At 41.1% G+C, this 72089-nt stretch overlaps 1 protein-coding gene across 2 annotated transcripts; it reads left to right on the top strand.

Annotated features, from left to right (window-relative positions):
- The first annotated feature begins 28365 nt into the window (after positions 1-28365).
- CRISPLD1 (cysteine rich secretory protein LCCL domain containing 1) lies at positions 28366-69536 on the top strand. 2 transcript variants are annotated; one of them, XM_074146321.1, is made up of 14 exons: positions 28366-28623; positions 49994-50112; positions 50244-50376; positions 51878-51993; positions 52883-52983; positions 54091-54270; positions 54364-54424; positions 54551-54617; positions 55255-55385; positions 56509-56552; positions 56670-56742; positions 58288-58363; positions 67481-67611; positions 69485-69536. In XM_074146321.1, exons 1-14 carry the CDS (start codon positions 28366-28368, stop codon positions 69534-69536), a joined length of 1542 nt encoding a protein of 513 aa, XP_074002422.1. The 2 variants fall into 2 exon arrangements, with proteins under 2 accessions (XP_074002422.1, XP_074002421.1); XM_074146320.1 differs by lacking the exon at positions 69485-69536 and having other exon boundaries at positions 67481-67708.
- Positions 69537-72089: the final 2553 nt, after the last annotated feature.

Below are 72089 nucleotides of genomic sequence, written 5' to 3'. Positions count from 1 at the left end.
TCCTGCTTCGGCAGGGGAGTTGGACTAGATGATCTTTACAGTCCCTTCCAACTCTAAAAATACAGTGAAATTCAGTGAAATTATCTCCTCATTGTCTGTGTAATGACTGTATACCTATCCATTATTTCTTCTTTTCTTTTCCCCAATGAATGTTTCCGCTTGCTGAATAACTTTACTTTTCTTGATAGATATCCTACTATTTTTTCAGTTGCAGCCAATCTTGGTTAAATTGAAAAAAAATAAATATGAATTCTTCCTTTTTGAAACTTCAGTAGTTCTGCATTAATACTATTCCCATATTTTTTAAAATCAGCATTTTAAATTTACTAGAATGACTAAGAGTCCAGCATCCAAATTTCTTTTCGATGGCTGACTCAGACAAGCTCTTAGGTCTAGACTACCTTATGAATTGATGTGACAGTGTTAGAAGGAAGCAACATTATCTTTACTTCCTGAATATTTTCCTCGCCAACTATTTTTTCCCAGATGGTGTTAGTCATTATAATTCCATGTGATACATGCTTTGCTTTCTCCCAGTCATTATTTCATGATGTTTTTCCAACACTATGTGTTCCCTTTTTTGCCTTAATCATAACTGTTAAGCCTTTGGCATCCAAAACACCAGTCTTTCTTTCATTTGAGAAAACACCAATCAAGTAATATATGAATTGTCACAGCAGATCCAGCTGAGAGTCTATTTTTCCAATGTCTTTTCTTTGAATTGAGACAATGCTGAACTTTTCAGAAAAAAACCCCACCACCACAAAACTAAAGAGTTAAAAAATCCCCACAGTGGCTTGCAATAACACGTCTAAACGCTTGTCTTGTCAAATCTTGTTCTTTATATAAAAACCATTCCAAGACTCTATTCATTTGAATTGCCTTCTGCTGGATCTTTTCAATACAAGTGACCAAAAGTAATGCAATATTATAAGTAAATAGGAAAGTTATTATATTTAATTGCAGCATTACCTGTTGCTCACGTTTGTAATGTATCTTGTTTATTATTCTGAACACAACTGCAAAATGGACAGTTATTTTTGGTGCCAGCAAAGGAAAGATTCTTAGAACTTTATTCGAGTGGCTTTATTCAACGTAGAAGCCATCAGCAGCTCTGATTGATTACTTGAAATCTTCCCTTCCACTATTACTGGCCTCGAATTTTCCTTTCTGAGATTAAACTGTCACTTAGGTGCCAAGTTCTCTATGTGTAGCTTAGTTTCTGTAACAATGCTCGTAGTAACCCAAATAATCTGCATTATTCTCTCTTTTGCTTAATAAAGTCTTCACTGAATTTTAGAAATTCTGTAGTCGAATCCAATTAGATAGGAGAGAAATATTAATTATGCGAGAAAATGTGAGATTTAATAAAAAAAAAAGAATTAAAAAAAGAGTTCATAGATGATGTAGTTTGGTTTCTCTCCTTCAGGCTCACGAGTCGCACCGAAAGCTTGGGGCCAATCTTTCCCAATGCAAGACAAGTCCTAAAATGCTGGCGCTGGAAGAGATAGATTAGCTGTATCCATTCAGGCATAATTTCCTTCAGAACTTTTTCAGATACTGAATGGTCCCCTGTGGAAGACAAGTTGGAAACATCATCTATAAAACTGGTATTTTTTCTCGGGGAAAAGAGTGAGAATAACTCAGGTGCTAATTTTATACCAAAGGTTTTTACTTCATGTTATCAGGCTTCTCCACAGCACAAAGGGTCTAATGAGGACCCCAACAATGAAAGGGATATATGTATACCCTTTAACATAAAAATATAATGGCTATTTCACTTCATCTATGAGATCTAATCATCTATTACTGGTAAGTATTTGAGCTGTTCTGCTGTATCTGTGAAATTATCCATAAATTTCAAAAGTTCACAGTGGAAGTGCATTATTATTGGTTTGTGTTCATGTTGAGCATCTGCTTAAAATGTTTGTTATCCATTTAATCAGGAAGCAAAACTCCCTCCTGATCCGTGAATTACTCACTGGTCAAATGCCAAATCATCATCAAGAGCCAACAGTAAATAACCTACATGATTAGCTTTTAGCATTTCAGGGAGTGGGGTTTGATCTCAAACAGCGAGTACCATATGCCTCATTGCCTTGTTGTACGACTCCTGGGGTGCTTTACAGAAATTAGCATTACATTCTGTTTTTATGACACAATTACTTTCTCTGGTTTTTTCTTCCACGTTTTGGGTATCTAATCCTTACTGCATAATAGGCAGAACATAAAGAACAGAGAGATATATCTACTTCATTACTGCATCTCTGTAAATAACCAGCGTGCATGCTTTGGGAGGAACACAAGAGAAAAACAACCATATATACTTCTAGATATAATTTCCCAGTTTTTAGCAATCTGTGGCCCATGGACTTCCTTTGGCATGAGAGATATATTTGTGGTTGATACCTTTTGTTATTTTTTTTCTCTGTGAATTTGTCAACTCACTTTTTGAGCCCATAACAACTCTTGTCATCAAAACTGCCAAGTGATGGCGAGTTTCATAGTTTAAATATGGCCTTATGTTAAGAAAAATCTCCATTTCATCTGGTTTGGGGTTTTTTTTGAACCTGTCGTAGTGTTATGAGAGAACTGCTGAGCCCTCACAGGTATCACTGGGTGCTCACAGGTATCACTGACTTTATTATTTTCAAAAGTGAAAGTGTGTCCTTCCACTTTTTTGAAAGCCTAAGAAATCATGAAAAACAGAAACAAAAAGCCTGAATTGCTGCACGTTGAGTAATAAATTGAGTCAGGTAGAAATTCCAGGATCATACAGAAATGATAGTTGGACTTGCAAGACATATTATATTTTTTGAGGTTCTGCGGAAGATTTCTTTCCAGGCTTGTGGGCTCAACATTTTCGCCACGTGACAGATGACTCAATCAAAGCTCAAAAGAAACAAGGAAATGGAAATTCTATTAATTTAGTAGATGACCAGTATACAATTAAGAGATGTATACAATTATGAAGGCTTCATGCTAGATCTGTGTTACTTTAAATGCATGTTACAGACCCTTGTTTTTTTCTGGAAATTAATAAGGTATCTGACTATTTGCCCAGATGCTGTAACTGCTGCTGGCTATAAAGATCTGGCTTTTTGTTGTTTGTTGCTTTTATTTTCTTTTCCTGGGGGGAGTCAGCCATTTTCTTCTGACTATAAAGAAACTATCTATATATACATAAATTCAGGCTGAGTGGACACTTTAAAGTCTGAGAAAAAAATCTATATAAAATTAGAAAAAAATCTATACAAAATTAGAGAGAAGTATGTTTTTATGAACACAAGAAATTAGTTTGTACTGAGCTTAAAAAATCCTAGCTGCATCAGCGAATGAAGAAATTTGTATAAGGAATAACACTAAATCTACTGTGTGATAGTTCTGCTAAAGGAAGGCTGAAAATATTTTCAAAACTGGTGTTATTTTGTATTTGTACTTGCAGTTTTATTAAGAGATTAATAAATAGGAGTATTATTTTGGCGCAATGCATTTCCCCCTTGCAGAAACACAAATACTGTGCTTTGTGTTTAATCAGTGACAGATGCTGATGTGAACCAGTGAAACGTACCAGCTGTATACATATTTTTACTTCGGTACCCCCCATATCCCCATTATACCTACACGACAGACAGCTCTTAAAATGCAGGTTAAATGCCTTGCAAATTAGCAAATTAAGTAACTGAAACACCAAAATAATGTAGGAAACTATTCTCAGCAAGAGATACTACAAATTAAAAGAATAGAAGAATAGAAATAAGGATCAAAACCTTTACCAAGCTGGTACACTTTTTGTCAAAGCCTCTTTGCTCTTTTCCCTTGCTCAGAAGTTCTCTACATGGATATATATACTAGAGAGGGAAAGAAGTCAGCAAGAAATCTTGTTTGCTTACTGGTGTTCATGATGCCTATGGAAGTTTTGGGCATGAGGAAAGGCTTAAGATGAAAATCAGTGATTGTGCTTAAAAATGTGGCTTCTATCACGTCTTGAAAAGCGTACCACACTGTGCTGATGGGCAAAATCATTAACAACACTGAACAACATCCGTTCATGCAGAGTCCAGTTACCTACTGCAAGGTGCGAGGGAGAAAAAAGTGAGCAAAGGGCAGTCATATGCAATTTGTTACTATTTACCAGTACTGACACGTACTAACACAGATTTTAAAACATTATGAACTTTTGAGTAAAAATAGGAAATTCACAAATTACAGAATCACAGAATTGCAGGGATTGGAAGGGACCTCTGGAGATCATCCAGTCCAACCCCCTGCCAGAGCAGGGTCACCCAGAGCAGGTCCCACAGGAACGTGTCCAAGTGGGGTTTGAATGTCTCCAGAGAAGGAGACTCCACCACCTCTCTGGGCAGCCTCTTCCAGGGCTCTGCCACTGTCACAGGAAAGAAGTTCTTCCTCATGTTTAGATGGAACTTCCTGTGTTCCAGCTTGTGCCCATTGCCCCTGGTCCTGTCACCAGGCACCACTGATAAGAGCCTGACTCCATCCTCTTGACGTCCACCCTTTAGATATTGATAAGCATTGATAAGGTCCCCTCTCAGTCTTCTCTTCTCCAGGCTGAACAGCCCCTAGTCCCTCAGCCTTTCCTCGTCAGAGAGGTGCTCCAGTCCCTTGATCATCTTCAAAGCACTTTGCTGTACCCTCCCCAGTAGTTCCCTGTCCTTTTCGAACTGGGGGGCCCAGAACTGGACACAGGACTCCAGATGGGGCCTCCCCAGGGCAGAGCAGAGGGGGAGGATGACCTCCCTTTATCTGCTGGCCACACTCTTGAGTGCACCCCATGCTGCACTAATGCTGCATTAGACAAAAAGAAAGGCTGAGGAAAAGCTCTTAAGCCACTGCAAGATTTTCTGTGTGTGAAACACTTATCTGATTTTTTTATGTGTGTCTTCTGCAATGTCAGTGCCACATCGGACTGTGTGCCATGCCACTAAGGAATTGCCAGTTCCTCTTGTGCTCCTCAATGCCAGATCCCAGCGTCACTGCCTGGCTGACTCCGTCACCTACCACTAATCCCACCTGAGAAACCGTGCCTCGGTACAAGAGATGATGTGATGCTACACCATGCGTGACACTATACAAGCCAAAGGAGCCAACCGCATCCTGGGCTGCATCAAGAGAAGTGTGGCCGGCAGGTCGCGGGAGGTGATTCTGCTCCTCTACTCTGCGCTCGTGAGACCCCACCTGGAATACGGTGTCCAGCTTTGGAGTCCTCAACACAGGAAGGACATGGACCTGTTGGAACGGGTCCAGCGGAGGGCCACGAAGATGATCAGAGGGATGGAGCACCTCCCCTATGAAAACAGGCTGAGGGAGCTGGGGTTGTTCAGCCTGGAGAAGAGAAGGTTCCGGGGAGACCTCATAGCAGCCTTCCAATATCTGAAGGGAGCCTACAGGAGAGCCGGAGAGGGACTCTTTGTCGGGAAATGTAGCAACAAGACAAGGGGTAATGGTTTTAAATTGGAAGAGGGGAGATTCAGACTAGATATTAGGAAGAAATTCTTTCCTGTGAGGGTGGTGAGACCCTGGCCCAGGTTGCCCGGGGAAGTTGTGGCTGCCCCATCCCTGGAAGTGTTTAAGGCCAGGCTGGATGGGGCTTTGAGCAACCTGGTCTGGTGGGAGGTGTCCCTGCCCATGGCAGGGGGTTGGAACCCGATGATCTTTAAGGTCCTTTCCAACTCTAACCATTCTATGATTCTATGACTTGGGAGACCCTGTGTTCACCTGATTTTCCTGATACATGGCCTGTTGCGTGCAGTCTTGTACGTAGGGCCTGTGGGAAAATGAGAGCACTGCACTAGTGCAGCTGGTTCTCTGGGAAACTTTGTTTTTCTCAGATATAGCAATGAAATGCAAGACGTCTTCTCAATATTCACTTTTCTACATCATTTTTTGAGCTAAAGCCAATAAATTAAAAGGGTTGCCTTATAATGTCATATGCCATAAAATGTCATACCCCCCCAGTATTTTAGCCATTGAGATATCGCTCCTACCTCCTGTGGAATTCTGGTGGAAATGTGCTCACACTTATATTTAACACCTCCAGCATCTGAAAAGTCTGTTTTTTCAGCGTAGGCAGCTGCTTGTATGTAGTTCCTTATTTCATGAATGCCAGTTTTGTGGTTGCGCCACTGTGGGGCTGTGGCCGCAGCGGTGATTACTGTTTGTCTTCACTGCCCAGCGTGTCTTTTTTACCACTTACACAAGCAGCCTGATGTTGTGGTGGGGCCAGCGGCCAGAGGCCAGCGTGTAAAATCCCAGATACAGAAGGCAATTCTGTGTGACTGCTTCTTAACATATTAACCTATAATTAGGCAAGAGCCAGTCAGCTACAGAAGAGGAGAAGCCTGAAACAGAGCATTGAGTCAGATGGAAAGGACAGTTCATAGCTCAAATAACCTCTCTGAAAAAGTTCACCTTTCCCTTCATGCAAGCACTGAAATCTTTTGTTTTGCAAATCATTTCCTCTTCTATACCCACCCACTTGCCTACCTCGACAACACTCAGCAGCTTTTTACTGGTGTAAGCTACTTTTATACTTCACTCTACAGACCTTTTTTTGGTTTGGATTGCGGCGGCAGAGCTGCTGGTGGTACTCGAGCTCAGTCTCTGGGTGTCAAAAGTGCGTACAACCTTTCCACATGTAGCCCCTCAGGGTTATTTTGCAGCTTCTCTGAAAACAAGAGGTTCTTACTTGCAAATTATCTTGTGTGTGCTCTTTCCTTTCCAACTGGTACATCAGCAAGCCATGGTGAGCCTGGAAGCACTGGAATCATAGCTTATCAGTAGCGATGTGACAGATGTCAGACTGCTAAGACCTCCTATAACCTTGATCTATGTGTCCTGGTTTGAGGTAAAACAGAACCAATTTTCTTTTCAGTAATTTGACTTTTCAGTTATGCCTCTTCAAACTCTAAAATTACCAGAATCTTCTTCAGACAGTTTCTGCTACCAGAGTGATAAGGCCTGATGTTTATAGTGAATACCAAGGCATGGTATTCACCATGGTATTGGCCCAGGTGATCAAGAAGGCCAACGGCATCCTGGCCTGTATCAGGAACAGCGTGGCCAGCAGGAGTAGGGCAGTGATGGTGCCTCTGTACTGGGCACTGGTGAGGTCTCACCTCGAGTGCTGTGTTCAGTTCTGGGCCCCTCACGAGAGGAAGGACATGGAGCTGCTGGAGCGTGTCCAGAGGAGAGCCACCAAGCTGGTGAGGGGTCTGGAGAACAAGTCATATGAGAAGAGGCTGAGGGAACTGGGCATGTTTAGTTTGGAGAAGAGGAGGCTGAGGGGGGACCTCATTGCCCTCTACAACTACCTGAAAGGAGGGTGTAGAGAGGTGGGTGTTGGCCTCTTCTCCCAAGGGAATAATGACAAGACCAGGGGAAATGGTCTGAAGTTGCGGCAGGGGAGGTTTAGATTAGATATCAGGAAGAATTACTTTACTGAGAGGGTGGTCAGGCACTGGAACAGCCTGCCCAGGGAGGTGGTAGAGTCATCATCCCTGGAGGTATTTAAGGAACGTGTAGATGTGGCACTTCAGGGCATGCTCCACTGCCCAAGATTGTTCGGTTTGGGTTTTTTTGATGTGTGTGTATAGTTGGACTCGATGATCTCAAAGGTCCCTTCCAACCATGGAGATTCTGTGATTCTGTGATTTTGAGAAGCTCTTGCTTATACTTATTTCTGTAACAACCAGGGTCAGCTCACTTTGTTATATCCACATTGGAGGGTCCGAAGCAGAAAAGCGTAAGGGGGTCCCACCTGCAGTGAGGAGGGGACAGGAGAGGTGACCCCAAACTGACCAACAGGGTCTTCCATCCCATCTGCCCCATGCTCAGTATGAAGCTGAGGGATCAAAGGGGTAGCCTCCTTCTTCAATGGCCAACGTCTGAGGAGGACTCTGTTCATCTGTCTTTGATGACAATCTGTGCATTCCTGAATCCAGATCTGGAATCCAGCTCCTGTGCATCACTAAGTCCAGCCTGGGACTTTCCCTGTGCCTGCTCATGATGCAATCATCATCCTGGGAGCTTGATATGGCTTTGTATATATTGTATACATTTCATTACTTTCTTTTTTTAAAATATTATTATCTTTTCTTTTTATTTTATTATTAAAATTTCATAAAGTACTTTTAGTTATCTTTTCAACCCATAGTGTCTCCCTTATTTTTCTCTCCCTTCTCTTCTGGGAAGCAGGGGGGAGACACAGAGGTAAAGAGAGTAACTGTTGTTCATTCAGTGGCCAGTCCAGCCCAAACCACGACCACAGGCCATATGATTCAAGTCAAAAAAAAAAAAAAAGTAGCAATCCTTTGCCTGCACTATTGTGCATTATGGTGTTATAAAGAATTGGAAGTAAGCTAAGTCTTTGTCAATACTGGAAGAAAATACGTTGCTTAAATTGCTCACTACATACAAGAAGCTGTCGGAAAACTGAAGGAAGTACGTGGGATGAGGTGCTTTCACATTTTATTTGTTCAATATTTTCTGAAGGAAATTGTAGATGTTACGATCCACTGATGATTACAATGGTAGGACTGAAAGTGCTAGAAATCAGTCCACTGATGATGTAAAGAAGATGAGGAACTGCAACAAAGTACAAAAAATGCCGGTGTTCTCTTTAAATCATTAATCAATGAAGGCAGACTTACTGGAAATGTAGCAGTCAGGGTGAAAAGCGGATGAAGGTTTGCAGGTAACAGAAGTTCGGAGACATCACCAGGAAACTGCTCCATGGGAATGCAGCTAAAAGAAGAGTTATAGTTAAACCATCTTTGTGAATACTGCATTTAATGAGATCTGGCTGTTTGCAGAGACATCGAAAAGAGGTTATTCACACTTCCTAACTTCAGGCACCTAAACTAGGAGTGTGAGCTCCTTTCAATGCAGTCTTCTTTAGAGGGTTGGCCAAGATGAGCAGGTCAACTTTGATGTTCAAAACCATCTTCATAATAGACATATTTGTCATAACGGACATATTTGTCATAACTGATGAAATAGCAAGATCATCCCCACTTTGCTACCTATCTCCAGTGTTCCCAGTTGTGAGTAACCTCTATCAGATGCTGTCAGATTAAGAGCACATTGGTTCATGAAGCAGAAGCCATATTCCACCTGCGACCATTTGACATTATGTTAGGGATCTGTGTCCTGAAATTGTCATTTCAATTCACATAATTAACAAGTGGATTATTAGTTTTATTACTGATAACTAAGTTTAAATGAGGTTATTGAAATAAATTGAGTCTCCTTTTGTGAGGTGAGTGAAAACCACACTTCTCCAATGAAAACATTAATAAGTAATGAAAGGACAGAATAAGATTTAATTAAAAAGTCATATAAAAGAAGGCAGAATAAAAAGGCAGAGGAATAGCATTAACTAATAAATGCGAATGAGGTGTCTCACTCAGCACTTCAGGAAGGAAGAGTGACAGACACAAGAGTGTTTCTGCTACTTTAAACTACAGAGAATTACCAACTGCAGTACAACCCTGACCTGGAGGAAAATATTCTTCTAGGTATGAAAAGATGAGGATGCAAAATCAAAGTTCTGTGTTAGATTGTTTAAAAAATGGTAAATTATAAATCCAGATTCTATTCACAGTTTTCTGATAACTACAATTAATTCTCAAAAACAAGTAACTCTCTGAAACTATATGTGCATAGGTCTAAGATAGTCTTTTAAGTAAGGAGGATTGTCTCATTAATGAAATATTATTACAGATTTTCTTTCAATGGGAAAAAAAAAAGCAAGGTGCACTGAAATCAGAGTTTCATCACGAGGAGATCTTGGCTTACAAATAATGTCATTTAATTCATTATGGGTTCTATGCCTCAGCTTTTTCTCGTCAGTTCATTAATTTACCTGTGCCAAATCAACCAAAGAATTATCCGTCTTGTTTTCAGAGGTTAGTAACAAATCTATGGATTTTCTTCAAAGACAAATCACGTTTGAAATGGTTACAATTAAATGGCACACCTGGAACTCAAAGCAATAGAAATATTATAACGAGCATAACAGTGTGTTACTCTGTGTAAGAGCACTGAAGATGCTCCAACAGAATGAACAGAAAATGTCTGAAAAAAACCCAAGGCAGACTACATTTTTCAGTTCCTTAGAGAAATCTGAGATGGTGCTTGCTGTTGCTCTTCACTCACTGATATTCCATAGTATATCTGACATTCAAAACCGAAAACCAACTACATCAAAGCCAGGATCCAGATTATAGTCTGTAGCCGAGTGAGAGACTGAAGAGATGGGTCTCAGTCAAGGAGGCAAAAAGAACTCACGTAACATCATGGAGCGATTGTACTTGAGAGACAGAATTATCTGTGAGAAGTGCCGTACCCTCCCTACATGCTCTGCAGCTCCTGCTTCTGTTTTATTAATTATTTTGTAGCAGTGATATTTAATTGGTATTATACTGAGTTGCATCTTGAAAGGTAAAGGTGAAAGTAGACATCAAAAAAAAAAAAAAAAAGAAAATACAAGCACTTGCCATTTAACCATCAAACTCTTAGTAAAAATCTGATCTGTGTGACTTGACCTCTCCGTCTTCTGCCTTTGCTCTATTTGGCATTTATATCTGGAGAAAACGTGTTTTCCTGAGTCGAATGCAGTGGTATTACCCTGAACGGCCATGTCAGGCTGGTGGAGTAGGAGGGAGAGACGGCGGAGAGTAGATGATAAAATAAAGGTGAGGGAAGTGAAAGCAACTGGTGAGGAGTTGAAGAAAGAGAGACAGTGAAACACATGCCTGCCTTGTTCCAAGAAGGAAAGGAAAAGGACAGAGAACATAAAAAAGGCAGCAGGGAAGAAGGGTTCAAGACAAAACAGAAAAAGGCAAGAAAAGCTGTGAAATGAAAGAGACTGAGAAAATTCATTCTGGCAGGAAAAAAATGGCTGAAACAATAGTGTGGTGAGGAAATAGTGGAAAATATTTTTAAAGGGATAACTGGAGAAAAATCCTGAATTTGATAAAAGATAGTTGTAAGTGCACAAAGTATAAGGTATAGTATTGAATATTGCACAAACAAATTTCAATACATTCCAGTTAAACTTAGTGGATTCCTTACATTCAGTAGATGGTATGTACCTGTTCATGGGTTATTTATACAAGTCTTCTGGAAATGCTTCAAAATGTATAAGTCCTGGTTAGGCATTTTTTTTTAAGTTTTATCAAGAATAGATGGTTGTTCAAGAGATCTGAACTGCCAGCTGGCCCTCTTGAGGGTTCCCTGGGACAACTGGATGCTTTCCAATTAGACAGGAGACGCATGCAGCTTGCCTTGGCTTCTGCTACCAAATGTACCGTGAGATGAGGGAAACGTTAAGTCACCAGAAGTCCAAAACCTGGTTTGTAGAATATGCACAGGCCCAGAAAGAATAAAGGGTTTCCAAACACGTTTGGGAGTAGCATATCATAGAATCATAGAATGGTTTGGGTTGGAAGGGACCTTAAAGATCATCCAGTTCCACCTTCTGCCATGGGCAGGGACACCTCCCACCAGACCACGTTGCTCAAAGCCTCATCCAACCTGGCCTTGAACCCCTCCAGGGATGGGGCAGCCACAGCTTCTCTGGGCAACCTGTTCCAGGCTCTCACCACCCTCACAGCAAAGAATTTCTTCCTAAGATCTCATCTCAATCTCCCCTCTTTCAGTTTAAAACCATTACCCCTCATCCTATGGCTCCCCTCCCTGATCAAGAGTCCCTCCCCATCTCTCCTGTAGCCCCTTTCAGGACTGGAAGGGGCTCTAAGGTCTCCCCGGAGCCTTCTCTTCTCCAGGCTGAACACCCCCAACTCTCTCAGCCTGTCCTCACAGCAGAGGTGCTCCAGCCCTTGGAACATCTTCAAGGCCTCCTCTGGACCTGTTCCAACAGGTCCATGTCCTTCCTGTGCTGAGGACTCCAGATGTGGAAGGGAAAGTCATGGAGACACCTCTAAGAACTGATGAAGGCATTGTGCTGAGAGCAGCAGCCTGTTGAGGTATGGAAGTTGAATAAGCAATTGCATATAGGGATTGTGAAATATAACAGAAATATTTTCACTTGGATATTTTAGATCACTCTTCTACACATGGAAATATATACATTATAATTATAGATTCTTATAAAAAAAAAAGCTTTAAAATTAGAAGGACTTTGACCTTTTGTTTCCCTACAGCAATCTCTATAGACATTACAAATGCCAAAACCGCTTTGCTGGACTTAACACTGTTTCCTTTATGTGCCTTTGTCTCTTAAACTGTCTTAAAAGTTGGAAGAAACTGCTTTCCTAGCAATTTTTAAAGCAGCATGCTATTTATTATACATCTGGAAATAATGCATTATACATCTCCCTCAGAGCATTTTTTCTAATGTGTATTTTGGGAAGCTTAGAAATTTCAGTTATTTTTATCATGATTAGTTAAGTATAGATGTGAGTCTTGCTGACAGATCATTCTTCAAAACCTTATCATATGTCAGGGAAAGGGTGGTCCTGATGTCAGGAAGTGATTCTGAAGGCGAAACCTGGCTGAGGGGAGAAAGCGCGTAGAGTTAAAATTTGCCCAGTGCCAGGTGGGTCACCACATTAATGCCGTGTGGCTTTTTATTATGATAATATTATTTTGAGTATGTGATATGCTATCATTCATATACAGTAATTCAGTTGTAAAGTCACGTGATATGAAATATTTAGGAGGAAAATGCCACAATACATAAAAAATGTCATCCACAAGTTTTCACTGAAACCACAACGATCAGGTTTCACAATCTTCCCAAAAAACTTTCAACCTCTGAAAATTTTCTGGGCAGTATTTACCCCAGGCATGTGCACCTTTTAATAAAACCTCCGTACTATGTACCCTGACAACTCTGCATAGTATTTTATCATTTTACTCTTTTTTAAATTTCTACGGTGATTTTTTTTTTTATCTGCTGTACACTTATCAGATCTATTGCAGAATATATTATAACCCCCCAAATATTCAAATATTAAAGTTTTACTTTCCTAATGCTGGACCAGAGACCAGAAATTATGTGCTATTCCCTTACAACACTAGCAAGCACAGCAGACAACACAACCATTGCAGTATTTTGGTTTGCTAACTGCAAAGGACATACAGACTGTAAGCAATATTTGAAGGATAGGTCCTTTTTACCTCCATTACTGAATCGATACGATTTGCACAGAGGAAATGAAGGAATCAAAATCTCCCCTCCTATCTGTGGACTCGCATGTGGGGAAGTTACAGGTCTGGTTCATTAGTGATAACGGAAGCAGATTCTGATACTTAGAATCACAGAATCATAGAATGGTTTGGATTGGAAGAGACCTTAAAGATCATCCAGTTCCAACCCCCTGCCGTGGGCAGGGACACCTCCCACCAGACCAGGTTGCTCAAAGCCCCATCCAGCCTGGCCTTGAACCCCTCCAGGGATGGGGCAGCCACAACTTCCATACCTTTCCAATGTAGCAGAAGTGTCCGGCTCCCTGACCCCACCAGATCTACGTCTCAATTGCACAATCATACCATGCCAGCCACAGGCTCTTTGGCACCCTCTTTGATGTGTGCCAAAACCCAGAGGAATCATTCCAACTCCCCGTCCCCGCCGCAAGATCCAGCCTGTGATTCCAGCAGCCCTACTGCATTTTGAACATTTCACACCTCCTCTGTAGTCAGGGCATTTCTCGCCTGGTTCAAACTAATTAAAATGAAGCCACATCAAATTTCTTTTCCAAAGGAAGCAAATTTGAGTAAACGCTGTTACTTCCACTTGGCTGCGCTACATTTTACAGCATCCTCGGGAGGACCAGTCAAAAAAGGCCATTTGCCTCACAAAGTTTGTCCTCTTATTGGTCAGGCACTATACTACTGCAAAGATGCCATGATCCCACAGTTTTCATCCACATAGAATCATCATAGAATAGTTAGAGTTGGAAAGGATTTTAAAGGTCATTTAGTTCCAACCCCCTTGCCCTGGCCAGGGGCACCTCCCACTAGACCAGGTTGCTCAAAGCCCCCCCGAGGAAAGAAAGACCTGTCCCTTTTCCCCCTTTTTTCCAAGGCAAGAAGGAACCGTGGTGTGAAAATATTGCAGTCCATACTCTCTGTAACTGTCTTGTTTGCATATATAAATATTGCTTCTTCAAGAAAAACAGACACTGGCACCAGTTTAAGAATGTATGTTTTAATATTTGCGCCCGTACAGATATCGGTCTGTTTAGAGCGAGGAGGCTGAGGAACAGGCACACACAACTGGCACAAAAGGGGAGCTGACCTTTCAGTATTTACCCTGGTGGTGTTTTCCATGGCACCCACCTGGCTGACGTTGGCGACGCCGTTTCGGGAAGCGCCAATAGACTTTGCAAATCTGAAAGCTTCTTTGCAAAGCGTTTACCATGCAGCTTGCTTGAACTTCCTTTTCTGGGGCCCCGCATTCTGTAAGCGATTAATGGTGTTTTATAACATAAGCACTCAGAGAACAGGTCAGTGTTTTGATGTCTATAACCTGCAGTCATTTAAAGGTGCTATTTCTTCAAAGGAGCGGCTCAAATCCTCATGTACCCTCCTTTAGCTGGAGCTGGAGCTGTGTGGGTTTGTCATCCACTGCAGGAGCCGTGGGTCCAGCCCATTCCCCAGCCCTTGGCAGCAGGGCTTTTTTTAAACTGTGGGTCAGAGGAAAGAGAGAGCTGGGATTGCTGGATGCAAACCAGCCGAGTAGGGAAGACTGATGAAATGGGAGGAAAAAAGGAGTTCGCTAATAAACATCCCTTTATATTTTTCAGCCACCTGTATAGCCATGCCCATACTGCTGCCAAATGTAGTATTTTTTCATGCATAACCCATGCTACAGAAGCAAAAGGGTGGTAAATCAATGGTATAGCTACTCAGGAATATGTGCCCGGTTATTCTGAGCGGAGAGGTGGGAAGTTAGGGAATTGTCAAGATTTGCTCCTGAGGAGAAGTCGGAGGTCCTGATGTGAGGCAGGTAAGTAAATGCAGTAACAAAGCTGGAAAGGCAGAAAATAAAGGGCTGGGTCTCGCTGTGAGAGAGAGGGAGTGTGGGGTCTGGCTGCTTGTTGGTGGAAGAACACAGCAAAAGTGTGATGGAAGGAGGTCATGGTTTAGGCTGAATCGACCAATGACCAGCGACAGATGCACTCCCCCCACCTCTCACTCCCAGGAGATGAGGAGGAGAAATAAAGAGATTTAAGAGTTTAGAAGGAATTAAACTACTTTAATGAGATATTATTAATAAAATAAAAAATGAAATAGATACAATATATACAAAAGCGTGTCAAGCTCCCAGAATGACGTCACTAGCAGGCAGTGGGAAGTCCCAGACTGGACTCAGCAACAGATGGGAACCGGAATCCAGTTCTGGAGTCAGGAACACACAGATCGGGATCAAAGGCAGATGAACAGACAGAGTCCTCCTCGGATGTCAGCCATTGGAGAAAAGGGCTGCCCCTTTGATCCCTCAGCCTTTATACTCAGCACAGGACAGGTGGGATGGAATACCCTGTTGGTCAGTTTTGGGTCACCTCTCCTGTCCCCTCCTCCTTTCAGGTTGGACCCCTCTATGCTTTTTCGTTTCTGACCCTCCAATGGGGCAAATAACGAGCTGACCTTGGTTGTCACAGCAATAAGTATAAGCAAGAGCCCCTGCACACGGTTCCTTGGCATTGACTATAAACACAGGTCTTAACACTCTGAGAATGAAGTTTTCTTCACAATATACTGTTAATTTTAGGGATGTAGAAGAGGCCTGGCTAAGAAGCAAAGTTACTGAACAGAAAGTTAATTCTGTTTTACCCCAAACCAGGACATTGGGAGGAAGTGTGTGACTGGGACAGAAAGAAGTAGAGTAGAGAATTTTATGCTTGGCTGTTCTCATTCAGTCAATATCTGACATTGTTAAGTTTAAAGAAGAAACAAGGGAGAACAGTTCTTCCTGCACTGCAGGCGCAGAGTTGGAAGCTGCAGCTGCTACTGGTGAGGGTGGCAGCCCATCCACACCATGGTCTCCTTGCGACAGTCTTACTCTTAGAATCATAGAATCATAGAATCATAGAATCATAGAATCATAGAATGGTTAGAGTTGGAAGGGACCTTAAAGACCATCGAGTTCCAAGCCCCCTGCCATGGGCAGGGACACCTCCCACCAGACCAGGTTGCTCAAAGCCCCATCCAGCCTGGCCTTGAGCCCCTCCAGGGATGGGGCAGCCACAGCTTCTCTGGGCAACCTGTTCCAGGCTCTCGCCACCCTCACAGCAAAGAATTTCTTCCTCAGATCTCATCTCAATCTCCCCTCTTTCAGTTTAAAATCGTTCCCCTCATCCTATGGCTCCCCTCCCTGATCAAGAGTCCCTCCCCATCTCTCCTGGAGCCCCTTTAGGGACTGGAAGGGGCTCTAAGGTCTCCCCGGAGCCTTCTCTTCTCCAGGCTGAACACCCCCAGCTCTCTCAGCCTGTCCTCACAGCAGACGGGCTCCAGCCCTCTGAGCATCTTCGTGGCCTCCTCTGGACCTGCTCCAACAGGTCCATGTCCTTCCTTTGCTGAGGACTCCAGAGCTGGATGCAGTGGTCCAGGTGGGATCTCACCACCTGGTGAGCAGCCCAGGATGCGGTTGATTTTCTCTTCTATCATCATGTCCATCTCTCTGTGATACAACCAAATGTGCCACAGGGATCTATTCCCAAAAGCCATCATCACCTCAACAAAAGATACTGTGTCACAGACCTTTTCCAGATACTGGAAAAAAATTTACCCAGTGTGAGGAATGAATATTTAGAGGTGCTAACAGTCAAGGCTACGCACTGAATTGTAAATGACTGGCAAATAAGCTATTAATTAAAATAGAAATTGATTCCATCTTGTGGGATTTAAGGAGAAATAAGATTCTCACAAGGTCTCTTCTGAGTGCTCTTTTAGTACAGCTAAAGGCAGTATTTTAATTTTCAAATAATACAACCCTATAATTAAAGTTACGTTTTTGCCACAAATTTTAAAATATTAATGAAACTTGAGTAAGTCTGGCTGAAGTGCTCCTGGGCAAAATATAGAAATATGCTAATGAACACCTTCTTCAAAGATCTACTTATGAAAGAGCCATATTCCAACTGACAAAGTTCATTGCTTTCATTGTCCTTTGTAATTCTAATTAAATCTTCCTTTATGAATCAATTTTTAAACCATTCCTGCCTTTCATGTGCTTGTGGAATCATATACTTAATTACATTTATCTGGAAATTTAAAAGAAATATAATAATAATAAAAATTAATAATCTTAAGATCTTTGTTTTAAACATTGTGTTGATTTTTGCCAGCTAAATGAGTTGCTATTGAAAACTGAGGTGTTATGTAGGATGACATAAATTAATTCTTAATAAATGGATCCTAACTGTCCATGCTGGTATAATTTATGAAGACCCTGTTTTGCACAGCAGGGTATGGGCAATTTATATAGAAGAAAAAAGAATTGCTAACAACATATAATAGAAGAATTAGCATGCTTAGTCATGCCAACATAAAATCAGAATCAAATATTCTTGCTGAACCTCGAACAGGGTTGTTTCAGAATGTTCCAATTGTACTATCAGGATGTGGATAAAGGTAATTTCACCTGACCTTTAGGCAGTGGCATCATGAGACACTAAAGACTCCCAGCACCAACTCAGAATTGTAATAGCTAAATAATACAATTTTCCTGTCTAATCTGTACACCTGCAATAGTTCAGATTTGTTTGGGAGGAAAAAAAGGTAGATTAACTGTGCAAGAAGTTATTCTGTCTCGTCTAAAACTGTCCTGTGCTCTAGATGCACTTGCTGTAACCCAGGCATGGTGGTCCCTGGTACCTCCTCCGTTCCTTTGGCTTCAGGTGTTCCTGGGGGACTTCTGCCCCAAGATCCCTCAAAATCTTTTCTCTAGGGAAATGCTGCCTATGATTAGAGTAATTATGATTCCTCTGTCTGATTTTGCCCCCATTAAAAAGACATGTGATTCAGCTGAAGCAAGGCCTGAGACTTGTAAATCATTCTGTATTGCACTGTGGGATCTGATACTGAACATGTAGGGTGCTGCACTTGGGGAGGAATAACCCCCTGCACCAGGACAGGTTGGGGGTGACCTGCTGGAGAGCAGCTCTGAGGAAAAATACAGAAAAAGACCTGGGAGTCCTGGTGGACAACAGGATGCCCATGATCCAGCAATGTGCCCTTGTGGCCAAGAAGGCCAATGGCGTCCTGGGGGGCATCAAGAAGAGTGTGGCCAGCAGGTGGAGGGAGGTCACCTCCCCTCTGCTCTGCCCTGGGGAGGCCACATCTGGAGCACTGGGCCCAGTTCTGGGCTCCCCAGTTCCAGAAGGACAGGGAACTGCTGGAGAGGGTACAGCAAAGGACCACAAAGATGATTAGGGGCCTGGAGCATCTCTCTTACAAGAAAAGGCTGTGAGGGATGTGGGTCTTTTTAGTCTGGAGGGGAGAAGACTGAGGGGGGATCTGATCATGGTTGGAATAGATGATCTTGAAGGTCCCTTCCAACCTAGAAGATTCTATGATTCTATGATTCTATGATCAATGCCTATAAATACTTAAAATGTGGAATCAAGAGGATGGGGCCAGTCTTTTTCAGTGGTGCCCAAGGACAGGACAAGAGGGAACGGGCACAAACTGGAACACAGGAAGTTCCACCTGAACATGAGGAGGAATTTCTTTCCTGTGAGGGTGGCAGAGCCCTGGAAGAGGCTGCCCAGAGAGGTGGTGGAGTCTCCATCTCTGGAGACATTCCAAGGCTGCCTGGACACGTTCCTGTGTGACCTGCTCTGGGTGACTTTGCTCTGGCAGGGGCTTGGACTGGATGATCTCCAGAGGTCCCTTCCAACTCCATATCATTCTGTGATTCAGTAATCTGTATCTAGGCAGAAGTGCTGGATGTACCAGATGTCTAGGAGAAGGCTGCCAAGGAACCACTTACTGGTGGCATGGATGATGTGAGATGTTACAGGTACTAAATGCAGATGATTCTGTATTGCCACGTGAACATGTTTCTCAGATGAAGGTGCTCTACCAGTGTCACTGTCAGCCTTGTTTGTTGTTCTCTTCCAGTCATAAAAAGTTTGGTGTAAGTAGAGCTTTTTTCTCCACTACTCATTCTCAGTACGACACACAGCTTGATGTGTGCAGACCCAGGATGAGGTGGGAAGCAGAAGTTGAGTCCAAAATAGGGCATGATCAAGACAGAGGCTGTTCCAGGGTGAAAATGGGTTTCTCATAGTGAGATTGCTCCTGGCCAGCTAGCGGGTTGGAACTGGATGATCTTTTAGGTCTCTTCCAACCCAAACTGTTCTATGATTCTATGAGCACAGGGAGTGGGGTTTGTCCTTCTGTACTGCCTGGCCTCCAGTGGGCTGCAGCTTGGTCTGCAAGGGAAGAGGACAGCAGAAAGTGGCCAGACCACCTACTCTTCTTGTCCAGCCTCATCTATGGCTGGCATTGGAGACAGAGCACTGGGCTAGACAGAATGAACCATCGGTCTGACCCAGCAGAGCACTCCTATGTCATTTATTCTTACTACTCAAAGATTTCCTTTCCTTAGATTTAAATGTTCAGAAGAAAAAAAAAAAAAAAAAAAGCTTCTAACTGCCTAAACTTCATAGCATCTCTGAGATACTCTTTCTGTGCCAGCCAACTCCAACAAGCAATCAGGAAGCTTGGGCAGATGGAATTTACTCCCTGGGGGGGAACCCTAAAATCCCAACAAACCACAAAATCTTGAGCATTTTCATTGGAAAGGTCTTGGTCCAGAGACAAACTTCTCTCATTTTTAAACATTTTTCTCCCTTTATAGTTTGACTCCTTGCTGTAATTCGTATGTTGGTAAAGATGCTACTTTGAACAGGGATACTGAAAAAATGCTGATACCCCACCTCACTTCAGAAAGGCTGAAATGGCTAAATCAAGCCATTTCTTTTCCAGAGAGTGAACAAGACTCTCACAGGTCTAACTGGATGGGACAGGACCACCGGGCTGCCCAGGGAAGTGGTTGAGGCACCATCCCTGGAGGTATTTAAAAGACGGGTTGACATAGTGCTTAGAGACATGACCAGCAGAAGTAGGGAGGTGATTGTGCCCCTGTACTCAGCACTGGTGAGGCCACACCTGGAGTATTGTGTCCAGTTTTGGGCACCTCAATACAAGAGAGATATCGAGGTGCTGGAGCAGGTTCAGAGGAGGGTAACGAAGCTGGTGAAAGGCCTGGAGAATAAATCTTATGAAGAACGATTGAGGGAGCTGGGACTGTTTAGTTTGAGGAAGAGGAGACTGAGGGGAGACCTCATCACTCTCTACAACTACTTGAAAGGACATTGTAGAGAGGTTGGTGCTGGTCTCTTCTCACAAGCAAATAGCCATAGAACAAGAGGGAATGGCGTCAAGTTGCAACAGCGTAGGTTTAGACTAGACATTAGGAAGAAGTTCTTCACAGTAAGAGTGATCAGACACTGGAACAGGCTGCCCAGGGAGGTGGTTGAGTCACCATCCCTGGATGTGTTTAAGAGTCGTTTAGATGTGGTGTTGGGGGATATGGTGTAGGGGAGAACTTTGTAGAGTTGGGAAGATGGTTGGACTCGATGATCCCAAGGGTCCTTTCCAACCTGAATGATTCTATGATTCTATGACATGTTTTAGTGATGGGGTTTTTTTTATCAGAGATAGGTTGGTGGTTGGACTAGATGATCTTAAAGGTCCCTTCTAACCCAGGCAATTCTGTGATTGATTCTATGATTCTATGATTCTGTTACAATTAAACTGTTAAATGGTTAAGCCACTGCAATGTTAAATGCTCTAACTGGAAGGAAGGGATCCAACTTTGGTTTGCTCCCTCACATACGCAGCTCAAGTGATTCATACATATAAATTTATAAATAGATCGTTAGCCACATTTCATATAAAAACCATAAGAAAAATACATGAAGTTCAGTACTAGGTTTTGTTCAAAATGACAAAATCCATCCATGTTGGAGTAAAAGTTGTTTTGGGGTAAAATGCTCCAATCCGATCTCTGAAGCAACACTGAGCACAAAAGCCACATTTAATTCAGTTAAGTTATTTTACGGGGCAGATAGCCGGAGACAATAAAAACCACCAACAAAGTGCTCGGTCCCACTCCAAATCAATCAGCAGCAAAGGGACTTGGAACAAAGTGTTTCTGTGCTTAAGGCTTGAATTTGTTAGAGCTGTCTGTGTATCTCTGTTCAGGCAGAAAATACCAGCATGCTCCTAAATCCCCTATTTCCCCAAACCAAACCAAAAAAAAAGATAAATGACAGAAGTGTATGGCTGTGAGCCTGAGAGAGAGCAGAAATGGGAGACTATATCAACAAGAATATATATGGAACCATATACCTTCCCCAATTAGTTCTTGATTTCAAATACATTAAATGGATAAATAACGTTTCTTTTCAGCGTGATTTCATTTTACCAGAAGTGCCCCCATGGCTGGGTTACAAAAGCGCTGCTGCACACCTTCCTGGCTCAAAGTGCACTTGATTATTTTGTGAACTAGAAGTGACAGGGAGAATGCCATCCTGACTCGCTGTAACGTCTGGGTCGGGGGAATTAATCAGGGACAATCAGGCTCAATTCCTTTTAGCGAGGGGTGGAAATGGGAACCTGCTCTTTCAGCTGCTCATGGAGTATCTCTTGGGGGGCTGTGTAAAAGAAAAGGGAGTGTGTATTTGCCCTTTGTTGTATTTTATGAACAGCCACATTGAAGCAATGAGTATATGTGCTAATTTCTAAATGTCAGAGACTATTTCTGTGAGAGTCCCTTTGTTCTTCATTTCAGGAGTTTTTTTCTTAGTAAACAAAATACTTTTTGATCTTTAAACGCTTGAGAGTCAAGGGGAGCAAATTAACTAGTTTTATAATAAACAACAGAAATCTGAACAATTTCTTGTGTCTTTTAAAATGGATCTTCAAAGTAATTTAAATAAATCATGGCATTTTTTTTTTCCGCTGGTAACCTGTCTTCCATTCACCCCAGCTTCCCCGCAGCCTGCGGCTCTGACATTGGTTAAAATCTCTCTTGGATTTCATATCAGTTGCAGAATGTTAAATGCTGATAACTTTTATTCACTGTTGATCTTGGACAAAATTGCACTAAAAAAATAAACTGTTCTTAATCTCAATTAGAAGCAAAGTAGAAGCTCCCCTTAGTAGAAATAATTGCTTAGTAGAAATAACAAATAACTGTAAATATACAAGAATGACATTTTCAAAGTAATGCAATGATAATAAAATTATAGCTCTGTTCTCAGGCAATCATTGTATTCAAATTTTAAAACGAAACTTTTGAAACTAGTAACATAAAAGCAAAATCTTTAAGATATTCATAACAAATATAAAAAGTTATGTTCAAATAGTTGTTCTAGAAATCATTGCATGACTCTATTTCATGTATATCATGTATCTTTACAACCGAATTTATATTTTACGGCTTACTTTTACAGACCTTTGCGACTTCTTTTTCGGTCCCTTGTGTGGATTAGCTGCTGAGGATGGTGCAGAAATACATTTCTGACAATTTTGCTCTTCATCAAAGTGGTGTATAATAGCTGATAACAGGTATGGCTCCTTTTCCCAAGCTGTGGAGTGTTACGGGTATCTTTGTTAAGTCTCCTGTTCTTCTATATGTTTTTCAAGCTTCTTGGGGATACAATGGGAAACCATGATCTTTGTGAACTCTGCTGGTGAAATAACAAAAATAATGGATACTAAAACTTCTCTGTGATGCTACAATGTCTGGAGAGAGCTGAAAATCTCAGTCATTCAAATGACTTCCGATAGATCTTTATGCACCTTTTTACTCTGGTAAATCTAGGCCATAGGAAAGCTACGTCCCATGGCTTTGTTGTTGAGTTCTGTCTCAGAATTATCAATACAACTGTGCTCCTTGAGAATAAAATAGTTCACAAAGTCCCCAACAATGGATGTGGCCAAGAGATTTTCAGCCGAAGGAATCCATCTATCAAAAGCTCTTGCAACACTGGAATCATTTGGGTTTTGGATAAAGGTTTCCCCCCACACCCAGAATAGCACAAATACCAACACCCATCATCTCTCCTTCATTTCTTGTTCTCGCCAGAAGCCTTTTGTGACAGTTTTTTAAACCTGACCATGCAGAATATAAAAAAAGCCTGCAGAAGCAGTTTGGGCAAAAGTTTAAAGCAAGCTTTGGATACAGTTCCTCCGTTTTAGCCACCAACTTGCAGATGAATATTTTTACCTTTTCCTGCTCTATGTATATTTAATTGTAAAATGGAACAGATTAAACAAAGAGAAACCAAAAGCAAAATTAAATCAGAGTTCTCGGCAGCATGGTGGCCATATTAGGCCTCAGCATTCAAGTAACGTACATCTGCAGGGGTTGAACTTCAGGGGTACAGCAGGGTTTTCTGGCAAAAAAAAACCCAGTTCCCACGATTACTAGTTGCCAACAGGACCAGGCAATAACTTAAATACTGGTTTTGTAAGTCTATTTTGGGGGAAAAAAAAATTGGCACCGAAGTCCTCTAATGGATCAGACTTTTAAATAATACTTTTTGGTTAATGCATTGCTGTGATCCTGTAACGTCAAGTAGCAAATCAGAAAGTAAATTAACTGAAGATGTTTAAAATCAACAGAAAGATAGCCTGGATTTTTTTTTTTTTTCTTCCTTGTGTTTTCAATTAAAAACACAGATCTTATAATTTAGCAGATTTGCTAAATATGTGTTTATATGTATTAGAGTCCTTCTCTCTGTCTTTCTTGGTGGTGTCACTCTTTCTTAACCCAATTATGCACACTTGGGGGCCCTGTCTATTATTTCTATTAGGAAAACAAATTGATGATGAAGTAAAATATCTTTCATTCAGGCCCTTGTTTATTTACCATGGCTGATGGAATTCTGTCTCCTCCAACCCAGGAAGACTCAAACAGCAGAAGACGCTCTTTCCCTCAAACTTTAAATCAATTTTTAGCCAGAGTTTAGCCTAAAACTCTTCCTTTCTAGGATTTTCTCAGTGCCATATTCTCAGTGCGTGTCCAGTATGTACCTGGTGATCCCTTACAAAGTCATTTCAAGTGGGGTTTTTTGTTGCAAATGCTGCCACAGCTATTCAGAAAGAGTTACTGAATCTGTCTGTCTGCTCCTGCCTTTGGGAAGGGAGGATAGTTTTAGTTTCAGGAGATGTAATGGTGCTTAACTGTTTATTATAACTGTTTTAAATTATGGATGGCAGCTATATCCTCAGTATCAGAGGTTAAAACCAGTCCAGAACAACAAAAAAAGGAGAAGAGGTTCTCCCCCAAGCTGATTAAGACAACAGATCCAGATCCAGGCAATTTCATTTGATTACATACACAAAATTAGCGGATAGGTCAAAATGCCATTTGTTAAAGTCCCAACACTTTTATGTGGTCGCAAACCATATAGCCACGAACCAAATACAAAGGGCACAGTCACAGAGAATAAAGGGTTTATTCACTTGCTGATAAATTAATTGATAAACAACAATGACAAAATCAATTTAAATGAGACCTGTCTCTTTTTATATTAGTATTTACTTTATTGAATCTAAAACCTGCATTACAATATATTAAGGTCTTCAATCTGACGAAGACCAAATATGATCAAGTGCTTTCTAAAAAGTATGCTGAATATGATGAATATTCCATCAAAATAGAAGATGGAAGGTGATGTTTGATGTGTATTCTATTTGAAGCCCAGCAGATGTCCAATGCTGACGGAAAGGGGCAGCTACCGCCTGTCTCAGTGACTGACGGGAACCCCATAAAGACTTTAGAATGTTTCAGTTTCTTGTTTGCAGCCGTTAATGGCTCTAACAGCAAACCTTTTCTGCTGCTTTATAATGAAATAGCACTTGTGCCTGTGTACAGAAGAAACGGGTCAGTATGATACATATTCTTTATTAGGTGATGATGGTGAAGCTGTGCCTTGATATAGAGTCCACGTCTTGGCCTCCAGAGGTCTAAAGAGGATGTAAGTCCATGTAGCAAGACAAATGGGATGTGAATATTATAAAAACCCAGATTTGATGTGTAGACTTCAGTGAGCTCTTCTAATTTTTGGTTTCCTTCTCCTTTCTTCAAACTCTTTTGGATGATGAGACTATAAGTAAGGCTCATTCTTCCATACCAAAAAGTGACAGATGTTATATAAAGGTACATAAACCTTGAAAAAAAAACGCATCTTAGCCTGTGTATCCAGCTGCACAGTGGCATTTTACCTCACACAGTTTTGCTGGGAAAGAAGTTTCAGTGCCTGATACTTGAGAGCAGGAGTCCGCATCTCAGCATCGCAGAGAAAGATCAACGAACATGGAGCATAACAATATTTGCATATTATGGTGTGTGAGCAACAGAGTGCCCATAGCATCCTGCAAGACAGGTTAGGTTCAAGGTCTTTGGGGAAATTATAACTAAATGCAAGAAAGGGAGAGTCCAATAAGAAGCAGTGTGTTACTTGCACGGCATTGTTTCTCTTGGGCCCATGAAATTTGGAAGCATTTATAGAGCCGGTCTGAAGCCAGCTGGATTCTGATGAGTTTTAACCTCAGCCTCCCAAGTTTCTGAAAATGAAAATACAGAAAAAACCTTTGCAGGCTCGTAGAGCAGTCCTGCAAAGACTGGAAGCTGGTCAATCCTGCCGTTCGCTCAATGTACCAGATTATACTAAATAAATGAAACGTTGTCCTGATCAGCTTGCATAAAAAAATCGGGCTAGAAGATTTTGATACAAACAGAATCACAGAATCAGAGAATAGTTTGGGTTGGAAGGGACCTTTAAAGGTCGTCTAGTCCAGCCGCCCCTGTAATGAGCAGGGACGTCTTCAGCTGGGTCAGGTTGCTGACAAAGAAGTACATATTTGATGTATACAACATCATATTTGTATACAACAACGTAATTGATGTATGCAACAAAGAAGTACATATTCGATGCCTGGTCTGGCTGGAAACAGAGATGAGTGGTTACAAGCTTTTGAATTCTACTTCACAGAAGTCAACTCGTGCGGCTGGTCTGAATCCACAATAAAATTCCTCTCCTGATACCTCCTGCCACATTCGCGCCTTCTGGGCTTTCGCGGAGCTCGTGTGCCAACACCCATCTTTTTCCCCTTTTGCTGTGTCTCAGCAGGAGCAGAGCGAGCAGAGCAGAGGTTTAGCATCCTCTGCCCAGCTACCCACAGATGGAGGCGGCAGGGGACGGGGGGGCCCCTCCACCTTTTTCAGAGCAACAGCTTTTGCAGGACCAATGCCAAGCTTCTGGCCGGAGGCAGCGGTGCCAGCCCACCCTCGCTGCCCGCGGGACCTGCCCGGGGAGCTGCTGCGGGATCCGGCCCTTCCCAGGAGGGGTTTCGGGTGCAGGATGTGGGGTGTGGGTGGGGGATGTGGGATGTGGGGTGGGATGGCAGGTCAGGGGTGCGAGATGCGGGGTGTAGGTTGTGAGTGGCAGGGCCGGGATGCGGGTGGTGGAGCTGGGGGGCGGGATGTGGGGTGCAGGGTGTGGGATGCGGGGTGCGAGGTGTGGGTGGCGGGGCTAGGGTGCGGGCTCCTGGATGTGGGGTGCGGGTGATGTGTCGGGATGCCGGGTGTGGGGTGTGGATGGTGTGTTGGGATGCTGGATGTGGGGTGCCAGTGGCGGGGCTGGGGGGCAGGATGCGGGGTGTGGGGCCGTAGTGTGGGTGGTGGGGCCGGGATGTGGAATGCGGGGTCCAAGTGGCGGGGCCGGGGTGCGGGATGCTGGAGGGGGGGGTGCGAGTGGCGGGGCCGGGGTGCGGGATGCTGGAGGGGGGGGTGCGAGTGGCGGGGCCGGGGTGCGGGATGCTGGAGGGGGGGGTGCGAGTGGCGGGGCCGGGGTGCGGGATGCTGGAGGGGGGGGGTGCGAGTGGCGGGGCCGGGGTGCGGGACACGGGGTCCGAGTGGCGGGGCGGGGGGTTGGGATGCGGGATGCGGGTGCGGGGCCGCAGCGCGGATGGCGGGGCCGGGGGGCGGGCGCGGTGCCCGGAGCTCGGCTCGTCCCGCCCCGCGGGGGTGCCGGGGAGGGGTGTCCGCCGCACGTCACCGTGCGCCCGCGATAAATGCCCGGCGGGGCGGGAGCCGGGAGGAGAAACGCGGAGCTCCTCGGGCCGGCGACCCGGAGGCCGGCGAGGGAGGCGCTCGGCGGCAGCCCCTCGCCCCGGCTCCGCTGCGGGACGCGTCCCCACCCGCCCCCAGCCCAGCGAGCGGGGCCAGGCCCTGCCCGCGCCCCCCGGCCCCGGCGAGGAGGTGGGCGGCGGAGCGGAGCTGGCCGCGGAGGGAGGAGGCAGCCGCCGCCGGAGGGGTAAGGGCGGTTTTTGGGGATGGGGGGGGGGTGGGTGTCCCCGCAGCATCCACCCCGCGGCGGGGGGAGGCCGGGGGCCGGTGGGGGAGCGGCTGCCCCAGGGAGAGCGGGGCCGGGGCCCGTCGGGGGGAGCCCGGGTCTGCCCCCTCCGCCTCTTTTTGTTTCCTGCCCGGCGGGCGGTGTGGCGGGATTCGGGTTTTTTTCACCCAGGATAAGGGAGCGCCCGAGGCTTTCCCACCTAAAGCACTGAGTCTCGTACCAGGCGGCGGTGGAATATTGTGTTCTTGGAAGCGGGTACTACTCTTTTCTGAGAGTTATCTGGGCTTTCCTTTGTTTCGTGGGCAGAATGCACACATCCCCTCCACCCCGTTTTCTTGGCAGAGCTGAATACCTTGAGTTTTATTAGGTTTGGGGAAAACCGTAAAGCAAAAGCTTTAAGCGAAGTCCTAGTTTCAAATGCGGTAGGAGGAGATATCTCATATCAACTTCATTGGTTTGGTTTTTCTTTCCCAGTTTGGCAATGAATGCAAACCTTTTAGCTTTTCTGGTTCTTAAATTCTGATACTGGAAGACCTTATCTGCAGCCTAATCTTCCTTGATGCCTGGCTCCTTTTAAGTAGCTATGAAAAGCGTGCTTTCTTGCGTGCAGGCAGTGAAATGTGCATACCAGTGTACCATAGAAAACCAACTGGAGTTCCTAAGGTTGAAGATAAGCTATCTTCCCACAGCAACACTGTAAAAAGCCAAAAAAAAAAAAAATAGAGTAAAAAAAAATAAATAAAATAACATCCTGATTTCCCCACCCCTGGCAAACACTGTGCAAACTCCAGTTTGACTTTTGCTGCTTAGTAAGTTCAGACAGTGCTTCAGCCTCCAAATTACATTGTTCTCTCTTCTGCATTTACAGCCAACAGACCTGGAAGAAAGACTTTGTCTTGGAGCTAACTGCTGGGCATTTCTGAGGTCGTTCATCATGAAGTATGTAGTACAGGAGTGGCTCAGAGTAACCACCTTGCTATTCATAGCTCAAGCAGTTTCTGCAATGGTTCTTCCCAATGCCACGCTCTTAGAGGAACTGTTGGAAAAGTACATGGATGAAGATGGTGAGTGGTGGATCGCCAAGCAGAGAGGGAAAAGGGCTATCACAGACAGTGATATGCAGAGTATCTTGGATCTTCATAATAAATTACGGGGTCAGGTGTATCCACCAGCTTCCAATATGGAATATATGGTAAGGAAAAACTGATAGTGACGTGCAGAAAGAAATGTTCTTAGAATAGTTGCTGTCACTTTGTAAACCAATCTACTTTCAGTCTCGGCTTGCTTGCTTTCTCATTTAAAGCACTTGATACTTGTTTGCCTTTCTTTTCTGCAGGGGTGAACTGTGAGATGGTAGCCCCTGTTTGGGAATCAAGGGTCATGTTCTACTGATACTAATGGGTTTAATCTCTCACAGCTGAATTCAGGCGGCAGTTCCTCAGTGTAAGAGGTCAATTTCCAAAATTAGGTTACTCAAAATTGTTGATCGTGGCCTATGAAGTTACCATCTAAGAAGAGTAGTGACCGATGAGGTTTCAAAATACCATGGATTCTCTCCCATGTTTGTAGGTTGGATGGAATTTCTGAGCAAAAAGACACTCCTGTAACAAAGTCCTCTATTTAAGTTGGCGTGTGTTGCTGGAGTCCTGTGTGTTCCTGCATTTAACAGATTAATAATGTAATACATAATTTCTGTTTGTGTTTTTTTTTTTCCCTTAAGAAGCCTCTATGTTTGATTTATTATTAGGAGACTTAAATCTCCCATGGTTTTGAGCTTTGGTTTTGTGCCATAGTTCAAGGCCAACTCTATCTCTCCTTGCTAATTAGATCGAATCAAGTCATTAGAGCTTTTAAGAAGCCCAGAGCTCTGACAAGAGTGGGCAGCTTTTATTCTCTATTCTTGTTTCTGCAGAAAAGGTCAAATCTTTTTCATGTGTCCACACCGTGTGTTATTTATTTATCTGTGCAGGCACCAGAGAAATAGCATTACTATAGGCTGGGTTGTCTATACCAGGTTTCCTGACGCTCCCCACTGTAAGGCTATGACAGAGGATGGTATTAACACATTTCAAGATGTAGATATCTCTCCCATGGTCCAGATCTAGATATCTTGGAGTGATGTCCTCTCTCAGCTTGGAGATGGGATTGAACTGAGCATATATGTGTCCTGGAGAAACCATGCTTGCTTAAATCATCAATAAAAGTAGTTTAACTTAAGTTTACCTGTATGAATGTTACTCTATTAGACTAAGAGCCATCAGAGAATTAGTTACTATATTCCATCCCCAAACAAAGGGGGAGTTACAAAGATAGTGAGGGGCCTGGAGCACCTCTCTGATGAGGAAAGGCTGAGGGACTTGGGTCTTTTTAGTCTGGAGAAGAGAAGACTGAGGGGGGATCTGATCAATGCCTATAAATACTGAAAGGGTGGGTGTCAGGAGGATGGGGCCAGTCTTTTTTCAGTGGTGCCCAGGGACAGGACAAGAGGGAACGGGCACAAACTTGAACGTAAGAAGTTCCATCTAAACATGAGGAAGAACTTCTTTGCTGTGAGGGTGGCAGAGCCCTGGAAGAGGCTGCCCAGAGAGGTGGTGGAGTCTCCTTCTCTGGAGGCATTCCAAACCTGCCTGGACACGTTCCTGTGGGATCTTCTCTGGGTGACCCTGCTCTGGCAGGGGATTGGACTGGATGATCTCCAGAGGTCCCTTCCAACCCCATATCATTCTGTGATATCTGAAACCATTTCGGTTACGATTGTCTGCGCGTGCCCTTAAGCTTTGTTTTCTGTTCTGACTTCTTTAGACCTTGTTGTAACAGAGGTTACATTTTTGTTCCCAAGAACTCAAGTTGATTTATTTCTGGAAAACTTAAAGAAGTGTCCAGCCTTTTTTGTAAAATGAAAATAGGGAAGACTATTGTTTTTCCATGTTAAAACACCGCAAAACTTTGTGGTGAGATTGTACGAAAGGGTAACTTTAACTTTGATTTTTCAGTTATGCGCCTTTTTCTGTTCCTAATGCCATTCTACACTTGCTTGTGTTATATATCTTGGAAAGAAGAATTCGGATGTACTCATTGGAGTTAGATTCCTAGCAGCTGTATCCTTCAAAGATTCCTCCTGCGCCACACACACTTTGGCCTAGATTTTGTGTGAGGTCTACAACTGGAACAAATTTTGTTGTTGTTGTTTTTCCTGTGCTCCCCAATGACCCCTTACCCAGAACACAAGTAGCATGGAAAAGACATTATCCAATTTTAACACAGAGGACACATCCTTGTGTCCTCTTATGCGGAACAGGACAGACGCTCTCAAGAGAGCGGGACTCAATTTTGTCATTATATCCAAGGGAATCAGGGATTGAGATAGGCAAGAGTTTAGGATTTGTGAGTGTGAAGGGTCAGGCCAAAGGAATGGAGACATGTTCAGGGACCCACGAGTAGGGCTGAGAGTCTGGGATTCTGGTCGAGGAGATGCTGAGGAATTGGTGGTGTGGAGGGAATGGGCGTTTGATGAGTAGATGTGATTAGGGGAAGAACCGTGACTCTCTGGGCAGAGGAAAATCGGGAGCAAGAGTTTATAGAGAGGGATTTAGAGGGCAGAAATGTGCTAAAAGGCTATTTTAAAAGACTGAGCCTAGGAGTGGGAAGAGAGGTTGCACCTGGGGGGCAGCAGGTAGGAGTCAGTTTTGGGAAGCAAGAGAGGATGGTTTAGGAGACTGCGAGAGCCCTCTGCTGCTTGAAAAGGAGGAAATAGTGAAACTATTGCTTGTTTGCACACATATATATATTTTTTTATGATACAATTTGTGGTTGTGTGATTGTCCGCCGCCCTGAGGTGTGCAACGTGCTGTGGGTGACCCTGCTCTGGCAGGGGGTTGGACTGGATGATCTCCAGAGGTCCCTGCCAACTCCATAGCATTCTGTGAGTCTGTGTCATAAAGGAATCGGGGCTGGTTTATTGTGTAATAAGAGCAAACTCTGAGTACAAATTGTAACTGAGGTGTGGAGGCACAGACTGAACAGCAAAGAACAGGCAATAAATTTTATATAGTTCATTAAGGAAGCATGATTTGTTCTGTCCAAAGAGATTCCTTTGGAAAAACTAATATCTGGTCCTTATCATAGTGCATATATCCAAGAAATAAATTACTGAGGCAAACTCTGTTCTTTCATTTCATACCTTCTGACAGATACTGTAGCTATATAACTATTAGTGCTAGCTTTTTTGTCCATAATTAAAGCAAGTGCCTGTTTTAGCACTTAATAGTCACTTTATTAATATTCATCTAGAAAAATAATAGGATGGACAAATTCCACTTTTCCAGACAAATAAATAAGCACTTTTAGATCTGGTTTTCCAAGGGTCTGGGACCCCTGGATCAATTCTGTGACTGACAGAAAATTCAAACACCCAGGTATTAAAACTGTACTTGGCTATTTCTTGTAAAATAAAGGATGGGGATAAATGAGGATGCTTAATTAAAAAAAGAGTTCTATCAGATAGACCCATACCACTAAAAGTAAATAAATCTTTGCAATGTGATACATCAGGCCTTACCAAAGGTGAGTTCCAGTGCTCCAGAACAGGGAAACAATCTGCCTAGTGTTTAGCAAGATAGATAGGCACAGCTGAAGTACTTCTGTGTGCTTTTGGAGTGCTTTATTAGCACAGACATGCTGGCAAAAAAGCCTGCTGTGGGCACAGTCGTGTCACTATGAGCTGCCCCTTGTGCTAGTGAAACCTTTCCGTGTAAACAGAGCTGGATCTGCCTGTGGAAGGGAGTTTTATGTCTTACTGAATCCAAGGTCCAGGTGCCTCACTGATAACACTCTTTCTCTCTAGAAGTCTGTCATATGGTTGGGAAGTCTAAAATGTTCAAGGGTGCTTGGAGCTGGAAGAAGGGCAGTGGAGTCTCCGGAGTCTCGTTCCACTCTTTGTGTCACAACTGAGCCAACCTAACAGGGAACTCCAGCTGAAAGTGCTTTGGTCCCACTGACATGTATCGGAGTTGATAATGAGATTATCCCCTAGAATCATAGAATCATTGAGTTCCAACCCCTGGCCCTGGGCAGGGACACCTCCCACCAGACCAGGTTGCTCCAAGCCCCATCCAGCCTGGCCTTGAACCCCTCCAGGGATGGGGCAGCCACAGCTTCTCTGGGCAACCTGTTCCAGTGTCTCGCCACCCTCACAGGAAAGAGTTTCTTCCTGAGATCTCATCTAAATCTCCCCTCTTTCAGTTCAAAACCATTCCCCCTCTTGCTATGGCTCCCCTCCCTGATCAAGAGTCCCTCCCCATCTCTCCTGGAGCCCCTTTAGGGACTGGAAGGGGCTCTAAGGTCTCCCCGGAGCCTTCTCTTCTCCAGGCTGAACAACCCCAACTCTCTCAGCCTGTCTTCATAGGATCTAAGTACTTAAAGAATCAGATTTTAGTTTTTTAATTATTTAATAATTTTTTCCAGTCTGAGTCATGGAACTGGCTTCTCACACGGCTGACTCAGATGAGTACCAATGGTGCTAAAAGAGGGCAGGAATGCACAGCTAAGGAATGGGAGGGATGAAGGAACACACTTTGGATAGAAGCTGTTGGTTGTATGGCCTTACTTGGAAAGTCCAGCCTTATCTTTGAGAGAACTGATGGGACTTTGAGCAACCTGGTCTGGTGGGAGGTGTCCCTGCCCAGGGCAGAGGGTTGGAACTGGATGATATTTAAGGTTCCATCCAACCCAAACCTATGATTCTAGTTTAAGTTGTGCAGAAGATAAAAGCTTTTGAGGATGGTCTCCTGCTTATAAGATCTTGGCTCTATTTGAAGAAAAAAAAAAAAAAAGGGAAAACAAGATTGAATGATTGAATTACTGATTTTTCTCTGCAGCTGTACACTTTCCCTTGAAAAATAAAAAGGTGACTGGGCTTTCACAGTTCAGAGACCTAAAGTTACTGCTCACAGTAGATGTCCTAATGAACAGAACGTTCTCATGGTTGTCTGGCTGAACTTACTGGGTGGAAAGTTCATCTTCCCAGGTGCTGTGGTGCTGGTGCTGAGCAGTGGTGGATTCCTGGGCAGAGAGGATGAGGATAGAGCATGTGAACAGAGGAACTTCTGCAATGGAACCTCCCAGCTTCCAGCAAACAGCAGCGTAGGGACTTCCTGAATCTGCTCTTGTACTCTTTGTGTCCAGTAGTCTTAGAGGAGTTTTTTATGAGTCTGAATGCTTTTGAGTCCATTTGTATTCTTTGAATCATGGCATCAATCATGACATCACAGAGCATCAAAGCTCTATAAATTCAGTTATGCACTGTGTGAAAAAGTACTTTTTTTTTTTTTTTGCTTTAAACCTGCTATTTCATTTGACACCTTGTTTTTCTTTATTGTGAGAAAGAACACTTTTGAAGTAAGTAGGACTCTTCAGCTGAAAAAGATGTGATCACTGAGGAAATTATTCTATCTGAAAAGCTATTCCATTTTGTTTTCCTTTGCTACCTGCTACGGTTCTACTATTTTGCTTTTAATTGAAAGGGGAAAAAAAACAAACTACTGATAGTTATGGCATACTGCAAATTGATATAGTTGTATTTTTTCATTTTTGTTCTTTTTTTTTTTAATTCCTGATTTCTAACAGTCTTGCTTTTTAACTGTGGCTAAACTAGAGCCAGCATTTTCATAGAGCAGTTCACAATGGCTCCAAGATCTTCCCAAGGCACTAATAGGTCATTTACGACACTGCAGTGTACGGACAGCGGGTGTAATCTCCAGTAATGTCCTCATTATTTTGCATGTGTTGACATTGAATGTAATCTAGCATTTTGTCTTCCAAGCAATTAGTATTAGTGAATCTTCTCTCTCTATCTTTTATTTTCCTATCTTTTTTAACGGCCTTAAGTAGCTAATGCTGTCTTGTATTCCTTTTCTTGGGCGGTTGTGAGGAAGGTATATAGCAGAAAACTATGGACACATCATTCAGGGAACTTAAAAAGTGATTTCTTATTCTTAAATCTGGTTTCTGTCTTTCGTCACTTTTTTCTTTATCTCGTGACAGTTTAATTTTATTAATTTATTTATTTTTAAATAACAGGAACTTTGTAGAAAGCTTGACTGCACTTAACCCTTTTCCACATGTTGTTGACACCTTCAAAGTGTAATATATTTGGGAGGGATTCATATTGTCCATGTACTTAATGTTTTTTAACTTGTCCTATGAAATCATCCCAATGGATGTCAGTTTTTAGTCTGCGGTTGCTCAGAATCTACTGGAAGCTTTTTAAAATATTAACACCCATGCGTTGTTTTTTGTTACTCTGGTAATGAGGCCATTTTAAGAGAGGTCGTGAACCATGCAGTAATTCAACAGTTCCATCATCAACCAAATTCTTGAAGGATATTGTCTGGTCCTGGCAGTTTGATACTGTTAATATTTTCAGTTTCACCTAATGTTTCCTAAGTCTGGTGTGGACCCTCCAACTTTCCTCGTGTCTCTTGTATCCTCTGTGTAGAAGGATTCTGGCCGTATCCTCTGTGTAGAAGGATTCTGGCCCGAGAACCTGCACAAGCCCCTCTGTAGGGACCAGCAGGCCAGCAAATTCAGTTAACTCCTCTGCACTGGCCTTATACGACCTCATGACTGCATCTTAGGTCATTCTTTCCTAGACCTTTTCCTTCAGTTCTGAGAGAGTTTTTGAGTTGGCAACATTGACTTCCATGGAAAAAAGAAATAAAACCTTTCTTGAGGTTTGTTACGAAATTGTATGGCAGATGCCTGCTGGCTGTACGTGTACCCTGCCAGGTCCTGTACACAGTCACATCCTAGAAAAGAAAGGAGTAAGGAACATCTTTTTGGTGTGCACAAGAGTTTGTCAATATATGTAATAATCTTGGAAAATATAAGGCGATATGTTCTTTTGGTGGTTAGTATCATTAATTGGACAGATTGACTTTAGACGGCCTTATGCGCTCTGCATCCATCAACCCCACCCTTAAATAAGTATCATACAAGAGACTGTGACCAAATCAGGGAATCAGTAAATTGGTTTGTTGTTCAGACCAGTTTGATGTGAAAAACCTTATTCTACTTTATTCAGTTAGAAAGGGTTTTATTGCCTTATGAATAAATTCTTACTCGATTGTAAAGTGTTAATAAAGCTTGAAATACTTATTTTAGGTACCATAACCCTACAACTTCCTAACCTCTTTATTTTTTTAAATGCCTCTTATTTGTAAGCATATTGTATATCATGGACTGAGTTTGCAAAAACATTATCTTTTTTCCCCAATAATTTCATTGGCAACATTGCACCTTAATAAATCTGAACCTATTCATGAATACCGAGACTTTTTTTCATGCTGAACGTGGTCAGCGCTTTAAAAGTAATCATTATTATTTGGATGGTGGAAATTGTTAGTTCTGTATATTACAAACAGTTATACTTAGATTAGAATAATTCATTTGGTATAGCTGCAGGGTTCTTAGGGACAATTATGGGTGTGTATCTGGCAGCATTATTGGATCCATACTTTGTTCACAGGAAAAAAAGAAAGTAGTATATTTTTATTGATTCTTACTTTGTGTTGGTGTAATACCTCTGAAGGTCTTAGTTTGAAAACCTTAGTAGTGATGTGTTGAAAGTGCTGGTACCATATAATTCTTTTCAAAACCATGACTGACCAGTGACTTCTGTGGGTCCTTATATTTTTGGGAGGCTTGAAGCTTTGCCCCTCCCTTTCAGTAACTTCATGAAGGCTTCAGGAGAAGAAAATTAAGAATGACTGTAAATATTTCTCATTTAGATTTTTCTTAATTTTTCCTTAGACAAAGCCCTCATCTATTTAAATACAGACCAGCAGGTGGAGGGAGGTCATCCTCCCCCTCTGGTCTGCCTTGGTGAGGCCCCATCTGGGGAGCCCAGAACTGGACATGGTACTCCAGTTCAAGTAGGACAGGGAACTGCTGGAGAGGGGACAGCAGAGGGATACTAAGATGATGAGAGGACTAGAACATCCCTCTGATGAGGGAAGGCTGAGGGCCACTAAAATGATCAGGGGGCTGGAGCACCTCTCCTATGAGGACAGGCTGAGGGAGCTGGGGTTGTTCAGCCTGGAGAAGAGGAGGCTCCGGGGCGACCTAATAGTGGCCTTCCAGTACCTGAGGGGGGCCTACAGGAAGGCTGGGGAGGGTCTGTTTACAAAGGCCTGCAGAGACAGGACGAGGGGAAATGGTTTTAAGTTGGAGAAGGGGAGATTTAGATTGGATATTAGGAAAAAATTCTTACTCTGAGGGTGGTGGAACATTGGAACAGGTTGCCCGGGGAGGTGGTTGAGGCCCCTTCCCTTGAGATATTCAGGGTGAAGCTCGACGAGGCCCTGGGCAACCTGATCTAGTTGGGGGTGTCCCTGCTGACTGCGGGGAGGTCAGACTAGATGACCTTTGGAGGTCCCTTCCGGCCTGGACCAATCTATGAATCTATGACTTGGGTCTTTTTAGTCTGGAGAAGACTGAGGGGGGATCTGATCAATGCCTATAAATACTGAAAGGGTGGGTGTCAGGAGGATGGGGCCAGTCTTTTTTCAGTGGTGCCCAGGGACAGGACAAGAGGGAACGGGCACAAACTTGAACATAAGAAGTTCCATCTAAACATGGGGAGGAACTTCTTTCCTGTGAGGGTGGCAGAGCCCTGGAAGAGGCTGCCCAGAGAGGTGGTGGAGTCTCTGTCTCTGGAGACATTCAAAACCTCCTGGACATGTTCCTGTGGGACCTGCTGTGGGTGACCCTGCTGTGGCAGGGGGTTGGACGGGATGATCTCAAGAGGTCCCTTCCAACTCCCTACAATTCTGTGATTCTGTGATCACTGGACTTTGGATCCTATGAACCTACTGGTGGATAGAGCTCTTGTATTGATAGTAGTGACAGAGTTATTGTAGTGACAGAATAGGGATTGTAATAAGTTTTTGGCTATTCTGTGATGCTTTTAGATCCTGTGATCTGCATAAGTCTGGATGTATCAATGCCCAGCTGGGATTTTTTTCATCTGTAGTGTACTTAAGAGAAATGAAACAGCATTAGGCAACACAGAGGAAAACCTTGTAGTGGACTTCGGCATTTTGGTGAATTTTTCTGTGCCCTGTTAAATTTTGTAGACCTTTCTGATAAAACCTTTTCATGTCTCTATTTATTGTGTCTTGCCCATTTTGCCAAAACTCTTCAGGGACGCTTGATTAAAAACAATTCCCGTTTCTTCCAAGCAGAGGACTTTGGTTTGTGGAATCCCTTCAGTGGCTGGAGAGTGCTTTGGGTGCCAAGACCAGAGCAGCTCTTTTCCGAGGGAACCTGCCTGGCTTTCTCGCTGGTTTTCCTCTTTCCTGCTCCACTTCAAAGGTTGGTGGAAGCTCTTCAGCTCCCTTCCCTGTGCTCAAAGGCCACTGACACTGCGGCAAAGAAGGCGGTGACGTTGGCTGATCCTCTTATTCTCTCTGGCAGTTTTAGCAGAGGATTGTGCGATGTGAAGTGGCCAAGAAGGCAAGTGGATAAGTCCGCGTTATGACTTTTATTGATGTAATGCCAACAACAACTGAGCAACTCCAAGTAAAGAAACTGAAAGTGGAAAGTAACAGAAAGGCTTCACTGTCTCAAAGTTTAAGGGAGCCTTCCCAAAATAAAATACTTACTAACACAGGACAGACACTGTTCATCTTTTATTTTTGCTGCCAGAGAACTTCTTCATCCTCCCCCATATCGAAAATATTATTAAAAATTTATCAGTACTGGCAAAATCAGAGCTTAAATACGCAATACGAACCAAAAGTAGAAAGAATGAAATTTATAGAAGTTACTCCAGGTAGCCTCTCATCTTTATGATATCTGCCTGGGAATCTTCCTTAATTTTTTTTAATTGAGAAAAAAATCATTTATTAACATAATTTCATTGAAAATGCGAGATACGCATTTATCTTGTTATCTATAAATATAGTCCTCAACCTTAGATTTGGCTTAAGTAGAGTATCATAGTTAGGAAAACGTGATTCATTAAGAATATTATCTTCTGTCCATATAGTGAAGGACAATTTTTACTTTCTTATGAAGGAAGATAAATAGACTCATTTAATGAAACTGTTAACTCATTAAAACCAGAATCTTGGCTGCCTGATACATATCATAATATATATGTCTCAACCTTTGTTGGATCTCCAGATAGTCAGGAATTTCTTTTAATACATTTTCCAACTCTCTTTTTTTTTTTTTTTTTTAGATTTTATTTAAACATATTGCTAACGGTAGTGCCAAGTCACGCATAATCAATGGGTGCTCTCTGGCAGTAAGTTCAGTTCACTTATGTCAGATCACAGTGGTCACCTTTTAAAAGCCAACATTCACCGTGACACATATTTGAGACATTGCGGCTAATTCATGTTCAAAGTCCAGGAAATTCTGTAGCATCTCTAAAACTGCCGTATGAAAGCAATCAGTTACAGCAAGTTTATCGTGGTAATCACTACGGGGATATGAGGGGAGGACCTCGTGCTCTGGTCAATGTGTAATTAGCTATAAATATTTATGAATACTATTTGTAATGAATGTGTGTGATTCATGCTTTGACAATGGACAAAACGCAGAAATCAAGATCAGCTCTCACATCGCTGTTGCTTCTCTTCCATTCGTGGCAGGATACAGCAGTGAATAGGTGATTTTTTTTTTTTTTTTTTTAGTCATGTTCTAATAGAAAGTCTTTATATGCTGCTTTTAAAAAGGAGCAAAGTAAATGTACTGTTTCAGAACACCTTGGAAAGCTGAATATTCCAGCAAGGTTTTTTTATCGTGCTTAGAGTACACACAGAATTAAATGTGATTAGTCATGTCTGCTGGGTCCTATTCCTGGTTTTACTTTTTGAACACAAAAAGCTCAAACATATGAAACTGTAAGAGGGAGATGCTTCTAAATATTGGTGCGATTTATTCGCTGTTCGGGAACAATATTTTTGGCCTCATACCGCTTTCCTGTTTCCAGGTAAAAGCCACGGTTTTCCTGCTTTTTACTCTTTTCCAAAAGAGTAGCTGAAACCTCAAGGTCTACTCAGGGACCTCTGCCCAGTTTAAAGCTCTATAAACTCTTGTCTACCAGCATGGAAGTTCCTTCCTATTTCATTTCTGGATAGGCAGTGGTCCTCCAGTGGAAAATGGATGCCTGACTTTCTTGGTACTGGAAAGTTTAACAATTTTAGCTATCCTCTGTGTTAAAGTATATAGCAGTGCTAGTTAGTATGGCTGGGTTTTTTATTTTCAAGGAGAGTTGCCTGATGTTTACTCCTGAGTTTTTGTGGTCACTCTGCTGTGTCCTTTAAGGGACTTTTGGCTAGTACAGAGGCCACATTTATTTCAAACTCAAATGACTGAAGGTAAACATCTGAATTTTGTGCAAGTTACTGACTTTTCAGATGTGCTAATTATCATTAGTTTCTGTGGACTTCCTTCAGCAGCTTTGGTACAGCTGAAGATGCCTTACTGAAGCGTAACTGAAAGCCAAGCCCATGGAAATGGCCAATGTGTCTTCATCAAGAAGAGATCATGTCATAGAATCAAAGAATCATAGAATTGCCTGGGTTGGAAAGGACCTTTCAGATAGAGTCCAACCATCAACCCACCACTGACAAACCATCACTAAACCATCTCTCCAAGCGCTATGTCTAACCGTCCTTTAAATACCTCCAGGGATGGTGACTCCACCACTGCCCTGGGCAGCCCATTCCAAGGCTTAAGAACCCTTTCCATGTAAAAATTGTTCCTAATATCCAATCTGAATCTCCCCTGGTGCAACTTGAGGCCGTTTCCTCTTGTCCCATCGCCTGTTCCTTGGGAGAAGAGACCAACCCCCCCTGGCTACACCCTCCTTTCAGGGAGTTGTAGAGAGCGAGAAGGTCCTCCCTCAGCCTCTTTTTCTCCAGGCTGAACACCCCCCAGCTCCCTCAGCCGCTCCTCACAAGACTTGTGCTCCAGACCCCTCACCAGCTCCGTTGCCCTTCTCTGGACACGCTCCAGCACCTCAATGTCTTTCTTGGAGTGAGGGGCCCAAAACTGGACACAGCACTCAAGGTGACACCTCTAATTTACCTTTTTTTTTGACTCAATCCTTAACCAGCATAGTGTATCAGAGGGAAGTAGTAGGTGTCCTATTTTTTACTCTGGAAAGTTCTGGAGAAAACTCTGGAGAGTCTTCACACCAACATTTTTGTGTGTGAAAATTGACAGAAGATTGAAGGCGCTGATGCTGTTGGAGCCCATCCCTTTTTGGTTAAGCACGTAGGTCATTACTTGTGTGAGCAACGAATACACTTTAAAACTGCAAAATACATTTAATATGGACAGAGGTTGTGGTTGTTTTAGAGACCACAATCAAATTGGAAGAACTTCGCAAGTGGAAGTAACGGCCTGGAATCACCATGATGAAATTTAACTGTAAGGCGTGGAGTAAAGAAGAAATCAAACAGGTCAAATACAGGGAGTAAAATGTAGAGGTGACACTGCAATAAAAAGATGCAGGAGGTGCACTGAGTTAAAAAATAATGAGGCAGCAATCTTTGAAAGGAGACTTCTGTGTGTGAATCTGGTGAGACCGTGTCTGAAATGCAACGTCCAGTTTTGGCCATTTTTTAAGAATGGTCTAGTCATTCTAGAGAGAATGAGTAAGATTAATGGGATTGATTTTTTTAAACACAGAATGTGTGATTTATGAGGAAGATTGTAGGAACGAAGCAGCTGAATTTGTTTAACCTGGGAAATAAATAAAAGTTGTTACAGGAAAGAGAGTGATTTCTTTTTTCTTGGCAATGGAACACCAGCTCGCGTCGCAGGGCAGGAGGCTTAGGTTGCATACCAAGGAAATCCTCTTCACTCTTACAGTCATAAAACTCTAGTAGAAAATTACAGTAAATATTATTCTGAAACTACAGTTATTACTTTTAATTAAAAAAATGTGGATAATACACATATATTTGATTCTGGCTCGGTGAAGGAGGACAGACAAACTGCAGTCATGCCAGTATCTTGCAGTAATTTTCATTTGTACCGTTCTGTCCTTCTGTGCTGGTACCATGCAGTGGATTTCTAGTTCTTAACTGTATTTCTGGCTTATTTGTTCATGTCATTTCTCATTCTATGTTCCATCTTTCCTTTTTTTTTTTTTTTTTTTTTACTTCTCAGTGTCATTAGCCATAAAGAATATAGTAGATTCTATTAAAAAGTAAATACCCATAGTGTACTGTGGTATTTACTTTACCACTCTCTCCCTATATTTAGAATGTATACAGCAAGGAGGTATTTATACTATGCCATGGTAAATGTTTACTTTCAATGGTGCCCACTGTACTTACTTTTCCATCTTTACTGAGTTTAAATTTTCACTTGTTTTTTCTTTCCATATAGTCCCATCCCATCTGAATTTTTTTCTACCTTCCTACATATATGAAAATCTCTCCACTTAATATGTTATCACTTTTTTTTTAAAATTATTTTACTGGAAAAACAGTTTTTGAACTACTGGGCTTGCCAGTCGTGTTGCAATACCAGTTGGTGTGACTGGTGGACTCGCTTGTGCTGGTCTGCCTTGGGTGACCACGTCCTATTTTGATGTACCGCTCACACAACACAAGTGGTGGGATTCATCTCCCTGAGCTTTTGAAATCTGTGGTGTCGATGTCTGCCTTTCAGCCAGTTTCCTTTATAATTAGTAGGGAAAAACGAGAATTACCAACACACAGTTGATCTCAATTAAAGGTGGGCAGCTAAAATTATCTCCCTCCGTAGATGCTTATTTGTCTATGTAACTGCAAAGGTAATTTAGATGATTAGCTTAGGTGTAGGTATCTGCTTTGAGGCTGTTTAAATTCAGGGGAGGTTAATCCCGCCCTATTGATGAGTTGTGATTTAAGCTGTCGTGTCCTCACTGAAACATCAACTCCTCCATCAGCAGAACATTGGTTTCAGTCCACACACTGCTGGAACCCTGTGTTGACAGAGGTTAAAGACCACAATTTGTACTTCAGTCTGTAGAGTTAAACTGGTGTTAGTTGTGGTTTATTTTAATGCGATAGGTTGTAAACCAGAAGCGTTCAGAAGATCCATAAAGCATGCATCATCCCTGCTGCAAAACTAGTCAGCTTCTGGGGTAGAAGAGTCGGCAGCTGGAGTCAGTAGATGCTACTGCCACTCCATTTAATCTGCCGCCTGGGTTTTAGGCTTGGTTCTAGCATAATGGGGAGCATTCTCTTTGGAGAACAAAAGAATTGGGGCTGAGGACTTGACATTCACAGTGTCTGCATTTCAGGGGTTTTTATTTTGCACTAGGTCTAATTTGTGTTGACTGAATACCCACGAACAACTGCAGAGTGTTAGATGCTCTCCTGGAGCACAGCTCCTGGCGTTTTACCTGGAAAGGATCCAGTTTGTACTCCAGGAGTGCTCTGTGATGCACAGTAAGTGGGAGTGATCAGGACTTTCATTTCAAAAGCACATTCCTGATCGAAATTAAAAAAAAAACAAAACCAAAACCAAACCAACAACCTAATCCACTTTGAGTTCAGTCATGGTGGTGCTGTAACCCAGTCTAAAAGATCAGCATCGGTTCCGGGCTGCTGGCTTCACGAAGGAGAGTGTCTTAGTACATCTGTGTCAACTCTAAGAAATGCATCAGAAATAATGTGAATAATTGTGATACCCAGATGATATGCAACTTGTTTTCCAAAGCTGAAACAGGAGGACACTAAAGTGTACAACCCTACTGAGACTTCAAGGCTGAAGCATGTAGAGCTAGATGTTTTCTCCTCTTACTGTAAAATAGGTGCTTGCAGGGGCTGAAAGTTTAGCCAATGCTCCTGCTCTACATAGTGGCTCAAATATAAATTTGAAATTGCAGTTTTACTGTGTGGGTGTACTGGTTTGGAGAGCAGAGTGTCCGAGTTATAGACCATGCCATCTCGTCAGTGATGGACTATGCAGAGTAGATGATGAAATCAGGTCTGGAGCAGCACCAAACCTTGAGCTAAGGGTTTTTGCGTGTGGATGAATTATGCCACGGGAGGAACATGCCTAATGACTTGCAAGATAAAGTCAGCGTCTGCAGGGCTGCTGTTGTAAAGAAGTTCATTTCTTGGATACAAATAGTTATTTGTGTAAGCTGAAATTAGGAAGGATTCTATGCCTGAGCATAATATTGAAAAGAGGTAAGGTAATGGGATCAAGTTTTCACAGACTGAAATTCCACGTTTCAAAGAGTGATCACTCATTATTTCCTGTCATTTAAGGTTCCGTGTCTCTCTCTGTCTCAATGTGGAAAGCCAACCCTGATGATAGAATCATAGAATGGTTTGGGTTGGAAGGGACCTTAAAGATCATCGAGATCGACCCCCCCTGCCCTGGGCAGGGACACCTCCCACCAGACCAGGTTGCTCCAAGCCCCATCCAGCCTGGCCTTGAACCCCTCCAGGGATGGGGCAGCCACAGCTTCTCTGGGCAACCTGGGCCAGGGTCTCACCACCCTCACAGCAAAGAATTTCTTCCTGAGATCTCATCTAAATCTCCTCTCTTTCAGTTTAAAACCATTCCCCCTCATCCTATGGCTCCCCTCCCTGATCCAGAGTCCCTCCCCATCTCTCCTGGAGCCCCTTTAGGGACTGGAAGGGGCTCTAAGGTCTCCCTGGAGCCTTCTCTTCTCCAGGCTGAATCCCCCAACTCTCTCAGCCTGTCCTCACAGCAGAGGTCCTCCAGCCCTCAGATCATCTTCATGGCCTCCTCTGGACTTGCTCCAGCAGGTCCATGTCCTTCCTGTCCTGATCCCTTATCCAAAAGGCAGACCACATGTAGTTTTCCAACAATGTGAGCAATACTTTTTCTTGATAAACAGGTTGAATTACCTCGCACATGGTACCAAAGAATTGCCCGTCAAAATGGGTGTCAGGTGCATTTCCTTGACAAAAGAACTTGAAGCAAGACTTCTTAAAGGAAGTTGAACTTCGTCAAGCAAAAGGAGCCTTGCCTGTAGCTGTACAGAGATTTCTGTTCAACCGTTTCTGTACCAATTGTTTCAAAGAGTTAAGTTGTTTTAAACATGTCCTCAGTTTAAATCTGTAAAATACCAGCTGATGATGGTGAATGTTGTGGAAGAAGTTTTTGAACTAAGTTTAAAGCCTCAGAACTATTGTCAGCTCAGCATGTACTTCAGTAGCCAAGATTTTAATATCACTAATGACATTCTCACTAAAGCCTGTTTCTGGTAGGATGTAAAATGCCTCTGTTGCTGTGATTCTACATATTCTTCCATGTTTATTCTAGCTTTTTTTTACAATGCCAAGCAGTGTGGCATTTTAAAGATTCACTAACTAGTTCTAAATTTGTTTGAAGTTCTTTGTTGTGTAACTTGCTCTGAATGGGCATTTTTATGTGGTTTTGGAAACCTTTCCTTACACATTTGCTTTTCTGGCTTTATGTGTTTTTCCCTGCTGCTCTACGGAAGGAGGGAACACCAGGAGAACAAAAGCCTTTTGATTTTTATGAAACAAAACATGATAACGTATGTGGATGTATTTCTATATATATGGAGATGCTTCATTGTTTGAAGCCAAAAGCTTGCCATCGTCTAAGTGAAACACGGGAATGCTATTACAAGCACAAGAATAATTCCAGTAAGGAAGCAGGTTTTATACAGATTATTTTATGTGTTTGTTTCATTTAACCTGCTGCGTGAGCAAACACAGAACAGCTATGATAAAATGCATTCTATTTGGAGCTAATATGATTGGATTGGTATGAAAATCATTTAAAAATAACAGTTTTTTAATCCTTAGAATTAACAAACACAGTTTTTCTTTGTATAACTTCACTCAGAATAATTAATTTCAGAAAGAAATTTGGGTCTCTGATTCTAACTACTGGAAGAGAAGGACAAAAGTGAATGTGGCATCACTCATGTAAAGCAGCTTCTCCCTGTTCTGGATCCAGTCTCTGAAGCAATGATTAGGCATGTTGGCAACACAGCAGAAAACCTTTTGAATTAAGTTCCAACTACATGTAACTGTAGAAATGACCTTTAAAAATACCTTTAAGCTCATTTACTCTGTGCTATGGGATTGCAGTCTGTCAGATTTCTTTTACAAGTTTTTTTTGTTAGTTTTCAGAAGTTTATTGACATCCAAAAAATTTTTGCATCACTGGATTAGTCAGATATAAATTGCATCGGAGATTAGGATATCAATTTCCCCTTTTTCATTAAAAATCATCAGAGGGATCCTGAAGATTGAGAAAAACTTCTTCATTTCTACATTGATTTGGAGTTGTGTTATATCGCTTCTGTCTTGGGAGGGGTTGGAAACGCGAGTAACTGTGACTTCCAATCCCTTCTATATTTTTTTTTATTGACTTCAGGAGTTTATTGGTGTTTTATTTCCTTTTTTCCTTTCAAAGTCTCCGGAAAACAAGAAAATGACTTGGATCTCTAGGAAATTCTTTGGAACTGGGACAGTGGGCCATTTCTTCCAGAGTATTTCAGAACTTTGATGTAACTTAGGATAGGTTTTATTTTAATTCTAACTTCTATTACAGACACTTCAGGAAGCGGTGGCTTTGATGAAAAAATGAGTCAGCTGGATGATGAATACTGAAATTAGACTGCTACATGCAATTTACACTTGACAGATGTTTTTACATCTGAATATGTCATCGTTTGGAGATTTACTCCCTCACCCTCTAAAACAACACTTAAATAATTAAAATGAAGAAAAAATTAAGCTTTATCTTGGTAATCTTCTTAGTGTACTTCCACACTGTGGACTGCAATTTGGCACTGAGATACCTGAAATAGCTTTGAAATAACTGGCTCCATTGACAGCTATAGTCACTGTATATTTGAGCACATTTGAACTCAAACTTAGGCTTGATGAAGAAGCAGCAATGTTAAGTTGTACTGTATATCTATTGGTCAATATTGCTCCATGACCTCCTTCTTATCCAAAAAAACCCATGGATCAATGTAGAATTTGGCTGGCAGGATAAAAGGCAGTGTTTTCTGACAATAAACTACGCCAACTATGTGTGTACAACATCCATGCCAGGTAGTTTTTATATCTGGCTTTAAAACTAGGGGATTTAGGTGTTAAAGGTTGAAAACAAATGAATGATTCTTTTCTTCTGTGGCACACACAGAGAATTTCCTGGCCAGCTGACTGTTCTGGAGTGGCTTTATTGCATGGGACGTGCATCGGGGAGAAAAGTAAGATACGGGGTGTAATTTGCTGCAAACGCAAAATATATATGTACAGGGGTTTTTTGCCATCTAATTCATTCCAAATATCTCATAACATTTTGAAGTTGGGGTTATCTGGTGATTGATCAGCCTGCCCTGAGTTGGGGTTGGTCTAGAAGATCTCCAGAGGTCCCTTCCAACCCCATATCATTCTGTGGTTCTGTGGGATAGGCAGGGTAATTGGGTGAATTCAATCCTTACACAGCAGCAACTATTTATTTAATCATATTTCTGATTATTTTCATCATGAAACTTTTTATTCACTACTTTTCATCAAAGTTTTAGTGATTAAACCTAAATCAAAATTAATGATTGAATGAAATGTATGGTGTGAAAATTTATAGCGTAGATAAAAAGATACCTGTCCTTATATGCTTGTATTTAAATTCTGGTTTGCGAGACAGTTGCTGAGAGATAGTATCACAGACACTTTAAAAAGGAAAATTGAAAAATTTCAATTGAAATAAAATCTGGTTTTAGTCTTCTGCTTATTTTTTTCAATGGAAACTGCCAAAAATTGTGATTAGCTCAATTCTAACCTCCCTATTACTTCATTCCCTTCCTTCCCTCTAATGTATGTGATGAACTGATGACTCTGTGGAGTGTCTGTTATTAGACCCCTCCTTATGATTGACGTGGGAGTGCAGTGACCAAGGAAAGCTGATGTTAACACTGTCTTAGAGGCCTCCAGAGCAGAATCCTAATGAAGCTGCTTCAAGGAAAGCGCTCTGTGATGAGTCTCACCATAAACAGTAGTAAATAAAACCCTGGAAAGCACCAATGGGACAGATTTAAAGTCTAACATAAAAAGAAGTAGGGTATTTACCTTATGATGAGCCTTAAACTGGGACCTCTTGCCCTTAAGTAATTGTGTAGGTTCCTCTCTGAGATAATCTCGCACACAGAAACCCATTCTTGGGGAGAGTGGAGTTGGCTCTTGAGCTCATGTACACACCTTTTCTGGGGTCAGGAATGACTCTGCAATGAGCAAAAATATCCAAGCACCCCAAGCTCCTCATTATTGAGATACATATACCTTGGGGTGTGGGTGTTCATCTGTCAGGAGGACTACCGATGAATTTTAGTTTTTCATTAAAAGGTTATTCTTGCAGAGTTCTGGACGGCTCTGTCATGTGTCGCTATCATCAGTCTGTAAAAGAAAATCTTATTAAAGATAACTACTTCACAACCTTGAGGAACCGATTCCAACAGTTACTATTGACTTCTTAGCTCTGATCTTCCAAAAAATTATCTTTTCATTTAAAATAGCTGCACAAAAGATTTTGAAAGTTGGGTGGAGAAAAAACCAAACCTACAACAACAACAGTACAATTCCTTTGTCAGTCACTGCTGGTTTCAGTTAAAAATGCAGAGGGATGCTTTACAAGAGAATATATTGTGGCATTTGTTTTAAAATGTTGCAGTCTCTTGATGCCATTGTAAAATGATGAAGCACTTGTACTACAATTGGTAAGAAAAAAATGTGTATGTGGAAGAAGTGTGTTAATCTTTATGTTTTTTACGATGGGTACAATAGGAAGAACTATTTGATGGTGTGACAAGGAAAGGGAAGAGGAAAAGATCTGTACAAACTATCATATAAAGCTTTTTTACTTAAGATTGGAATATTTTCTTATGAAGATTAAATAGTGTTATGGCTGAAGATTAAATAGTGTTATGGCTTATGATATTGAAATGCGGGTCCAGTAAGGTGAATAGAAAATTCCTACTGTTTCCTAAAGTCTGGTTTTGTATCCATATATGGGTTGAAAGCTTTATTCTGTCATTATTATACTGTTAGAGTCATTCTGTCAAAGTAAATGTTGCATTTTTGGATGTCAAAATGTTCCCTTTAAATTTCCTATTTGCCGATAATATTAATAACAGAGGAAATGGAATTCAATGCATTAGAGACTTCTGAGAAGACAACCAAGAACAGATATTCTAGGATTAAACTAGGTGATATTAAAGTCTTTACATAATGATGGGTTTGCATAACCAAGGGCATATTTGTTTTTACTGAGTAATCCGATTGACAAGGTGAAAACTGCATATCAAAATCAATAGAAAAATAAATTCTAGCACATGGTATTTGTCTGTAATATTTCTGTATTCTTTGCCTGTGTTAAGGAGTTTTTTACCTTTAATTTGCGCCAAAAAATTGTAAACGTGTTCTGCAGTGTCTGCATGGGAATATGGGTTTGGAAATACTGAATTACTGTTTTTTAGATAACACAGTATCACTCTAAGACACTTAGTTGGAACTTAGGAAGAAATAATTGAGCATCTATCAAGAAATGTGTTTCCTTCCTGGAAGTATTTCAGTTCCTAACCTGGGAGTTGGGATGAGAGGGTCACGTATCTGGAAACTACTTCTGCAGCTATCGGGAGATTTAAGATGTCAAGCAGTGGTATGGACACTGCACAAGAGGGACTTCGAGGAAACCCCAGCTTAACCCTGTAAAACCTATGCATACACCGTAGGAGATAATTAATTTCAAGAAAAGTAGATTTTAGTGTGCTTTTGAAAGAAAGAAACTTTGTATTTACCTTTCAGCTATACGCCTATTCTTCCATGGCCTTTAAAGAACGAAACATAAGCATGGAAAACTATGATAAATAATATTTCATAATCTTTAACTTTTTCTAAGCATTCTTCTAACATGATTGCCTCCTTTTTTTTACCATTCTAGCCGTAAAGCCAACGAGTGACCACCTTACTCCAGTTTTCATATTATTTTGTGTTTGCACTGCGTATTATTTCAACAAAAGCCAATTATAGAAAAGGAAGAGAAAATCACTTTCATTTCAAATAAACTATTGGTTTAGAGGAAATAAAGCCTTATGTTGAAAGTGGGTTTGGATAATACCCTTTTTGGCTAAGAAAAATGCCTGTTACTAAAAAGAAATCTCACAAGGCAGAAAATGCACTTAATTTAGCTTGGAAAGTTGAACTAAGTCTTTCGGTTTCATATTTGTCTTTTATTCACGGCAGCATGGCTGCACATGCCTTCTGAAGGGACTGCTGTGTGGGGATTAAAACTTTTTCTTTTTTTTTCCTTTTGGTGAAAACATTGGGTTTTTTCTTATGTAACACAAACGGGGCCTACGATTCTCAAGTCCCACTTCTTTTCTTCAGTCTTCTGACCCGCTAACAGAAGCTTTAAAAATGGACAATGGACAGTCATTTTTTAATTTTTTTTATTTTTTTTTTTTAAAAAAAGTCTGAGATACCCATTGAGTATATCTAAGTATATCTTTTTTTTTTTTTTTCACATTTCAGACATGGGACACCGAACTGGAGAGATCTGCAGAGGCGTGGGCTGAAACCTGTCTGTGGGAGCACGGGCCTGCCAACCTTCTTCCATCCATCGGGCAGAATCTGGGGGCACACTGGGGAAGGTAGTTGAAGATGTTTTATACTCTACATTATTTCTTTAAAAAATCAAACAAAATTTGCTTATTACTTAAAGAAAGAATGATGGAAGCTACAACTTTTGAATGATCTAATAGACTGCTGCTGGCTTTCATAGGTACAGACCTCCGACATTTCATGTCCAAGCGTGGTATGATGAAGTGAGGGACTTCACGTATCCCCATCCTCACGAGTGCAACCCCTATTGTCCTTACAAATGCTCTGGTCCCGTTTGTACACATTACACGCAGGTATGTAGGTGGGTTTGGGTTTTGTCAGCTATGGAAAAGGGTGGGCAAGACCTCCAGTGAGGGTGCTGTATGACACGTTGAACTTATTAATAGATGTATATCATAGCACTGAAGCACAAAAAGGGCTTCTCGTTACCAGACTCCACAGTTATGAGCATGAGGTATCGGTGACATAGAGTAGGGTTGTCAGACAAGTCTTTAGATTTCATCCTCATAAATATCACTTCCTTAACAGGATTATGGAAAAAGCTCCCAAACCCCAGTACTGGGTGTCACTGCTCAGCGCACTTTGGATTATCTAGTCTCCTTGCTGCTGTGCTGGTAGTCTTCTTTTCTGTAATATGCTGAAGAAACAGCACAGTTTTGAAAAAAAAAAAGGGTTTCTTACATGAATTTCTCAGATCAAACAACAGTTTTTAACATGTTGCTTTAACTTCAGCAAGATTTTGAAATTGCATAAGAACTAACTTATTCAGTGTATCTAGCCAGATTTTTTCCAGAGTTCAGTGAGTGAGAAATACAAGATCCTCAGATTATACTAAAATCTATGTAGAATATTCAATATAATAATAGAAAACTTCAAAATTTTTAATTTTTAAACATTCATTTTCTTTGATTACTAGCACAATTTACAATTTATTCTAATTTGAAAACAGAATTACCTCCATATTCTTATTTACCATTTCTTTAAAAATACCTATAAATACATTTATCCATTGCATGGGAGATCTACAATACATATATATAGTTTTTTGTGGTACTAATTCTTCACAGGACCTATCTCTTTCAACTCTGAAATCCTGCTGGAACGAGAGATGGCTTATCTTGAATTAATACAAGTTTTGCATGTGTCATATTTGTCTAATTGGAATGTTCCAGCCGTTGTTGTTGTTCAGATTATTTTGAGATCTACGATGAAATTTGTTTCAACAGACAAATAAAGGAGCACAGCCATTTTAGACGGCAATGACATAAAAGCATCTGAATTTCAAATCTATGACTTCAGTCTGTTTGGTATATGAGGTTTTTTTGTGAATAGTTTTATGGTTTACGTTACCTCCTTTCACTGCTGACAAACAAAACTGTTCTCTCAGTCTAACTAATCTAAACCCCTCTGATCCTTAGGTTGTGCTGAGAAACCCAGGACGCAGGAAACTAATTTCTTCTAACTCGTGATTAGCTATTAATTGTAATTTCAAGAATCAGTTCTTCAGATCATGTTTTGTAAATATTTTGCTATGCTTTCAAATACGTACTTAGACCATTTATATAAAATGAGACCCATACCTTTTGTATCAAGGTAAAGCTTTTCTTTCTACTAAGGATATAACCAAATGGCCTTTTGGCAGTTGTAATTAGGTCACTTCAACCCATTTATAACAGAGGGGAATATAACATCACTTCTGTGATTTGAGTTTTATCCGTTAAAGTTTGGAGACAGTTTTGACTTTATGTTAATCAGCTTTGATTTTCACATGTCTTTCTCTTTCCTTTTCCACAGGTTGTTTGGGCTACAAGTAGCAGAATTGGTTGTGCAATTAATTTGTGTCATAACATGAACATCTGGGGGCAGATTTGGCCAAAAGCCGTCTATCTTGTATGCAATTATTCTCCTAAGTAAGTAGGCTGACTCCCAAAAATATCTTGAGGGGGCAAAATACTTTATAATAATCCAGGAAATAACCTGAAAGGAAATCAGTCTGAGTTTTCTGGTTTTTTGTGGTGTTACAAAGTAGAGCATTGTTCCCAGGGCAGCCTTTGGCGGCATGAATACCCTTGTGATTTTCTAGAGCTTCGGTTCTCTTGCCTGTATTTTCGCACACAACGTCAGAGATCTTTATTGTAGTGATATTTGTCTGAAAAATAAATGGATCTCTCCATTGTGACTTTAAGAAATGTGTATCATGAAGCCCATGGTTAAGATCAAAATCTGTAGGATATTCTGTTTAGGAGAGTGGAGCCTGCTCCCCTGTAATTGATGGATTTAGTCTTACAGTGCTATGCCAATCTAAAAAGAATTTACAGAAGCACTAAAGTTTTTTCTTCATCGAATTTTCGATTATTTGCTGTGCTTATGGTATAGAATCCTAGAATTGTTTAGGTTGGAAAAGACCTTTCAGATCATCAAGTCCAACCATTAACCCAGCACTGCCAGGTCCACCACTAAACCACGTCCCTCAGCACCACGTCTACCCGGCTTTTAAATACCTCCAGGGATGGTGGCTCCACCACTTCCCTGGGCAGCCCGTTCCAATGTGCAATAACCCTTTCAATAAATAAATTTTTCCTCATATCCAATCTAAACTTCTGGCACAATTTGAGGCTGTTTCCTCTCATCCTATCACTTGTTACTTGGGAATATCAAAACAATGTTATGGTCTAAGCGTCTGCTGGCTTTAATATGTGGACAAATAAATGATAAAATGTTATTTAATGTTAACATCTTAATTTATTAAGGCATGTTTTGCTAATTTAGGTGGTTTTTTTTTTTTTTTTTGGTGTAAAGAGGTAACTGGTGGGGTCACGCTCCTTATAAACCTGGCCGCCCTTGTTCCGCATGTCCCCCCAGCTTTGGAGGAGGTTGCAGAGAAAACCTTTGTTACAGAGGTATGTACTATTTCAACAGTACAACTATAAATGGGCAGAGAAATGTAACCTTTCTTTTGTTTTCTCACCTCATTGTGCTTTAATGTAGTGGAATAGAATATATTACGCGTGTGCCCAAACCCGCATGGGTAGGGCCCTGCTTTACTATGATGGATGAGATCAGGGGAGGCCGAGCCTCCCCAGGCGACTCCTCACCAGGAACTCCTGCTGATTTAAGTGGGTTTTCTGAGGGCTTTTAGTACTTAAAGCTGTAGACTGTCACTGTGTGCTATTTGTATGCCTTTCTCTAATTATAGCAGAAGGCTCTCCAGTCATTTGTTTATCTCAGTTATGTTTATCTCAGTGACATAGACACGTGCATTACTATAAAAAAAAAGTCAAGAACAAGACTGGGAGACATTTAGCACTTAAACAAAGTGTCAGCTGGGATGGTTGTTAACTTCTTACAATTTTCATACTGCCATTCATATTTTATAGTATCGAAACACAGCATGTTACGAAGCTGTTATTTTGTTTTGTTCTACTCAGTGTACAAGTAATTTAGCAGTTTTTGTTAATAACTTTTGAAAGTTCAAATGGAGCATAAAAGCTGCATGAGTGCGCTCAAACACTTTCCTTATGGTTCTTGCTTAAGTAGGAAATATAGATGTAGTGATGAGTATTTCAAAATTATTTTCATTATGTATGAATAGAAGGGCCTCGTTTTCAGGTGTATGTTTTTATGAAACCAGCTTCTTTATCTATGAACTTGGTAAAACTCTTCCAATGTGTAATAGAAATGTCATCATTGTTCTGTTGGTTTTCTGATGGCAATAAGACACTAAAACAGGACTGTTGAGAGCATTTTCATACCTCAATTCCGCTACCTGTGCTAGAAAAAAAATATATCTTTTGTCAGCATCGGAAGCACACTTGAGTTGTGTTATTAATCTTCATTTTATGAAGCAGTGGAGTTTTCCTTGTGTTCTTGCTTATATTCATCTTGCTTATATTCATCCACAATTTTATGGTAACAAAGCCATGTTACCAAAATGTTTGTTACATTCCACAAACACTGAATTTTTTTTCCTGAGATTTTTTTTTTTTTTTGCCCATTTTCTGAAACAGAGGATTCAGAAAGGCCTTATTCTCCCCACGAACCAGAAGAGGAAACTAATGAGATTGAACGGCAGCGATCCAAAGCCCAGGACGCGACGGCGCAAAGCTGGCCAAGAACTCATCCACCTCTGGGCTCCACAGGCACAGATGACAGTGAGAAAAATGAAGTGATAAGCACGCAGCAAATGTGTAAGGAATTCACCTGGTTTGCTAAGTGGTCAACAAATTTGAATTGCGTAGTATCAAATTCCTTGCAATGAAATTGCTTTTTGCTTGTTTTAGCTCAGATTGTTTCATGTGAAGTAAGGCTAAGAGATCAGTGCAAAGGAACAACTTGCAATAGGTATGGTAAATTTTAAAGTTGTCATTCTGAGATTACTCTAAAAGGCTATTTTCGTATGCGAGCTGGAATATTTTCCCTTTTTTGTAATCCCAGGATTTAAGACCAAGTTGTGTTTTATTTTCTTAGGTATGAATGCCCTGCTGGCTGTTTGGATAGCAAAGCCAAAGTTATTGGAAGTGTGCATTATGAAATGGTAAATATTTTTCCATTAGATTTCGTACCAGTAGAATGTTTAATGAAAAGTCTTTGGTGGAATACTAGTTAAAATCGTATTAAGAATGGATTTTGAAAAAATCGACATTCACCAAAAATAAGAGCCTGCTCCAAACGTTTGAGGCAGCATCAGGGGATCTAAGTTTGCATCTGCTGTTCTGCCTGGAATGTCCCAATGCACTTCACGTGCACAGAAGTAGAGTTTTCGTGTCCACATATTTGTGTGTAAATACGTGGAGGTGCGAGGAGAAATACAGCAATTTGTGGGTACACTCATACAAATTGTTTCAGTAGGGTAGGCCTACTTGTGTAAGCTTAATGCTTGCTGAAAATACATAATTCACTCTGTAGAACTGAAAAACAATGTAGGAAATAGCAGCTGCTGTGAACAAATACACTGTAAATGAGTAGTTCCTCTCTGAGTAAGGCAAAGTGGTGGTTCTTTCTTTTGAAATAACGCCTACATAGACCAGATCAAACTTAATAGACTGAGTTTTTAATGACACATTGTGATTAAACCTGTTTTGAGGGTGGGTTTTTTTTTTTCACAAATAAATTGCAATGGAAAGTAGTGGCTTCGTCTGACCTGGAAGTGCTTTTCCTGCTCTGTTTTTCAGCAATCCAGTATTTGTAAAGCTGCCATACATTATGGCATCCTGGACAATGAAGGTGGTTGGGTTGATGTCACCAGGCAAGGAAGGAAAAATTACTTTATCAAGTCTTATAGAAATGGCGTTCAGTCAATTGGGTAAGTTTTCTTAAAATTAAAATGCGTGAAAAGTTTTTCACCTATTTCTTTTTATGTCAGCCAAATATATCACAGTAACAACATTTTGTTCATACTTTTTATCATAAAGCATATGAAAATACTATAAAAAGGCACGTGGAAATACAAGTATTGTACCCATTCTGAAACTTTATCCAGTGTTTAATGGTGGACAGAAAAGTGACACAATAATGATGTGAAAGAAGGTGAAATAATTTAGAAAATCACTTGGGCAGTAAGTTAGTATTTATAGTTAAATAATATCAATATTTGGAGTATTCAATTAATTAATTTGTAAGTTTGTATATTTGTTGTAGAAAACTAGTACCTACTGGCACTGAAGTAACTGAAGTAACACTGAAACATAATCAGCTTTTTTTGTTACAGATGAAAAATATTAAAATCAGAGGCCTATCCAATGAGTTAAAATAGGAGTAAAAGAGGAGTAAAATGGGAGGTAGAGGAGTAAAACAGAAGTGATTATCAATTGTCATATAACAGCAGAATGTATATATCTCACTTTATATAAGAGCAGGAAAGGGATCCATCCGGGTACCATACAATTACTGAGAAGAACAGACTGCTACCTGTTGCACTGGATTTATGGTGATACTGGTGATAATTTAACATAGGCACAAGATCCAAAAGTAAAATTTAATGATTGTTTTTTTTTAAAAAAAGGCAGTCAGGAGCAACTCTTTTCAGTTCTGGAGCTGTTTGTAGGAATGAACCTTTGGGGGGAAGTAAATGATCTCCACTGGTAGATGGATGCTTCTGAGCGATTCCCAGCCACAGATTTCGGTTAATGTATTTTGAGGGACAGAAAGGGTGCGTAATTTGTTCCTAGCACATTTATTCTTTTAGCAAATTAAATTACTGAGAGGGTTTAACATGCATTCCTGGTTCTCGGACACTGAGAGTACAAAGTAAATGTGTCACTGCAACAAATAGATTCACAACTGGGGAGAGAGGGTGCAGTGAGTCAGAATTGACTGGGGACGATGTCCCATATGTATTTCTAGATTCTCTAACAAAACTTCTCCTAGCTAAAAAGAAATCGTGGAGAGATGTTATTTACTGACTGTTATTATTATTTCTTTCTCAGAAAATACCAATCTGCTAATTCCTTCACTGTCTCTAAAGTAACAGGTTAGCATTTTTTTTCTTCTAAACTCAGTACTACTTTGAATTGTTGTTTTGTTTGTTTTGTTGTTTTTTTTTTTCCAAATCACACACATTTATTGTTTTCTGCTTTACTTTATTCAGTTCAAGCTATCACCTGTGAAACAACAGTGGAACAGTTGTGCCCATTTCAAAAACCGGCCTCGCACTGTCCAAGGTAAAATTATTTCAGTCTTATTAATTCAAAGTTCTGCCTTATTTTCTGCCAGTTACTAATTAGCTATGGTTATCATTGATAAAGGTGACAACGGGAGCTGTAAAAGTGAAGCCAGAAATGTTTTAGTGGTATTTTAGTCTCTGGTCTAAGCAGAAGGCCGGGTAGGTAAAGATAATCTACAAGCTTTTTCATTAGGAGACTCTCAATTTCTTTTGCCCATAAAGATCTTTCTTTGGTTCCTTGGGAAATCTTAATGAAATCATTCTTGGTTTGACTAAAGACTGGGAAGAAAGACACATTTTTCTTTTTCATTGTCTGCTATTAAATCTATGCACCTTGGGCAAAACACACTTCATTTATTTGCCTGTAAGACATATACTATAGAAGGATGTGATACGGATATTTATCATAGAAGTTATAAACTCGTTTGGGACTTTTAGAGAACAGAGCGAGAAAATATGTTTGCAAAAAACCTAAAGTATATATTGTTAAAGTGAGGTGTGGGCTGCAGATCAGTTAAAAGCTTTAAATACATGTGCCATTTCTTTGAAGCCTACATTTTAACTCCTCGAAAGGAGCCTGTGCCGCAGTATTCTGAGGAAGGAAATGGGTAACAGTTCTTAAAACCATAGATGAGTCAAAGGTAAATACACTGTGGCATGATTTACTGCAAGCTAAGCCGGAGAGATCCGCGGGATGACTTTCATAGCAATCCTTCCGCCAGTGCAGGAAGCAAGTACAAAGCCAGAACTGCTGGGAAAACATCCCTCATGTAGCACTTGGGTCCGTGGACTTGTTTGGTGTTTGGCTCTGAATCCTGGCTTTCTGGCTGGAAGAGGTAGAGGGAGTGGAATGTGGGAATGGATGGGTGCAGTCTCATCCTTCTATCTTTTTCTTTTTTTCTTCATTATTAAAAACTAAAAACTAACACCAGCTTCATTAAGACAAAGGCTGAGAGACCTGGGGCTGTTCAGCCTGGAGAAGAGAAGACTGAGAGGGGACCTCATCAACGCTAAGCAATATCTAAAGGGCGGGTGTCAAGAGGATGGGGTCAGGCTCTTCTCAGTGGTGCCCAGGGACAGGACAAGGGGCAACAGACACAAACTGGAACATGGGAAGTTCCATCTAAACATGAGGAGGAACTTCTTTCCTGTGAGGGTGGCAGAGCCCTGGAAGAGGCTGCCCAGAGAGGTGGTGGAGTCTCCTTCTCTGGAGACATTCAAACCCCGCCTGGACACATTCCTGTGGGACCTGCTGTGGGTGACCCTGCTCTGGCAGGGGGTTGGACTGGATGGTCTCCAGAGGTCCCTTCCAACCTCATATCATTCTGTGATTATGTGGTTATGAACCACAACTCAATCAGCAATGCTCCTACTCATATTGTCAAAACCTCAAAAACCGACACCATTTTTAGTATGTGTGGACCCACATGTCTGCATCGTCAAATTAGTGATTTATAGTCAATAATGCTAATGTTGACTATGGTACAGCAATACTCTGATATCATTCCTCCTAACTGCGTGTGGTTTATTTTTGATATTTCAGGGTGTATTGTCCTCGCAATTGTATGCAGGCAAATCCCCACTACGCTCGGGTAATTGGGACACGGATTTATTCTGATGTAAGTATAGTGATTTCCATTGCATTGTAGGATGAAGTATAAAATCTTATGAAAAGCTATAATGTAAATATAATAAGATATAATGTAGATATCCAGTTTTCCTCCATATGCTGATTTTTTACAGTCATTTCAAAAGTTCTTTTTCAGAGGCTCCCATTTAAGTTGGTAGTACTCAGCTACTAAAGATATGGAAAGTTATTCAAAATCTCAGTGTAGACTTCAGTAGTCTCTGGAACCATATTTTCTATTTTTTATCAAAATTCCCACTGATTTGTCCAGTATTGGGAGCGTCTACTCATTTAAACCCTTGCTCTCCAGACCCTGATGCAACCATAACTTCTGTCAGATTAAACTAACAAAAAAAATTATTCTGAATTTAAATGTCCGTGGTCTCATTATTTTGGATATTTCTTATCTGTTTAGATAGCTAAATATCTGCAGCAGAGTTTTGATATATTTGTAAGAAGTTTCTCACATTGTCGTATTATTTTAACAGACAGATACTGTATTTTTTTTGTCGTTCTGTTTCCTAGTAAAATTTTTTTTCCTGTCTTTTCTACATCATATTTAATTCTGAAATAGGTAGAAAGAATGAAAAGAATCTTTTTTATGCCCCTCCTTTGTCATCTCTCTGTGGAGAAGCCAGGATGTAGTGGCAGAGAGAGCAGTACACATTTTTGCCAGGAAACTGTATGTTTTAGTTGTCTTTTAGCTGTCCTAAGGAATAATACGGCAACCAGCTGGGTCAGATGGTGATTTTCACTCCTTTCCAGCACTTTGAAATGTGTGAAAGTAATATGCAAATATTTATTCATCATTACTTTGAAACTAACTAATGAGTAACTCGTCCTGAAAACACTCTTGGCCTTTAGTAGCGTTACGTGTGTGAGAAGTACTTCCAGTTCAGGACATAAATTGATGTGGATCTGGGTCCTTCATGTATATAAGAGGGTCAGTGAGTTATGTTTTAAAATTATTTTAGATGTACTATCTCATTATTCATCTCCATTGTATAGAAATGTGTGCAGCCACACTGCTTTTAGGAAAAAAAATGGGCATAAATATAGGTAAGAAACCAGGGGATGGGAGTTTCTTAATCATCTTCAGATGCTGTGAGGACAGATATCTCCACTGAAGGTGCTGTTCTAGGTTATGTGTATACAAGCTTGTAGTACGTGCAGTGTATTGGTAAAGGAGGTAAATAGGCATCTGCAGAGCAGAATCTATTTGATTTTTTCAGTGTCTACCACAGTGTGAGAAGAATGGCCTAATGGAGATGTCTGTTGCTCTCCATTTCCAACAGAAAGGTCCTAGAGCATCATTAGGCAGATGTGTCCTACCTATATTTGTACAGATGTTCCCATCAATGGACAATGATATCAGCATTATGCGATTTTCTACAATGTGCCTTTATTGCTAATGTTTAAATTATTTTAAAGATACCTTTTGTTGTAAATTTCACTAAATAATATGATTGAATATTTTGTGCATTATAATATATTACTAAACTAGTTTCAGGTGAAGTATTTATAGAGAATAATCTATTTAATAAGTGTGTTCTCTTTTGCAGTTTTTCATGTATTCACGGACAGATCTGTTCACAGATACAGAGAATTCATTTGCCCACTTGTCACAGCAAATGTATTTGAAATTGCAGACCATGATTTACTTGGTTGATTCCACAAAACAGATGGGGTTTTTGTGCCATTCCTGCCAGTTCTTTTATTTCAAAAATGCTTATATATATGTGGATGTATGCATATATGCACATGACTATTTGTCCTATTTATTAGGCCACTTGTATTCACAAAATGAAGATTTTGCAGAGATATTAAGAAAAAAATGCAAGTAACATTAACAGATGTCACTAATGCAAAAAAGATACGTTTACAAAACCATTTCTGTGGTATTCATGAGAATTTAGTTAAACCTTTCCTTTTCTGACTTGGGTCTGATCAGACATTCATTCTTAAACTCGTTTCATATTTTACAGTGACTTCTTTTCCTCCCCGTTCCTGGGAATGGTTGTTCTCTGGTTTATCAGTAGCGCCCAACAGAATTTTTACCCTTTTTTCCTCCCATTCTTTTTTCCTTTGACATTGCAATGACTGTCCCTATATAGATGGAAACAAAACCCTCCATTATTTCATCCTCCATTCTTCCACTCTGCGAGCTATTGTCTGTCTGTGGCAGATAAATCATATCTATGGCTCATACAGAAAGCATCTACAAACTTATGTGTGTGAGGAGTTTTCAGGTAATATGCTCTGCTCTAAACCTTCTGTTTCTAATTCTATATATTCTGCCTCTCTGCTTTATACCTTCTATTTTTTTGGCTGATCTCCTTTTGTTTCACTTCTCTTGAAGTAGATTGCAGTCTCTTTAAAACAAATGTATCTCTTATTCCAAGCTTGTGGTACAATACGTTTATTTTCTGAATAGAGCTATTATGGTATGAATTAGAACTGCAGTATGTGTCGTTCCTGGCAGACAGAACTAAAAATTGCTCATTCTTCCTATGGCCCAAACACATCGCCACCTTTGTGTCCCCGCCGGCCCCGCTGCTAAGAGCTCCCACACGGCAAGGCTGTGTCTTGCTTGGGAGACCAGGAGAAAAAGAAAGTTTCCTCTTGTCTTGTGCTGAAGAGTTGGTTCCACCTCACAACGTTGGTTAATCCATTATGGCTAAAACTTTCTGAGTCTTAGTTCTGGAATTTCAAAATCGTGTCATGTTGACAAGCATTTTTAATAATACCTGTGTTTTTAAAGCACTTTTCAATATGACTTCATTTGTGAAATGAAATAAGAACCTTCCCAAGAACTGAATCATGTCAGGCACAATGGGATTGTCTGAATGTCAACATCTCCAGAAGTTGGAGGTGCTCTTGCAGCACCTGCTTGTACAGAGATTGTCCTTTGGTGGTGTGCTAGTGCCTGGATTATAAAGTTACCAAAATAACAAACATTTTCATAGAGAGAAGGAGAGGCTACAGTAGTTTAGTTGAAAACTCTTTCACTTGCAGATTTTTTTTTTGGTAAAATTTTATTTTAATGGACACACCTTAGATGTGTATATGGTATAAGTTCTTAACTACATTCCAGTTGCCTTATAAGAATTTCTAAAGAGATTAAGGTTTATATTTATCCCATTGTTTTCGCAGTAGGCAACATTTTCCCAAAGACAATCTTTTACCGGTAGTGACTCTACATTATGGGTGTTGATTGAGCAATTCTACAAAAAAAACTGAGCCTCCTTTTGGAGGCTAGAGATCAACAAAGGTCTTTTATCTAAAGAATTCGATGGAGTTGTGTAATTTCATACCATCTGAGGACTTTGGCCATATGAATTTATGTTTCAGTGACCATATATGGCAATATTTCCCTAATACTTGTGCAAAAGTATTCATAATTCTCTGCTATGGTAAAATAGAAACAATATGGTATAAAAAAAAGCTATTAAATAGTTCTATAGTCCTGTGCTGGTGAGGGACAGACGCTGGTGGTTAAAATGCCTTTGTGGAGTAGTGCTATGCTGTGGTAGATGTTTGGTATTTTGCTGAGTAGCTAAAGAAGGAAAAAAAATAGGTAGCTTGGTATTCAGATTCTATGACCTGTTAAATACTAACAAATTTCAGAGGTTTCACAGCACAGCAATAAAGCAGGGTCATATAACGCTGTATGAAATGTTTATGTTAACTTAAAAATGCTGCCTTATATATACTTTGGCATGAGTTCATCAAAATTAAAGAAACAAACCCAAATCTCTGATGAAGACTTCCGGAAAGTGGCATAAGGCTGCTAATGTAAAATACCAATAATATGCTGAAATTTGTGATAGATCTAAGTGTGAAATCATGTTCTGCTTAAAATAACAGGAGGTTCACCTTAACAGGTCAAGGAAGAGTGATCAGGATGACGCAATATTATTAACTATAGGAAATATCATGGCATTGGTACTGGAATTAATTCCATTTAGATGAAGGTTGCCAAGCCAATTTGAAGTTCTTGAAAGCTCAAAGCAGATAATGCTTTCTCCAAAAAATTCTACTCTGTATATATTGATAAAACTATATGCATTTATTCATCGCTATGCTTACAAGCTACTTCATAATTATGAATTTATACTCATTGAACTGTTCATATATTCAAAAGTTGTGAACATTTGTTCTCCAATCTCACCTGGAAGGCAGCATCAGAATATCAGTTTATTTTTCCTATGAAAATAGCCTCTGAGTTGTCCTCATCAACCCCATTCTTCTGACCTCTTCTTTTTCACATATCCCACATAAGGATCTTGCCTTTAGCTTTAAGATTATGTGCATCAGCCATACTTTATTGATCCAATCACCAGCTGTGATACCAACGCTAACAGTGACCCCTTCCTTTACTGGAGATAGTTTCCCACACGTGGTCAGCCTCTTCTGTCAAAATCATAGAATCATAGAATCATAGAATCATCCAGGTTGGAAGAGACCCTTGGGATCATCGAGTCCAACCATCTACCCTACACTACAAAGTTCTCCCCTATACCATATCCCCCAACACCACATCTAAACGGCTCTTAAACACATCCAGGGATGGTGACTCAACCACCTCCCTGGGCAGCCTGTTCCAATGCCCGACCACTCTTTCTGTGGAAAATTCTTTCCTAATGTTCAGTCTAAACCTACCCTGCTGGAGCTTGAAGCCATTCCCTCTCGTTCTGTCATTAATTACCTGTGCGAAGAGACCAGCACCAACCTCTCTACAGTGTCCTTTCAAGTAGTTGTAGAGTGATGAGGTCTTCCCTCAGCCTCCTCTTCCTCATACTAAACAGTCCCAGCTCCTTCAACCGCTCTTCATATGATTTGTTTTCCAGGCCCTTCACCAGCTTCGTTGCCCTCCTCTGCACTCGCTCCAGCACCTCCATATCTCTCTTGGATTGAGGTGCCCAAAGCTGGACACAATACTCCAGGTGTGGCCTCACCAGTGCTGAGTACAGGGGCACAATCACCTCCCTACTTCTGCTGCTCACGCTGTTTCTAATACAAGCCAGGATGCCGTTGGCTTTCTTGGCCACCTGGGCACACTGCCGGCTCATATTCAGCCGCTTGTCAATTAGAACCCCCAGGTCTCTTTCTTCCAGGCAGCTTTCCAGCCACACTTCCCCAAGCCTGTAGCAATGCACAAATCTCCATCCCTTCACTTTTCCTTTCTTTTTCACTTAACCAGAAACTTCCAAATGACGTTGGAACAGCCAGTATCTCAGCTTCCTTCAAATGTAATTCTGAAGGTATCTACCTATCTAATGATGTACACAAAGCGTACTCATTTTGCTTACTGTTACGGAGGTGACAAACTTTGATCTTTCTTTTCCCTGGTTGTACCTCTGGCTTTTTTTTCCTCTCTCAAATGTGAACTGAAAACAGGGTTGCTACTATATTTTAGTACTAGTAATTAATAGTGTTCTACTTCTTCACTGTAGTTAATTGCTGATCAACCTCATCTTTAGGCTGTAATCCTGTATTGCAGAGGCCATTTTTTCCCCCTGTGTATTTGAAATTACACAGTCTGATCTTTAGTTACACCCGCAGTATGAGTACATAAAGGATGCTGTAATCCTAAAAATAAGGCGACTACTGGTGTTCAAGATGAACCAAAAGCCTTGCAGCGTTGGAGAGAAAGGAGAAAAAGAACAGAGGAGCATCAGTGGCCTCCCTTCTGGCACGTTCAAAACCTGCAGCCAGCCGTGCGAAGAGAAAAACTCTAAAGCGTCTTCGCAAAAGATTCTTTGCATAAACAATTTCCAATATTTACTCCTAGAAATATTGTGACATTAAAATACAAACTGCATGACAGTGAAACCGGCAAGTCCTGTGCTTAGAATGAGAATGGGAAAATCATTGCTATCCTAAATTCCTGATTTTATATAGCACTGAGATGACAAAATGGTAACAGATAAGAATTATTCCAATTATAACTGGAAGAAATGCAATTCTTGTTTAGATATTGGTCTGTGTGACCAGCTATTGCTATTTATATTGGCTAAGTTTTTAAGGCTGTGGAGAGACCTATTGCAGTGAAGACTTTTTCTAAAAGAACAACTTGGCTTTAAGTGGAGATTTAAGCTAGAACTACACTTTGCTGTGCATTGAAGATTGGGACCTACATTCTGGAGTATCTAAGGAGTTTCATTCTTCTGGTGATTAATTTTTAAAACGCTGAAAGAGTAGCAGAGGACTGCAGATTTAAATCGGGTATTTAAATGAACATTATCAAGGTTGTCACTGAGCAATTCTTCTGTGGATATTATTTATGCTGCATAGGTTCATGGGGAGGGACTCGTCAGGGAATGGAGCCATAGGACAAGGGGTAACAGTTTTAAACTAAAAGAGGAGAGATTAGATGAGATCTCAGGAAGAAATTCTTTGCTGTGAGGGTGGTGAGACACTGGAACAGGTTGCCCAGAGAAGCTGTGGCTGCCCCATCCCTGGAGGGGTTCAAGGCCAGGCTGGATGGGGCTTTGAGCAACCTGGTCTGGTGGGAGGTGTCCCTGTCCAGGGCAGGGGGGTAGGAATTCAATGATCCTTAAGGTCCCTTCCAACCCAAACCATTCTATGTTTCTATGATTTATGAGAGGAATTAGTGGGCAGAGAATGTAGGTTTGACTCAGATGAAACGGCTGTTAACTTCACAGAGAATTTTCATAGAATCAGAGAATCCCAGGTTGGAAGGGACCCCAAGAATTATCTGGTCCAACCTTTCTCGGCAAAAGCACGCTCTAGACAAGATGGCCCAGCAACCTGTCCAGCTGAATCTCAAAAGTTTTCAGTGATGGGGAACCCATTGGAGTTATTCCAATGGATGATTGTTCTCATTGTGGAAAATTTTCCTCTTGTGTCCAACTGGAATCTGCCCAGGAGTAACTTGTACGCGTCACCCCTCATCTTTTCCATGTGACTCCTTGTAAAAAGGGTGTCTCCAACCTTTTTTATCCACCCTTTAAGTACTGGAACATGGTGATAAGATCTCCCCTAAGCCTTCTTAAGGCTGAACAAACCCAGTTCTCTCAGCCTTTCCTCATACAACAGGCTTCCTGGTCCTTTCATCATCTTGGTGGCTCTTCTCTGGACCCTTTCTGGCCTGGCCACAACTTCTTTGCACAGCGGGAACCAAAACTGAACAGAGGATACCAGGTGTAGCCTGACTAGTGCTGAGTAGAATGAGATAATAACTTCTTTATCTCTGCTGGTGATGCCCTTGTTGATGCAGACCAGCATCCTGTTGGCTTTCTTTGCTGCAGCAGCACCTCACTGTTCACTCCTATGGACCTTCTAGTCCACCAGGACCCCCAGGTCCTTTCCCGCAGAGCTGCTCCCCAGCTGGGTAGATCCTAGCCTATGCTGCGCTCCTGGATTATGTTTTCCCAGGTGGAAGACCTTACACTTGTTCTTGTTGAGCTTCATGAGGTTCTTGTTAGCCCACTCTTCCAGCCTATCCAGGTCTTCCTGCAGGGTGCCTCTCCCTTCCCAAGTGTCCACTTCCCCACTCAGCTTGGTCTCATCAGAAAACTTCATCAGAGTGCAGTTGAACCCATCATCCAGATCACTTATGGAGATATTAAACAGAGCTGGGCCCAGTATTGATCCCTGGGGGATCCCACTCATGACAGGTTGCCAGTTTGGAAAGGAGCCATTGACCATCAACCTCCGGGTGTGGCCTGTCAGCCAGTTCCCCACCCACCACACAGACCACTTGTCTGGACTGTAACGCACCAGTTTCTCTAGGAGGAGGCCATGGGGAACCGTATCCAAAGCCTTGGAGAAATCCAGGTAGACAAATGTCCACCGCTCGTCCCACATCAAACAAGCAGGTTGTAGAAGGCGATCAGGTTTGTCAAGTATAATTTGCTCTTGGTGAACCCGTGCTGGCTTTTCGCGGTCACGTGTTTCATTTGACTTGTGACAGCCCCTGGGAGGATTCATTCCATAACTTTCCCAGAGACTGAAGTAAAACTGATAGGCTTATAATTTCCTGCATCCTCCTTTAAGCCTTTCTTGTAGATGGAGGTGACATTAGCCGCCTTCTGCTTTTCTGGGATGTCCCCCAATCTCCACAACTTCTCAAAGATTATGGACAGTGTCCTTGCAATGACGTGAGCCAGCCATCCTAACACTCTTGGTTGGGTGGATATTGTCGGGGCCCATCGATTTGTAGGGGTCAAGCTCCTGTGATAGTTCACATACCACCTCTTCCTTCACTGGAGGCGAACCTGGATCACCTGGACCAACCCGGATCTTTGTTCTCAAGGCCTGAGGCCCAACAACGCTGTGTAATTTTGCCTCCATAAAGTCTATGGAATTAGATTTTTAAAAGTTCGTCTTTTAAAGCAATTGGAGGCTCTTCACCTCCTGACTCTTATTTCCTCTCTCAGCGTTGAGGAGCTAAAGCTGTTAGTCTGCCATTAATCAACTGTCATAGTTTAGCAATGGTTTTAGAACTCTGTGTTCTGTTTGATGCTCACGTTATACCCATAATCTAATTAGCTTTTAGTGTTTGTCCATGCCTGGATAGGAAATTGTGATGTCCCCTTTGCTGATGGATCATTTCACTGCTGTTTGAGGTTTTGCACCGAGAGGTGGAATTATTGCAGTCTATCCCTTACCTTTAGGGTAGGACATTCTAGAAACATATGGCCATGGCATGCCTTTGAGGTTCTATGGTTTCTCTGTTTGGCTCTGGCTGGAGATTAAACTGAATCTCCTGATCTATAATAATTGACTAAGGTTTGGGTTTTACTACCTCCCTGCCGTTGAAGTGAAGGCTGATAGAGCCTTCTGAACAGTTTCAAGAATTAAAACATGTTCCTGATCTTTGAACTGAAATTGCCTGAAATAACTGATTTTGGGGCCATGCTGCAGGAGATCTTTGAAGAGGCAGTGTCTGCATTCCTATAAACTGGCCTAATCCCTGTGAAACTGATTTAAATACTGTAGGATTAATAAAATTAGTCATGCAATAAATGTAATTATTTTTTGTTTCCTAGAACTTGGTTTAAATGTCTTTATTAGTTTTCTTCTAAACAATTTTGAAATAAAAGGATGAATGAGCACTAATCTTCTCCTCGTTCCTTCTCAGATATCCAGTATCTGCCGAGCGGCAGTCCATGCCGGTGTGGTCCCCAACCAGGGCGGTTACGTTGATGTGATGCCAGTGGACAAAAGGAAGGTGTACGTTGCTTCCTTTCAAAACGGGATATATTCCGAAAGGTACAGAGCCAAGTCTCAAAGATTACACTTTACCCTTCACCTCAATAAGGTTTACAAAGTCATGCATTGTGTCTGTTCGTACCTGGGGCAGGGCTAGAAACCAGACAAATAGGCCAAAGTGGGTGATTTACAGAGCTTGTGTAAGAGCTGGGGTGACTTTGGAGAAGCTGTGGTACCAGAGCTGCCTGCCTCCTCTAAGCTCATAAATCATTACTCTAAAAAGCTGCTTAGGAAGTAAAATAACCCTCTTGTTTACTTTGCTGGTTCTGTTGCAACTAACACAATATTTGATAAGAAAATTGCCTTTGCTTTCCTTGGGATTTTTTAAAAAATAAACATTAGTGATTTATTCTGTCCAAGTCAGAGGTTCTGCAGTGGATGGGTACGAGTAGCTGATGCAGGTTCGTTGGTTCATGATGAAATGTTCATTGCTGATTTACATGGTATTGAACTAGCGAGCCTGGACCATAAATAATATTCAAAAACTCAAAAAATCATTAAAAAATATTTTTAATTTTTTTTCAGTGGTTTAACTGTTTTTAACAGCATTTTTCTGAAAGACATAGAGATGCTGTGAAAGCTCATTTAGTTGTATTCAGCGTATTCATGCTTTCTGTGACGATAACGCATGGTTGCACGTTGCAGATTAAATTTAATCCCTGAAAGGTTCTAAAGGAAGAAAGAGAAATTACCTTAAAAAAAAAATCTTGATCCAGTCTTTTAGTTCTGTAAAGCTAAGGATGATTTTTACCTCTAAAACTATAGGCTTTCCAAAAAATTGGTGGGGGAAAAAAACTCCAAAAATTTCTGTAGAGAACTTGGAAGTAGGAAAAGACAGATTATTTTTTTGTTATTTTTAATTGGAGGTGGGGGGATGTCTTGCCTCTTTCCCTCAAATCTTTCAACACACCTGGAAACTTATAAAATACAAATTTCTTTTTCTTAGTGGATGATTTAATTTACATACTCTTTGGCTTTTCCCCATGACCATCCAGTGCCCTCAGAAAGAATGCTTCCTTACCGACACTTTTGTTCTCTATAGAAATCGCCTCGTTGAGTAGAGATGTAGCCAGGAAAAGTGTTGCGAATTTAATCATTATTTTTACTTTACCATCTTGGTAAATTTTGGAAGGTCAGCGGTTTGGAAAACAGTCCCATGGAAGTTTTCTGTGAAGCAAAAGAGGATTGATTGTAAACAATAAAGGCAACCTGTTTCGTTGTGCCCTTCCCTACTTTCACCTTCATTTCCCTTTCCTTCCCAGGGTTTGCCAAAGAGAAAACACCGAGACCATCAGACATGACATGCTAGTTCAGTTTATAAGACAAAAAATACATTTTTCTACCAAAATTTCCTTGCAGTTGGGTACTTTTGTTTCACTTCTTTTGAAGCCAGGGATTTATCCATTCAGAAGGCATTTCCTTGGTTTTTGTAAAATATTAATTCTCTATAGGAATCTATCCTTCGGCATACAAGCAACTAACAAACAAGTCAGTCATCTCCTAGGTCTGAAAGGTCTCTCTGAATATGGTTATGAGAATAATGAGCATAAGAGACATGCTCTCTCTTTTGCCTAAAAACTTTCTTTAGTATTTTGCTTCAATAGAGCTTTATTTGTTAAACCTGAATCCCTCATCACAAAGGATTACTTTTTTTTTTCCATGTTATGATTTTTTCCTAATTAGCTGCTTGCAAAAGACATTAATCTGAAATTTATGTAATTTTTATCTGTAGCAGTTTTTTAAAAAAAATCTTAGCTAAAGTTATGAATAGTCACAAGAGGAGTCGCAGGGCCCTAGAACTGTATTTAACAATTCAAAAAAGTTGTCTTTGGGGTGTTGCAGTCTGAAAAATAACAGTCATTTTATATTTCAGTTTACAGAATCCTCCAGGAAGCAAGGCGTTCAGAGTATTTGCTGTCGTTTGAGTCTAAAAAGTGAAATGTAAAACAGGCAAGTGAAACCAGAGCACTTGGAAGAGAATAATAAAGGCCATTTCTTATAATTCCGTAAATTTGTATAAAGCTGTAACATTATTGTACAGAAGATGTATACTGCTTTCCACCAAAAAGTTTAAATGACATATATATCTTAATGAAAAAAATGTGTAAAAGTAAACATGGGAGAAAAATTAATTTGAAAATCTATAGTGATATATAACAATATTTTGAATCCTGTGTTAAATATTGCTATATTTTCTTAGCAGTTACTTCTATACAGTTAATTCAAAGCTCATAAACGTTCTTTGTTTTCTTCATCTGAATATATTATTGTATGGTGCTTTATATATGCCACTAACAGTAACCTTAAAACTATACCATAGGGAGGCCTGAGTTTTTATTTCCAATGTACATAAAAGAAGCCATCCCAATAATTCAATATAATAAATCATGCCTTAAAGTAAAATAAAAATATATATACCTTTTTGATGATTTACAGTAGCATTAGCCATGCAAGCATAAACGAAGAGCTAGACTGGTTTCAATTTCACACTAAACATAACAAGTACAAATACTTTTTTTTTAAATAAAATGGAAAATATAAAATATAGGGAAGTCCTGGGTCATATTAGCATGTTTTCCTCTAAAGAAATAGTTCTAAGAGACTGGGTCATTCATGGTTATTATTTCTTAAGTATGTTAATGAGATGTTTATTGAATGCTGCTAAGCTCTTTAGTTTGAATACCAATTCATTGTGGCCCAGTCTTTCCCAGGTACTCGGCTGTCTTGGGATGGATGAGTGAAAGACAGACATTTATAACGTTGAGGGATCTGAGAAAAAATTTCATATTGAGAAGTGGAATAGCCTGAAATGAAGGAATTAAGCCATCGGTTCTGCAGCGCAGTTCTGCACACACACAGGCTTTATTTTTGCCGTGTGACTCCTTCAATTTACCTCAATTCGGTTTCAGCAAAAAACAGAGAATTGTACACATGCCTAAAAATTTGCAAGCTTGAGGCCTTAAGCTGGACATGGTATCCCTATCCTATACATTGATATGAGGGTAAATGTTCCAAAAAAACCTTAAAGAAAATGGTGAGGAAGGCTAACCTTGCTCCTCATGACCTGGCAAATACTCCTGCGGGCCGGGAAGTAGAGTGGAACGGAGCCCGGTGACAAGTGCGTAACTCATTGCTTCACCATTTTAAAAAAAAGAATCATTTATGGTGCACAGCCTTGTGCATTAATTTTACCATGTGATGGTATATGAAGAACATGTAGTGGTGATACTATGTTTCTTTCTGTGAAAAGTGTATTGGTGCTTTAAGACTGAAAAGCTGTTAAACTTTTATTTTTTGGTATTTTTTTTGTCTCGGTTGTTGAGTTTATTTCCTTCCAACCTGTAAACTTATTTGTATTCTTCATATTTCAGAATACTATATTCTGCCTTCTGTTTTGCTACATGTACTACCTCATGTACTTAGGCGAGCTTTGGTAGTTTTTTTTTTAACCTGTTTTGAATAAAATCGATTTACATAGTCAGAGTACCTTTGGCAGCCTTTATTTTGGGATTGTTTGTCCTGCCTCCAGAAGCAAAAAATAACAACCACCCAAAATTTACTTTTTTTTCTTTTTTTTTTTATGACATAACCATTGCAAAGGGTGAGTCCCAAACTGGTAATTCTTTACGATCTCTCACCATTTTGGTGCCTGTATGAGGATATCATTTTTCAGGGAACTTGAAGCCCACACGAATGTCAGCAGACAGCTCCTAGTCCTACCTGGATATAAACTAAGGAAACTAAGAAACATTTCCTAAACTTTGGGCATACTGAGGAATTTTAGAGAGATCGCAGACTTCCTCGTGCCTGGTTTCTGCAGAGGGGACGGTCTGATCTACAAATTATACGAGAAGTACGTTTTGGAACCAAGCCCGAAGCACAGGTCGGGGTAAGGTGTCTGTGAATTTGCAGGTTTTTAAGAGATTAAATGCTCAGATTTGAGATTTATACAAATGTGAGGCTGCCAGCTGTCCATGTCTCCCAGTCACAGGCGATAGGACAAGAGGAGACAGCCTCAGGTTGCACCAGGGGAGTAGATGGATATTGGGAAAAAATTTTAAACTGAAAGGGTTATTGAGTATTGGATGTTGTTGAGGCACCATCCCTGGAGGGATTTAAAAGCCGGGCAGACATAGTGCTTAGAGACATGGTTTAGTGATGGTTTTTATCAGAGTTAGGTTGATGGTTGGACTGGATGATCTTAAATGTCCCTTCCAACCCAGGCAATTCTACGATTCTATGATTCATGGCTTCTCTGCGGATTTAAAAGAAGAAAGGTGATATCAGCTTTTTTATGTGTGTATTGATACACACGCTCAGGAAAATGCCCGGCCCTTTACTTCATATGGCAGAGATGTAACCGTGACCCACATAAACCGTGTCTTCTGTGTGGCAATTGCTTTTGAAGTAGGTTTTGCATTTGGCTTAAAACTCCAATAACCCGGCACGCTGTGAATATACAAGGGAAGGTTTATTTC

This window comes from Numenius arquata, chromosome 4 (assembly GCF_964106895.1).
Source record: "Numenius arquata chromosome 4, bNumArq3.hap1.1, whole genome shotgun sequence".
Lineage (NCBI taxonomy): Eukaryota > Metazoa > Chordata > Aves > Charadriiformes > Scolopacidae > Numenius > Numenius arquata.
This window is presented reverse-complemented; position numbering and strand designations above follow the sequence as displayed.

What these genes read in the sequence shown, in the direction of transcription:
- CRISPLD1 (XM_074146320.1), top strand. Translation starts at nt 28,366, where the DNA reads ATGAAGTATGTAGTACAGGAGTGGCTCAGAGTAACCACCTTGCTATTC. An exon ending in CTTCCAATATGGAATATATG is followed by an intron (nt 28,624 to 49,993) that starts GTAAGGAAAAAC and finishes TTCACATTTCAG; the next exon opens with ACATGGGACACCGAACTGGA. An exon ending in GTATGCAATTATTCTCCTAA is followed by an intron (nt 51,994 to 52,882) that starts GTAAGTAGGCTG and finishes TTTGGTGTAAAG; the next exon opens with AGGTAACTGGTGGGGTCACG.